Here is a 70,136-nt window from a genome sequence, read left to right as displayed (position 1 = left end):
ACTTCCCGCCACAGGCGCACTGTAAGAGGGAGGCCCCGTGTCTGGGGCTTTCATATCCTGTCACAGCCTGGGTCACTGGGTGGCCAGGCCTGGGTGTGTGTGTGGGGGAGGTCCCCAGAACAGGCTCTGTGGTTGCACCTCCTTTTTTTAGTTGAGTGGGGAGGTTTGGCCTGCCCTGGGGCAATGGAAGTTTCTGCCTAATAAAGCAAGTGTGCCACCTCTGAAACAGCTCTGGTCTTGGGAGGGCAGGGCTATGGGGGGAGGTGCTCGTGGATCGGTCCCTCGGCCGGGAGGCGAGCCGTGATGGGGCTGTCAGCCTGTGGCGCTCCCTCCCCTGTGACTCAGCAAACCAGAGCCTGGGTTCAACTGTCTGGGTGCTGGGGAGGTCTTGCCCCAGCTGAGGGCCTTGGGGGGAACAGGGACAATAGATGACAAGATTCACCCAGCTCCAGGTTTAGCCACAGACCCTCCATCTCTGACCAAAATTAACCCAAGAACTGTGAGGCAGAAAGCCAGGATCTGCTAGGGGAGCTCGTCAGAGATGCACATCTGCAGCCTCTTCCTTGCAGCACGTGTCTGGGGGCCTGGAGTGAGTGGGGTGCGCCCGGGTTGGGGGGGTTTCAGCAAGCTGGAGACCTGGCTAGCAGTTTCTCGGGGGACACCAGGCCTGGTGGGAGGGCTCAGGGAGGGATCCCACAATTTTTCTTACCTCGGGAGCTTCTTGGTCATCAGTATGGAGGGAAATTGCACAAAAGAATGCTTCCTTCTCCTGAGTCTCTGGAACATTCCTCCTGTTCCCCACCCCGTGGAGCCTGTACGGGCAGCACCCACACTTCCTCTGTGCAGTGTCAGGGGTGTGGATGGAACCGGCAAGATACCAGGCAGCTGGAGCCCTGGCCCCCAGGCCCAAGGCCCTGGGCTGAGGGTTCCACTGCCAGCCTCTGTGGCATCAACGCCCTGCTCCTGTGTGACTGCCCAGCTCTCCTGCCATGCTCCTGGGGCTGGTTGCTCCCTGCTACCCTGGTTGGGGTTCCCTCCTGCCTTTCTGATGCTCACGTGGGCCTCTCCCAGGGACATGTCTCTCTACCCATGGCTTCCAGCTTCCCCAGAGGCATGGCCCTTGCTTTCAAACAGCCCTTTCTTGTCCATCAGGGCTGGGTCCACAGAAGGGTGCCTGAGGCTCTGCTTAGGTGAGGTCTGAATGGTGGGGTGCCTGGGATCCCTTGCTGAAAATGGGACAATATGAAGGTAAGTCCTAACTTACTTTGGGTCCCCGGCTTCTCCACATCTGCTTTGCTCTCTGGTCCCCTCAACAAACACCCATTCGCCTCTTCTGTGCTCCAGCCACCTGACTCGCCCGGGAGCAGCCCTGCCTCAGCTTCCCTCTGTCCAGGTGTGAGTGGTGGCGCAGCACGTGGCTGGGTCTGCAGGTGCATCGGTTCACCTGGATCACCACACTCCCGTGATTATGGAGAACACTACTCCTCCCGGATAACCCTGCAGAGCCTAGATGCACAGTGCTTTTCTCCTGGGGCTGCTGCCAGCACAGAGCCAGCTCATAAAGGCACCCCAGGTCTCTGGGACCGTTGTGAAAACTACCTCTTAGCACAGAAGTAATTTCGCAGAAAGCTTGACCACGGGGCAGCCATTTTACCAGCAGGATCTGCAAATGATTTTGAACTCCTCAGAAGGCGGGCGCTGGGTAAATTCCAGGTATTATGGGTGATTAAGAGAACAATTCCAACTCTGGAAAGACTAGCTCGGAGCTGCAGGGCAGGACAGGGCGGGAGGCTGGGACGGCAGAGGTGGCAGGAGTCATCTCCCGTGAAGTTCCGCAGAGGTAAATGTCCTACATTGGCTAGGAGAAGCCCAGCTGAGGGCCTCACGCCCTAACTGCTGCTCCCTATTTGCCTGGTAGTAAAGCTGAGTCTCCAGCTTACGTGACCCCAGGACTGAAGAAGCTGGAGACAGCTGTACCTTTGGCTGAGCTCTGGCCGAGTCAAGGTTGTGTGACGTCATCCTGGGAGAGCCAGGGCCTTTGAACCGTGCACACATAGAGGATTCTGCTTCCTGACATTTTCTTCCCATTAAAAAGTGGATTCCTGTGTTTTCAGTTTGCTTCTCCTTGGTGACATTACTTGAGCACATTTTCTTTTTTTTAAATAATAAATTTATTTTTTATTGGTGTTCAATTTGCCAACATACAGAATAACACCCAGTGCTCATCCTGTCAAGTGCCCCCCTCAGTGCCCATCACCCATTCACCCCCACCCCCCGCCCTCCTTCCCTTCCACCACCCCTAGTTCGTTTCCCAGAGTTAGGAGTCTTTATGTTCTGTCTCCCTTTCTGATATTTCCTACCCATTTCTTCTCCCTTCCCTTCTATTCCCTTTCACTATTATTTATATTCCCCAAATGAATGAGAACATATAATGTTTGTCCTTCTCCGACTGACTTACTTCACTCAGCATAATACCCTCCAGTTCCATCCACCTCGAAGCAAATGGTGGGTATTTGTCGTTTCTAATGGCTGAGGAATATTCCATTGTATACATAAACCACATCTTTATTCATTCATCTTTTGATGGACACCGAGGTTGAGCACATTTTCATATGCTCATTTGCCACCTGGGTATCTTCTTTTGGGAGTGCTTGATCAGTTGGGCTATTTTTAAAAAACTGATCTGTAATTTTTAGTATATTTGGATGGATATTTTGAAGTTTTTTTGTAGGGTAGACGGTATTATAAATATTATTCTCCTGCTCTGGGGCTTCTCTTTTCACCACCCTGATGATGATATTTGATGAACAAAAGTTCTTGATTTCCATGTAGTACAACTGACCATTTCTTTATACGTCCTATTTAAAAATGTCTGCCAAGCCCAGGTCATGACCCTATTCCTCTGTTACTTTCTGGAAGCTGTATCATTTACTTTTCATATTTAGACCAATAATCCACAAGACACCACTATATACCACCCAATGTCTAAAATTAAAAACCAACAAACCCAGTGTTGGTGAAGCATGACTGCTCACATACTGTGGGCAGGATGTTCAACTGGCAACATACCCTAAAAAATTGCATATATGCACTGCCAGCAGATTCACTTCCATACATAATCCTGAAAGAAACATATACCTGTGTGCACAAAAAGGTCCATATGAGAATATTAACTGCAGCAACATCTGTATCAGCCCAAATGTGGAAGTAACCCAAATGTCCATCAACAGTGAAATGTATCCACACTGGGGTTCCTTGATATGATTATTTACACAGAAATGGATGAGAAACTGGTACACACAAAAAATACGAATGAATCTCAGACACAGAATATGTGCTGTAAGGGAAACAGTCAACAAAACTAAAAGGTGACCTACAGAATGAGAGAAGATATTTGCAAATGACACATCAGATAAGGGGCTAGAATCCAAGATCTATAAAGAACTTACCAAACTCAACACCCAAAAAATCAAACAATCCAGTTAAGAAATGGGCAGAGGAGAGGACATGAACAGACATTTCTCCAAGAAAACAACAAGCTATGAAAAAATGCTCCACATCACTTGCCATCAGGGAAATACAAATCAAAACCACAATGAGATACTACTTTATACCAGCGAGAATGTCTAAAATTTACAAGACAGGAAACAACAAATGTTGGCAAGGATGTGGAGATTCCTCAAGAAGTTGAAAATAGAGCTACCTTATGAACCAGCAATTGCACTACTGGGTATTAAGCCCAAAGACACAGATGAAGTGAAATGATGGGACACCTGCACCACAATGTTCATAGCAGCAACGTCCACAATGCCAAATGGTGGAAGGAGCCGGGATGTCCTTCGACAGATGAACGGATAAAGAAGACGTGGTTTATACATACGATGGAATATTACTCAGCCATCAGAAAGGATGAATACCTACCATTTACATCGATGTGGATAGAACTGGAGGGTATTATACTGAGTGAAGTAAGTCAATTGGAGAAAAACCATTATCATATGGTTTCACTCATATGCAAAATATAATAGTGAAAAGGGACCATTAGGGAAAGTAGGGAAATTGAGTGGGGAAAAACTAAAGAGGGAGACAAACCCTGAGAGACTCCTAACTCTGGGAAACAAACTGAGGGTTGTAGAAGGAGAGGTGGGGGGGAGGATGGGGTAACTGGGTGACGGGCACTGAGGAGGGCACTTGATGGGATGAGCACTGGGTATTACACTACATGTTGGCAAATTGAATAAAAAAGAAAAGAATATGTGCTGCAAACCTGCATTTCTTTAAAGCTCAAAAAACAGGCAGTACTAATCCAGGATGTGGGCATGAGGGACTCTTGGGTGTCAGTAGTGTTCTAAAGAGTCTCTCTCTATATATACATATATACGTGTGTGTGTATACTATTTTTTTTAAAAGATTTTATTTATTTGAGAGTGTGAGGAGGGAGAAGAGCAGAAGAAGAGGAAGAAGCAGACTCTGTGCTGAGTGCAGAGCCCGACGTAGTTTTCAATTCCACAACCCTGAGATCATGACTTGGATCTGAGCCAAAATCAAGCCACATGTTCAACCGACTGAGCCACCCAGGTGCCCCTAAGAGTCTATGTTTGAACTTGGTCGTGGTTATAGGAGCCTGTCCACTTCATTCACTTTGTGAAAATGCACTGAGCTACACATTTGTGATTTGCACTCTTTTCTGTATATGTTGTACCTCAATAAATACATTTCATTAAAACAAAAAAACTCTTGACAAATATGTCTAAGATGGGAATACAGAGAATTTAGGACACGCATGTAAGTGGGCAACATAACACATAAAGGTGTTTCGTGGCACATCTCAAAAAATTTTAAAACTTCAGATTTCAGAAATAGAGAGCTCTGATATTTAGGGAGAGGTGATTGGAAGGATATTCAGAAAATGGGGAGAAGACTTTGCTTTCACAGTTTGTGTCTTTTGTTTGAGTTGATCTATAGTACATCTCTGTGGGCATGTCCTGATACACGGAGACCACGATGGGGCTCCTGGGACACGACAGTCTTGCTATGGAGCTGCCACCTGCAAGTGGGAAGTACAGGACCGATTCGAGACCAAACTGAAAGTTGAGGAGTAAGATACCTCACAAGGCAGAAGTGTAAGACACTGACTTTGCTCTACCACCCTGGGTCTAAGGCTCTGAGACTGTTCAGACGTTGGGAGTCTGGCATCACTGTTTTGTACTGCTCAAACGTGAAGCACACACTTTGTGCATTCTGTGGGCAATATGGTTTAAAAGAGAAAAAAATCAAAGAGCCTCCTGCAGTGACCAAGTTCACTCCGGAGCCCTGGATTTTGCCAGCCTGAGCCCCGTGGAGCTGTGAGGCTCTCAGCTGCTGCCCTAGCCATTTAGCAGTTTCAGAGAGGGTCAGCCTAATGGTCCAGTTCCTCAGGCTGGGCTGCCTGGGTACCACTGGATGAACCGCTGGATTTCTGTGGATCTGAAATTCTTCATGGTAAAGCATGGGTTTTGGTCAGAGATTAGGGTTTTTAAAACTGTGGCCTGAATCTAACTGCTCAAAATCGCAACTTTTGGGCCCCAAATCACAGTGAATTAGAATGCTTGGGGTCTGGGTCCATTTCCTAGTATTTTACTTGTATTTACACTTTCTACCTCTTAAAAGCTCCTCCAAGGTGCTTTTCATCTCAGCACCCAGGACATTAAAGGTGCTCAGGAGGTCGCTGCAGATCTGACTGCTTTCTGTCTTGTCTTCATGGAGGCAGGCAGGGGAATGGTGGAAGGGAGTGACGCTTCATCCTGGTTTTCTGCTGTGAGTGCACACTGATGTCACAGGAAGGGTGAAAATGTGTTAGCACCAGGGCCAGGGGTGGGAAGTCCAGGGGGAGTGAGAAAGAGAAAGACATCGCTTCTCTGCTCCTGGTCTCCCAGGAGATGGGCCGTACCCGAAGCCCTAGCCTCCCCTTCCCTTCTGGTCTGAGTCTCAGGCAAACACATGCACACCTAGGACCGGGTTACTGCCTGTAAAGTGCAGACGAGGCCCTGAAACATCACAGGGGGGTTGGGAAGATGAATGTAAAGGACAGAGGTTGCAAACACGGATGCTGTCGTTATCTTTTGAGAAGGGATGCTTTCATTCGCTCATGAAGTCACGGAGTGAATGTGCACTGGATATCTAGTATGAATAAGCACTTAGCTCCTGCTCAGTCTGGCCTGGAATTGTTAAAACGTTAGCAGAGAAGAGCTGTCTTCCACGTGGTGCCACCACACTCCACTAAGCGCTAACATGTGTATTCTTCCCTTTGGTCTTCATGACATTCCTGTGGACAGGCATTATCGCCTCATGTTTCAAATAAGACTCGAGACAACTTGCACACAGCTGCAGAGCTAAGGCGGCGAAGTTGGGATTCACACCTGGCCTTCTCGGGTCCTCATCACCACACACCTCCTCCCACCAGCTGGTACCAGACGCTGCTGCATTTTTGGAGTTACCTAAGAAGCAGGAAGTGAGGCACTGCTGGAGCCAAGAGGAAGATTCTTTTTGAGAAGATGCAGTGTTGAGAAATGAGCAACTCTTTCTTTGGAGAAGGGGACCTGGAGGGTACTAAATCTTCCCCACTCAGACCTCACTGCCTGAGGTACACTCAGGGAGCTTGTCAAACTGGCCAGTGTCCCGCCTTGGGACAGACTCCCCAGCTACTGTGGGCCGTGCCAGGCCACAGAACTCCACAATTAGTCTGAAATGCTATTATTTATAGGTTTATTAATGGTATCTGGAATGTTTGTTTGGACACCACTTAAATATACTGCGTTACTCTCTGCTTTGTGAGGCAACACATGTTTGGGCCAAAGGTTTCCTCTAGTCAAATTCAAGTGGATGCTTTGCTGGCACTTGTCACACTGCTTTGAAAGCAAAAGACCAAGAACAGAATTCCTGGCAGTTCTAAAGCTGGATGAGATCTCATATTCTAAAGAAAAATCTTCAGATCACAGCAAAGAAATGCCCACCCCAAATGTTAATCCTTAAGGAAAGAAAGGATCCTTAGAAGAATAGCAATTTATTCTAAGAAATGGCAAAGCTGATCAGGTTTTGCATCCTATTCAAAGATATCTTAGGCATTTTAAGAAGAAACAAATCATAATTATGAGGATAAAAATATTCGAGTTATCCCTTGGATTCTGAAGCATATGGGAAGTGAAGTCAGATTACTACACTGCCTGCCTGCGCATTGGCCCGGGAACACAAACCAACATTTTGTGCCAGGCCTTCTCCTGAATTGGAGGAAAAAGTCCAATGTTTAAGAGGCACTGACTTGATGGAAAGCCTCAAGGAATGTCAATTAGTAAAACGGAAGTCTACTTTTAGACTCAGCTCTCATCACTTCTCAGCGTTTTGGCTAAGATCAAGTGTAGACTCTGCTCTCTTCACTGAAATGGCTAAAATGTCCATGGGATATGGAGATGGATGCCAGTGGCTACTTTTCCTGTGTCTACCTACCATGATCTCATGAAGTAGCTACCAGTGTTATGACAGATACAAAGAGAAAAGGGGCAGTTTTAGAAATAGTTTCCTTAGCTGGGAATTACCATATGTGGGAACAATAGGTTTTCCAAGTACATGTGAGAAATAAGCTGTTCAACCAAAGCTAATTACACAAGGGCTTTTTACAACCAAGGTGGCCTAAAAATATCAGATCCCCAGAAAACAGACTTGTAAATTTAAATTGCTCAAGATTTTTAGGTTGTTTTCCATTCTGAATCAACCTAATTTAATTAGAATTAGCAAGGCTGTATTCCCCTTAGCAGGCATGCTGCTTTTCTTTGGGAAGTTCCTGCCAACTTTCCCTGAGTTCAGTGTCCCTGGTTGTTAAAGGTGACTGTGATTAGAAATGGGAATGACAGTTTTATCCGTTAATAATTTATCTGTCCTGCTCGTTTCTTACTGGAGGGGTGCCAAGGAAGAGACAACAGTGTCGGCCAGAATGATTCTGAGCATGGGGCTGGCTCTGAGTGGCAGCTCTACACATACCCGCCTCCCCGCCCCGCCTTCTGATCCCTTCAGATTCAAGTTAGAATAATTCAGGAACATCTATGATGGACAAAGATCTTTTCAGTAGACAAAAATACTTTGTGCCAGTTAAGTCTTTTCTATGAAAGGCAGAGTAGGAATATGAATGTGCAGCTACCTGGCAGGTTCTCACTTTTATCCCCAGGAGGGAAACACGAAGCTGGTCCTCAGGGCCAGGGAGGCTGTGGACCAGAGACTGCACAGCGAGCCTTCGAGGCAAGAGGAGGGGGGACCCAGCACAAGCTCCTGCTGTTTCTACAAGGACACAGGAGCTGGCACCTGCACTTTGGAAATTTTTTTAAAGATACATTCTTCCTCTTGGAATATTGAACATACTTCCTTCTGAAAATGTATGCCTGACTCAGCCACAGAAAGGGAACCTGGTTCCAGGCCGAAATCTGACCGAGGGTGGCACAACGGTCCTGGGAAGCTGGTGGGAAAACACATACAAGAGTTGCAGAGAGGTGAAAATGAGGGAAAACCAGAGTTGGTCTTTAAAATGCCTCCCAAATTCGCCTTAGCCACACCTTCATTCTGAATAGTTCTGCCAATTCCCCTTGACCTTGAGCTGCAGGTAGTACATGCTCGCTTTAATCCCAGGAAAAGAGCATTTTTCTGTGGTGAACGCTGGAGGTGATCCTTCTCCCTTTGTGAAACAAACACAAACCTAGTCGGAGTGAGGATTGCTCCTTGTGTTCTGTGACAGGCCGGGCGTCTGAGGCGAGAACGAGGAAGATGGAGCATGCCGACCCATCACCCCTCCTTCCTTGTCCGCACATGAAGTAATGCCGTCTTCAAAAATTAAGGGGAAGGTGTTGTTTGAAGAAAGGGCAAAGAGAATGACTCCTATAGGAAAGAATAAAGTGCAGCAGTGCCACAAAGTCTCCCCATCATCTCCTGTGATTGTGTTAAAAAGTGTGACCCAATGTTCCAACTATAAAAATTACAAACAGTGCTCTGCAAAACTCGGGGAGTCTAAGTTTTGTTTTGCTTTTGTTGCTTCAAATACAAAAGAAAACAATTATTTTGAGGACACAGAACCATTTAGATAATCAGGGAAATGAGTTAAGAGTTGGAACTGATTTTTGCCTCTTAAAGATCATCTTAATACAGTTCATTTTCCCAGTTTTGATTCCACAGGTTTACGAGCTTTCTGGTTGACTGAGAAGCATTACACCATGCTCTCCTCCAAGTTCCCATTACCAGTGGCGTCTGTTTTTACCCTTAACGATGAAGGTTTCTTAGGCAACAGTGGCATTATTCCCACTGTGTCGTTGCGGCAGCTACGTGAGCCCAACCGGTGTGGGGCAGCACTGTTCGCGGCCACAGCCTCCCAAGGGCAAAACGCTGAGTGCACGCCGATCCCAGCACTGGACGACACAAACCCCAACAGGATGAAAACTCGCACTCACTCACTCAAGTATAAGATCTGGGCTTTTTTCTCTTATAGGTAGTTCATAAGCCTTAAAAAGTATTCTCTGAAGATTATAAAAGGTTAGTTAAAACTCTTTAATAGGAATGATCTCGGACAAGCAGAAACAGCTTTGTTTTGGAGGATTAGAGCAACATACAACTGGGCAGGACTCCACAGGGCCGGTCAGATGGGAAAGTCTGCACCTCTTCTAGAGACTCTGCATTAAAAGATGGCTGATGGACATTCTGCCCTTTGTCAGGGCATATGCCACCTCCAAAAACTGTCGGCTTTCCACACAGGCTAGGAGAGATCTTATTTACATTAAAAAATAGCTTTCTTCTTCAGTGTAGTGGAAATGCCCAAAGACCAGTCACTAAAACCCCTCCCTAGCACAGATGTAGAACGGCTTTATTGATCTCTGGGTTTGTCCAGTCATTCCGAATGTCATCCAGGTGGTTGTCAAAATCCACAAGTGTTTCGTAGGACCGGCTGTCCAGGAGTGACGCTGAGATCCTCTGGGCCTCTGGCCAGTCTTCACAGTAATCACTATGACGTGAAATAGGAGAGATCAGCCTCTCAGCGAAAAACAGGTGGTTTTCCAACAGAGGACACAGAAAACCGGCCACATACCCACTGGTATAAAGGAAGACAATCAGGAATCCTAGCAAGACAAGTTTCAAACACCCAAAGATGTGCACAAAGAATATGAAGCATGGTTAAGAAATAAAAGAGACACCCTCCAAACAAAAATCTAAAGAAGCTGGAGGGGGTGGTGGTGGAAGCTGAGTGATTATGAACCAAAACAAATGCCTGAGAGCGGTGCAGGCATTTGTTTTGGTTCATACCAAAACAGGTTCTTCCAGGGGTTGGAAGAACCAGAAGTAACACTCGAGCTCTCTCAGGAGCCAGGGAACATGCATGATTTCTGCATGAGGTTTCTACGCTGCCCTGGAGAACAGCCCACAGCATTCTGCACACAGGTCACCCCGAGAATGCAGCACTCACTAGTGTGGGTCCCTGCACCGCCATCTGTTTTCATGGTGTTCGTACACATGGATTGTAGGCACCACGCAGTCCATCGTAAACTTAGTGTTGTCTACCTGTGCACAAGACAAAGGATGCACTCGTGAACAGAGCTACATTTCTGGAAGTCCTCAGGCACCTCCTCATGGCACAGATGGAAACCCACCTCACAGCACGTGGACACCATGAATCTGACACATGCAATCACACCTCAGATATGGTCTAAGGTTAACTGTGTAATGTACAATAAATGCCAAGTACTATGGTTTTTCCATAAAAGCAGAGCTTCTGAATATTACTTCTTCCTTCCCTGTCAGAATTGTCTGAACTGAGCCTGTGCAACAAGGCTTTTGATCTTCGTGACAGTGCACCTGACTTCTTTCCCTTCGGGCTGTCGGCTAATTCAGTGGCTTCACACTTGAGTGTGCATCGGAATCATCTGGAAGCTTATTAAAGCCACCTGCTGGGCCCTGAGAATCTGCATTTCTGGCAAGTTCCCAAGTGGTGCTGATGCTGGCATAGAGACCCCCCACTATGAGAACCGCTGAGCGGGACTGCCTCCCCCTGTGGAGACAGGGAGCTTGCTGTGGCTGCAGTGGCATTCACACTGCGCCTGCGGAGTCTGCAGCCAGGAGGAGACCACAGAGGGTGGCACCGGCCTGCTGGAATGTCTGCAGAGAAGACCACTCGTGCGATAAAGCTCCATGTTAGTGCGAGAAGGCTAAGCAGCCGTCCTGGCAACAGAAAACATGACAGTACCCAAGAGAAACTCACCATGATGAGAGCAGTATCGCTGAAGCCCTCGGCGATTCTGGAGGCCACCTTTTCTGCGACCTGGTTCGGACTGCAAAAGACATGACAGTGAGCTGAGTCTCAGCTTCCACCATCCTGCATGGTCTCCCTATGGCAGGGCTAACGAGCACCAATATGAATGATACACCAATCACCTGTGTGTGCTCCTCATGCCACTCAGAGCGGCTTATGGCCATTGCAGGTACCAAGGATAGGGCATGCCATAAGGGCGACAGGGAATAAGGTGCAAAGCAGGTCCGTGCGTTCCAGAAGAGACACCTTCTAACCAGAAAGGCTCCCTGGAACTCCATAGAGAGCAGCCCCCACCCCTACCCCACCGGAGGCCACAGATCCCTGGTGTATGTGCCCATCCTCTGAGCTCCAGGTTGGATGCCTCCCAGGCTGCCTGCTCCACTGCACACTTGCAAAGGAATTCCGTCCACCTCTTAGCTGCAGGCAATCGAGCCATTTGTTTTTTAATTTAGAAAATTCCTAGGCCATTCCAAATCTTCTCTATTCTTGTCAGCCATCAAGAACCTGCTACCTTTAAGTCCATTAAATCAAGCTAGATGAGGCTCCCGCATCATCCCTGTGCCACCCCCCCACCATGCCCCAACTATTTTTTGATTCTGTATCAGGCAAAGGCCTCCTCTCATCCACAGGCCTCTCCATGCACACTTCCTCCTTAGGGGCTTCCTTTATGTCCTCTCCTCCCAGTGTCCCTGCTCTGCTGCCCAATTTGAGCCAGTCTTTTCCTTCTTAGGAAAAAATATTATTTAACTGGTTCCCTCTAGCCCCTGTCCAATTCTCTCCTTTCAACCATGTTTCGTGAACTTTAATATATCTTAATCTTTAATAAGCTGAGTCTTGTCCTGCAGTGCCTACCCCCTTAGCTTCAAGGGTCTGTACCCTGGAGTTCCGTCAAGCACCCCCACTCGCCCCAGCCACCCCACTGGAGCCTCCTGTGTCCAGGCTGCCGGCTGCTCTAGTTTCTCTGGTTTCCTACTCTTCTTTGATTCCTCACCAGCTGTCCCAAACTCCCTCCTTGCCTCGGCTTCTGTCTGCCCTGCCATCCGCTGTGTTTAGGTTATCATTCCACACTTGGGTTTCAAAAATTGCTTCCAAACTGGTCTCAATTTCTAGGCTCTTCTTATTTCACATATCCTGAAAACTCTCCTTAGATCAATTTTCTTAACTGTCTCCCTCACACACTCCTCCCCCTCGTTCACACTGTTCCCTGTTTGTGATGCCCTGCCATGCTGGTTTCTGCTTACTGAATTGCTTCCCATCTTTAATGCCCAGAAAACACCGTCCTCTATGGGAGGTCTTGTCAAACTGCCTCAGAGGGGGTCCATTTGTCCCGTCTCTAAACCCTACTTCTAAAGTGCTTTAACACCTAATCCTTGGCATGCAGTTATCTTTTTGTGCATCTTGTTTTCCCAGCACAATGAGAGCCTCAGCTTTTTTAAGCAAGAACTGAGCCATGTATATTTTAATGGCTGTAAAAAACACAATGATAATTGTGGGTTTACTTAAGGAAACATCCTATATAATTATGTTGTGATTGAGCTGGGAAAAAAAGATTAACAATGTTTTATGAAAATGAATTATTTTATCTAATTATTCTATTTTCACATTCAAAATTGAGAATTTGTAGTGATGTGCTGATTGTAAGTCTACAGGATTAAGGAAAAATGAACAGCAAAGCAGGTTCAAAGAGAAAGGGCCCCAGGGGTTCCTGTCCTTCAGGCCACCATGGAAAGCTCCACATGGCAGGGCTATACTGTGTTTACCCGGAGCTGGCAGGTGCACAGTTCCCATGGCTCCAATGGCAAATGGCAAGGAGTGGGGCTGGAGCCATGGAGGCCTTCCTGTTCATCCCTGAAATGTGCATGACACACACGATGACAACCCTAACTCACTTACACCTTAGGTGGAAAGGGAAAAAAAGTCAGCATTTGTGTAAAGCATCTACCATAAAGAAACTTACAAAACTATTATTCTGGGATGCCTGAGTGGCTCAGTAGGTTGAGTGTCTGCCTTTGGCTCAGGTCATGATCTCAGGGTCCTAGGATCGAGCCCTGCATTAGGTTCCTTGCTCAGTGAGGAGTCTGCTCTCTCCTCTCCAGCTCACCCCCTTGTGGGCCCAACATCCTTGCTCATGTTCTTTCAAATAAATAAAATCTTTAAAAAACAAAAACTATCATCTTAACATTTATGATGATCATCTTTAGACAGAGACTTTTATCAGGAAGGGGGTTAAGAAACATTCATTAAAAACAAGAACTAGGGGATCCCTGGGTGGCTCAGTGGTTTAGCGCCTGCCTTTGGCCCAGGGCGCGGTCTTGGAGTCCCAGGATCGAGTCCCACGTCGGGCTCCTGGCATGGAGCCTGCTTCTCTCTCTGCCTGCCTCTCTCTCTCTATCATGAATAAATAAATAAAATCTTAAAAAATAAAAAAATAAAAACAAGAACTAGGGCAGCCTCGATGGCACAGTGATTTAGCGCTGTCTGAGGCCTTGGGTGTGATCCCGGAGACCCGGGATCGAGTCCCGCATCGGGCTTCCTGTATGGAGCCTGCTTCTCCCTCTGCCTGTGTCTCTATGAATAAATAAAATCTTAAAAACAAAAACAAAACAAAAACAAGAACTACCATGCAGATTCTCAAGAACTCAAATTTAAAATGTATTCTTTTAAAAAAATTTTTAAAATATTTATTCATGAGAGACACACACACACAGAGGGCTGCACTAAAATGTATTCTTGATAAAGTTAAAATTGTAGTTAATGATTTGAAAAAGGATTTGAAAGAATTGCCAATTTTGTCTACATTTTTTGGTATTATTTACTTTGTCTCAAATGCTGACTTGCCCCAGCCCTAACTGCATTTCTAATGTACAACTATCATCACATGATGATAGTAAGGTCACTATTTTGCTTATTAGGCTGTATCAACTCTGTTCCCATGAAGCCTCAGTGGTCAAATAAAACTGCAGATACCACTTTACACCCCCCCCCCCCAAACTAGCACAAAGCCAGGCATTCACTTGAACTGAGATCTCTATTCTTGATCTAAAAGCTATTAACTGGGCAGCCCGGGTGGCTCAGTGGTTTAGCGCCCCCAGGGCGTGATCCTGGAGACCCGGATCGAGTCCCACATCGGGCTCCCTGCATGGAGCCTGCTTCTCCCTCTGCCTGTGTCTGTGCCCCTCTCTCTGTGTCTCTCATGAGTAAATAAATAAAATCTTAAAAAAAAAAAAAAAAAAAAAAAAGCTGTTAACTGAGCATCTAACCTCAGACCAGGACACTGTGCCTGGTGCTGACGTTTACCCACTTGAAATGCAAAGCAGAAAGCAAAACACCAGCAATTAGGAAGTGCTCTAACAAAACCTGACATAATGACCTGAAGTTTAGTAAATAAGTGAAAGTGTTACAAGCACCTTACATTTCTTTTTACAACATAAAACACTGATTTTTTAAAACTATGTTTCCTATGCTGTACTTTTATCTCTGTGACTTATTTTATTTATTTTTTTACTTATTTATTTTATAACTGGAAGTTTATACCTCTTAATCCCCTTCTATTTTCCCCCTCCCCCTGGTGACCACCAATTTGCTCTTTGTAGTTATGAGCCTTTTAAATTTAATTAATTAGTTTACAGCTATTTTAAAGATTTTTTACTTTTTTTTTTAAAAGATTTAATTTATTTTATTCATAGACATAGAGAGAGAGAGGCAGAGACACAAGGCTCCACACAGGGAGCCCAACGTGGGACTCGATCCTGGGTCTCCAGGATCACACCCCAGGCTGCAGGCGGCGCCAAACCACTGAGCCACTGGGGCTGCCCCGATTTTTTACTTTTAATATATTTTTTTTCTTTATTTATTTATGATAGTCACACAGAGAGAGAGAGAGAGAGAGAGAGAGGCAGAGACACAGGCAGAGGGAAAAGCAGGCTCCATGCACCGGGAGCCCGACGTGGGATTCAATCCTGGGTCTCCAGGATCGCGCCCTGGGCCAAAGGCAGGCGTCAAACCGCTGCGCCACCCAGGGATCCCGATTTTTTACTTTTAAGTAATCTCTATACCACCTGGGGCCTGAACTCACAACCAAGAGATCAAGATTTGCACGGTCCACAGAGTGAGCCAGCCAGGTGCCCCAAAACTTGGGTTTGTTTTTTAGATTCCACATGTAAGTGAAATCATATAGTATTTATCTTTCTCTTATTTCACTTAGCTTAGTATCTGTAGGTCCATCCACATTGTCGTAATGGCAAGATCTCATTCTATTTCATGGCTGAGTACTAGTCTATGGATATATTCACATCTTCTGTGTCCATTCATCCATGGACGGACACGGGCGGTTTCCACGTCTTGGCTGTTATAAATAGTGGTATGGCAAATGTAGGGGTGCACATCTTTCCTGATTGTTTTCATTTTCTTTGGTTAAATATCCATTAGTGGAATTAGTGAATCATATGGTATTTGGGGAACCTCCATACAGTTTTTCACAGAGGTTGCACCAATATTCCTACCAACAGTGCAGAGGATTCCCTTTTTTCCACATCCCCCACCAACACTTGGTATTTCTTGTGTTTCTGATTCTAGCCCTTCTGACTGGTGTGAGGTGACATCTTACTGTGGTTTTGATAGGCATTTCCCTGATGATCAATGATGCTGAGCATCCTCTCTCTTGGGTCTGTTGTGCTATCTGTAGGTCTTCTTTGGAAAAATGTCTATTGAGGTCATCTGTCCATTTTTTATTGTTTGCTTCTTTTGGGGTTTTGAGTTGTGTAAGTTCTTCATATATATATATATATATATATATATATATATGTATGTATATATACATACATACATACATATATATTTTAAGATTTTATTGATTTATTCATGAGAGACAGAAAGAGAGGCAGAGACACAAGCAGAGGGAGGAGAAGCAGGCTCCATGCAAGGCGCCCGATGCGGGACTCGATCCCAGGAATCCAGGATCATGTCCTGCGCCAAAGGCAGACGCTCAACCACTGAGCCACCCAGGCGTCCCTCTTCATATATTTTGGATATTGACCCCATATGGGATATATCATTTGCATACACCTTCTCCCATTCAGTATCCTGCCTTTTTGTTTTGATGATGGTTTCCTTTGCCATGCAAAAACTTTTTATTTTCGTGTAGTCCCAAGAGTTTGTCTGAATGATCCTTTTTTCAAAAAAGTCATCATGGGACTAGTAATAGTACAAGCTTCTACTTTGAACCAAGCACAAAGCTAAACATGGTGTATGTTGCTTCACTATGTCCTCAAGACCAACTTCTGAGGCATAAGCTTTTACTGCCATTTTACAGATAGGACCACCAAGGCCCTTGGAGGTAAATCAAAAGTCAGCTAAGATTTGAATCCAAGTCTATCCAGCTCTAAGACTGAGAGACACTGTTAATCAGCTGCTATTTCTAAAGGAAAAGCAACTTTTTAGCTAAGTCTGGCTGAAGAGAGAAGTGAAGACTTTCCAGGAGAGGAAAATAGTATTCAAGAAGAGAAATTAGCATAATCACAGCTCCTGGGCTTCCAAGCTGTTTGGCCTTTGTGCAGTGACCATCTCTAGCTGGACTTTCTTCACTTGAGTGTCCTTGTGATAGTTAGACAGGAGGGCGCCAGTAAATCCTAACATAGCAATGGCACAGACACCAAGTCCAGTAGAGACTCTTCAGAAGGGACTCAAGGGTGAGTGGGCACTCTTGTTCCCCAGCTCATGTTTAATATCACTACAGACCTGACAAGGGTCTGTTAGTAGGCAGTTAAACATAGACATCAATAGGGGAATGTAAAACCTCCTTGAGTAGAGCAAGTGAAGGAACCGTGAAAGTCTAGAAGTTCTGAGCAGCACGAAAATGGTGTCTGAGTAGAATTCTGGACTGGGCCAGAATGAGGTCCAAAAAGAGGCAGGAGGGGATCCCTGGGTGGCTCAGTGGATTAGCGCCTGCCTTCGGCCTGGGGCATGATCCTGGTGTTCCAGGATCAAGTCCTGCATTGGGCTCCCTGCATGGGGCCTGCTTCTCCCTCTGCCTGTGTCTCTGCCTCTCTCTCTCTCTGTCTCTCATGAATAAATAAATGGAATCTTAAAAAACAAACAAACAAAAAGAGGCAGGAAGACAGAGCTGTGAGCCAAATGAGGCACGCAGCAGGTAAGAGCAGTGCATATACATTTGGGGCAACCATGTGAGGCGAGGAGTTGAGGTGTGGTGGGAGGAAAGGGAGGCATCTACACTCAACAAACTGGTGACATTGCCTCCTGCCTGGTCTCCTTGTCTTTCTGCAAGAGCAGCTGCTCAGTTCAGGAAACACTCCTTCCAAGGACAGCTCCCCACTGCTTATACTGAAAGTTGGAAGGCTTTAGAGTCCTACCTTTACAGTGTCACCTTCTAGCCATTTCCCTGTGCACACCCAGGCTCCTGTTTCCACCTTCTGGCTACCTCACTCTGTCCCCTCTCTGGACGCTCATCCTTCCTGTTCTCCACATGTGCACCTGACAAGACTCCACCCACTCCCGGGCATTCAAATGACACCCCTCCCTAAGGGCTGCTTTGGCCATCCCAGTGGAGGAGTTCCCCATCGCACTTGCTATCACAGCCTGTGCACCACCATCAGGGCACGTGACCTCAGGCTGGCACTACAGTCCTACACTGGCACCATCTCCCATGTACAATCCAGCAACCTGAAGGCAAAGGCCAAGAATGTTTAGCTCCTGTTCAGCAGAGCCTGGCCCAGGATCTTTTGTGTAACACAGACCAAGACCAACAAGGGCCCTGTGAGTAGGCTCTGGAGGAGAGATGGAAGTGTGGGAGGTGGGTGGGATAAAATGGAGAAAGGGGTCCTAGAAAGAGTGAGGTTGTAAAAGTGGTGGGTCCTGGGACCACAGAGGCCCTGTGTGTTGTTGTCCAAGTGGGGGTTTTAACAGCATTGTGTTGGTTACCCTCCCTCTGAGTCCTGACTGGTGCATTTGTGCCTTATTGACAGCAGCACTCAGGCACCAGCTTACTGTATATTTCCAAACATACTGAGTCCACCCTCTTGCCTATGCTGAGCACATAACTCCAGGCGGCTTTTTGGTCTGCGATCCTCCACTGCAGCCCCTAACTGCTTGGACACTGGAGTCAGTTGGCTCTATTTGACAATGTGAGGAGAGCATGAGAGCGCCGTGCTGGAGACCGCCCATCTTGGCTTCCAGGTGGAGGAAATCACAGGGAGGTCAGGGTAGTGACTCTTCTGGGGCTTTCCCTATCAGGTCATACGTAGCAGGTTGGCTGCTGGCTATGTCCCTAAACTTCTTTACCACTCTCTGCTTCCCTGTCCCTTCTGGGCCCCAGGATGGTACTGCCTTCTGTCATAGCACTACCCTGTGAGCCTATTCCTTAGGAAACCACCCACTGTTGAGTTCTCTTGCAATCACTCTAACTCCAGTGTGGCACTGGTTTTTCTGTTGAGACACAGACTAAGGCAGAAAGAAAGCAGATTTGCTCATTAGTGAGAATTAGAGGGCGACATGTGAAGGAGCTATCAGCACTACATTTTCATCACAGTATCAGACCCTAAAAGCACCAAATTTAAAAGTCATTTTATTTGTCCCCAAAGAGAACAATATTCTTTCTGCATGCTCTGCTTTACATCATTCTTAGTTGGGACAGAAATTGGAGGCCCCTGACTGTTGCTTTCATTGTATGAACTTTCTTGAAGCAAAATAAAGAAGATACAAAACATAATCTCAGATTAATATAAGTGCTGGGATTTCTGTTGTTTGGAATTATTCACACTACAGTTCCCCTCACACACCAGAAACAAGCACAGAAGGCAGGGATGGGTTTTGTTCTCACTGAGCCTACAGAATGTCAAAAGGGGTATCAGAGATGTCACATGATCATTCTTTCAGACCAGAGGGTTTTTGCACCGACATACCTGGCATCCTTGACTCGTTCATTAGCTTGATAATAACCAGCAATCACATAGCTATTATCTTTGCACCATGAATCAATCTGAAAGAGAAACAAAAATTGGGAAGAAAAGATGAACGATTTTCCCTTAAACGTCACCTCTTAATACTCAGAGGAGACTCTGCCCTCCCACCCCACCCCAAATGCTGGGACAAGACACATATAATCCCTGAATCTTTCTCCCCATGAGAAGGGTCACACCAGCTTGCTGTCCATGGTCTGTGGGAGGGCACAGAAAACAGAGAGAGTGGCCTCACCCTCATTGCGGGGCCCCAGTGCCCACAGTGTACAAGTGCAGCACCGTGGGGAAGTGGGGCCATCTTTACGCACCTGCTCTTAAGATATAAAGAATGGAGGATTCTGGGGCTTGAGTAAGCCCTTCAGATCACTGAAGTTAAACCTTCATAGATAAGCAAACTAAAACTCAGAGGTGTCCTCAATTTGCACAGCCAGGGAGCAGAGCCAGAATGGGAACTTCAGTCTCTTGAAACCAAGTCTTTTACTATTAAATTTAAATTTCTGTATTCCTAGCAACTAACCATGAGAAACACTTCATGCTGGCATGTGGGGTAAACAGGCACATGTGCACGTGTGCGTGGGCAGATGCAAGCAGGGGTGTTTACACACATGTGCACATATACTCTCCTATTCAATTCCCTGTAGCATGCTTTTTATTTATTTATTTATTTATTTATTTATTTATTTATTTATTTATTTATTTATTTTTAAGATTTTATTTGTTTATTCATGAGAAACAGAGAGAGAGGCAGAGACACAGGCAGAGGGAGAAGCAGGCTCCATGCAGGGAGGCGGATGTGGGACTTGATCCCGGGGTCTCCAGGATCATGCCCTGGGCCGAAGGTGGCGCTAAACCAGCTGAGCCACCCAGGCTGCCCCTGTAGCATGCTTTTAAATGGGAGCATGGCTGCAGACTTTCAAAGTTTTTGTCTGTTTTATAACGCCACTCATCCCTCATCAGATTTAGCTTCCTGCAGGTCTAATGCTATTATTAAAAACAATAAAAGGTCATCCTAACGTTTTGCCATTACGGAATTTTAATAACATACTGCAATAAATTCTATTTTCAGTCTGAAGAGGAAATAAAATCGATCCTTGTTTTTCATAGTAAATTAACTAGTTAAAAATATTCTTTTTTCCTTTTCTTTAATCAAACGAACAGTTGTGTTGTTCTTTCTCTTGAATTCTGGTTTCGGGCTCAGGCAATATCCCCTACGACTACAAGCAGACTTCACAAGAAGTCCAAGGTTCCCTGGCTTGCACAAGGCTTAGAATAATAATCCTGGCCTCTTAAGAACTCACAAATTACCATATTGGGTCAAAACCAAGGCTCACTGAACCCATTAGATGTTTTGGTCATCCATCCAAAAGATTAGGGCAATGTCTCCAAAATATTTATGAAATGGCTCTTTTCACTGTAACTTTGCTGCAAATTACTCCCAAATCACTTATATTTTACTTCTTTCACCTGTTAAAGGATTGGGTTCCAGAAATACTGTTGTTGCTTACAGTGGCAATTTATTTCCTTTTCCTCTAAACCTGTTGGTTTGTATCACTAAAAGGCAGAGCCTAGCTCTAAAATCTGGCATCTGCCCCATTCCCTGACCTCGAATTCAGAGGATTAGCCTCCCCTTCAGCGCACCCCTCTCAGCCCTTGCTTCTACTCAAAGACCAGCCTCTTGAGTGTGTCCTTGCTGCCCATGTGGGTGTTCCTCTCCTTGCTCTCTGGTGAGGCTTGTCCTTCTATCCAGAGTCAGAACTAAAGATAAGTTTAAAATGGTCATCAGGGCTGATTCCTTCGGGAAGCTTCTGGGGAGAATCTGCTCCTTGTCTCGTCCAGCCTCTAGAGGTCACCCACATTCCTTGACTGGTGGCTGCATCATTCTGACCTCTGCTTCTGTTGTCATATCTCCTTTCTCTGGCCCTGTCTCTCTTGTCTCCTTCTTATAAGAACCCTTAGGATTACATGGGGACTCATCAGATAATCCATGTTCATCTCGCCTCAAGATCCTTATCTTAATCTCATCTGCAAAGTCCCTTTGCCAAGTAAGGTCATGTATTAATGGGTCTGAGCATTAGGATGTGGATGTGTTGGGGGATCATTTTTGGCTGACTGCATTTAATATAAGGATTATTAGTTATATTAAAAATAATATAATAATCTGACTACTCCAGGAGCAGTCTTTAGTGAGCACTCTAAGCTGCACCCAGATCCCTTCTTGGGCTGGAGGCAACAGTTCAGGACTTGTCTCCCAGCAATGCACATGGTATCACCTTGTGTCTGTGTTCAGGGAACACAAAAAGTACCTGATGTGAAAGTGATTCTTGTAACAAACGTAAGGGCCTAACCAATTCCAGCAGAAAAATAGGGTCATGAATTTGGACTTCTAGAACTTTCAACAGAACTCTCTGAAGAGGCTGCCCTAGAAGTGAACCAGGTCATAAAAGCACTGGCTTGGTTTTAAAACTTGAATGATTCAAACAAGGACAACCAAGTTAACTGTAAAGATACCTTTATTTTTTAAAGATTTATTTGAGAGAGAGACAGATAGTACGTGGGTGTGTGGGAGCAGTGGGAGAAGCAGAGGGAGAGAATCCCCCAGCAGATTCCCACTGAACACAGAAAACTACATGGGGCTTGATCCCACAACCCATGAGCTTATGACCTGAGCCAAAACCAAGAGTCAAGGCACTGAACTGACTGAGCCATCCAGGTGCCCCTGTAAGGATGCTTACGATGGGCATACACTGCCTGTCTGCAGCTGTCCAGCTAGACATATAACTGAAAAATGGAAAACACAACAGGGTGGATGTAGAACTAAGGGCTCCCACCAGGCATCAAAGCCCATAGAGGTCAGGTGAATCAGTTTTAATAAGATGGAAGAGTTTTCTTTGACAGTTTCAACAAAGGAACCAGACCTCATGGGTGAGAGTGATCTGGAGTGTGGTACAAGTTGGTGAGCAGAAACGAGCAGCATGAGCAGGGGAAGCAAGGATAGGGTAGGGAGGTCTTGAGGAGGTTCAGAATCCTGCAGAAAGCCCAAGGGGCTGGTTAAATGAAAAAAATTAGTGGATTTAAGAGGCAGCTTGCTCAGTCAAGGCAACTCGTGCCCAAGCGGGACAGGTCAAGGCAAAAGAACTGAGCAGCTGTCTGACCTCTGTTCTCTGTGAATCTATTTTCCATTTTCCCTGCTCTCCTGCAACACAACCTGTGAACAATCCAAATTAAGAGAACAGCTCAGGACACACTCTGAAACCTGATGTCAACTTAGTATAAGTGACTCTGCATACAGGGTCCAAATTCCACATTTACTTTGTAGTTTCTTCTGTCTTTCTAGGGAAAGGGGGACACTTTACTGTGCATAAGGGTTTCTGGCTCATACTACCTAAATACATAGGAGAACTATGAAAGGCACAAGGCCCTACTCATTCATTTCCAGTTCAGCTCTGCACAAAGAAACCAGCTTCTCGGATGGCTCAGTGGCTGAGCGTCTGCCTTTGGTTCAGGATGTGATCCCACAGTCCCAGGATCAAGTCCCACATCGGGCTCCCTGCATGGAGCGTGCTTCTCCATCTGCCTACATCTCTGCCTCTCTCTGCCTCTCATGAATAAATAAATAAAATCTTAAAAAAAAAAAAAGAAAGTAACTAGCTTCTCAGCAAACTTGCTAGCATTTGCATGTGTGATACTGTAATTTTCAAAGCACTATTACCTACCTTCTGTGACTATAACATTGCCATGAAGCAGCTAAAGCAGGGAACTCATAGGAGCCACTCTGAAGAGGGTGTCACTCCCACACCTGCCACTTACAAGTTGAGGATGTCTGTGAGCCTTGCTGCCTACAGCAATAAGCAGGTTTGGGGAGTCTAAGGAGAGGACGTGCTGAATTAACTGAGAAGAAAAGCTCCTTCTCAAGTGGGATGCCGGTTTTTCTATGGAACAGAAAGGAACTGGAGCCATGAAAGAAGAGGTCCCAGGTAAGTGGGACGGGGAGGATGAAATTTAGAGGGAAGAACTGAAAAGAGGACCAAGAACAGCCATTTCCCTCTCCCAGGCTAGCATGTGAATGTTCTGGAGATAATGGGGGCAGAATAAGTAGGGGGTTTAGGAAAGAGCCAGAGGACAGTAGCCCATGCAAATGAGCAGAGACAAGGCACATGTGAGGCAGCAGAAAGAATTCTGGACTGAAATCAAAGTGACTAGACCAACTGGTAAATAAGAAAGTCATCTTGGCAGAATGTAATCAAAAGCTGCTCCAAAGAACCAGGAAATCAACGAGGAGAAAAAGACAAAAAGGGATTAGAGAAACAGCAGGTCTATGCTAATTTTTCTGCTAAAATTTTATGGGTTTTTGCTATTAGAAATAATTCTGTCACTACTTACGTCAAAGGGTTATAAGGATAAATAACAGGCATAAGTACTTAAAAAAAAAATGAAAAGCACCCAGAAATGAAAGGATTTTTTTTAAAATGGAAAATCATAATGAAAAGCTTTTCAAAGGAATCTACCGCTGCCCTGTGATGGACTGCATATCAAGTCAGTCTTTCCCACTTACTAAAAATAATCACAACATGAAACTCTCTGAATAGAAAAAAGCCATGAGAATAAAAGCCTCATTTATAGTTTCATGGATTTAGAAGCTTTAGTAAAATCACATCTACCATAGCTGATATATTGATAAACTACAGCTCCATATGCTGAGATTTTTCATTGCCTTCAGGTTATAAATTTGCTAAGTCAAAATCTGAATGGCACAAAAATAAATAGCTTAATTGAAATAAAAATTTTTCAGATGGAGGCACCTGAGTGGCTCAGTCGGTTAAGTGTCCAACCCTTGATCTCAGCTAAGGTCTTGACCTCAGGGTCGTGAGTTCAAGCCACATGCTGGGCTCCATGCTGGGTGTGGAGCCTACTTAAAAAAAAAAAAAAAAGTTGTGGCATAGAATCCAGTTTAGACTAGACTTTGCAGACTGGGAGCCTCAAACACTAACAGGTGTGTCTGAAGGAAGTGCTGCAAGCTGAGAGTGAGGGCAGAGTGTAATGACACAGGGGAGCAAGACCAAAACAGAGCCTCATGCAGTGCCCCTCCCCGTCCTGGGAGGCTGAAGGCAATAGGCCATTTTAAGAGTCAAGGTATCTTCTGGGTATTTTCCCTCTCCAAGTGGTTTGGGAGGCTGCTCTGCTCCTCTGGGAAAATTCATGTAAAGGTGACTCCAACACAGTTGTTTATAGTTCCTATGTTTAATTTCCTCAAGAGATGTATTTATATCTTATAATAGTAATATAATGTTTTAACTGTAAAGCTTACTTAAAAATGAGAGGCACTAGTAATACTTTGACAATTCCAAGTGAGGTTCAAGTTTGTCTTTAAGATGCTTAGATATTTCTGATAGGATTTTTTTTAAGTAAGATTTTATTTATTCATGAGAAACACAGAGAGAAAGAGAGGCAGAGACACAGGCAGAGGGAGAAGCAGGCTCCACACAGGGAGCTCGACACGGGACCCAATCCCGGGTCCTCAGGATCACGCCCTGGGCCGAAGGCGGCGCCAAACCGCGCTAAGCCACCAGGGCTGCCCTGATAGGATTTTTTAAAAAAATTTATTTATTTATTTATGATAGTCACACACACAGAGAGAGAGGTAGAGACATAGGCAGAGGGAGAAGCAGGCTCCATGCACCAGGAGCCTGACGTGGGATTCGATCCCGGGTCTCCAGGATCGTGCCCTGGGCCAAAGGCAGGCGCCAAACCGCTGCGCCACCCAGGGATCCAGGATTTTTTTTTTTAAGATTTTATTTATTTATTCATGAGAAACACAGAGAGAAAGAGAGGCAGAGACACAGGCAGAGACACAGGCAGAGGGAGAAGCAGGCTCCACACAGGGAGCCCGACGTGGGACTCGATCCGGAGTCTCCAGGATCACACTCCAGGCCGAAGGCGGCGCCAAACCGCTAAGCCACCAGGGCTGCCCTCTGATAGGATTTTAAATGGATTTAAAGCAACACACCTCTCCCCTCTGGCAACTCCTCAGCTAGACTGCCCAACTCTTCTTCTTTTTTTTTTTTTTTTAAAGATTTTATTTATTTATTCATGACAGACACAGAGAGACAGAGAGAGAGAGAGAGAGAGAGAGAGAGAGAGAGAGAGAGAGAGGCAGAGACACAGGCAGAGGGAGAAGCAGGCTCCATGCAGGGAGCCCAATGTGGGACTTGATTCTGGGTCTCCAGGATCACGCCCTGGGCCGAAGGCAGGTGCTAAACCGCTGAGCCACCCAGGGATCCCCTGCCCAACTCTTCTACCATCCACCCTGTGGAAGCAACAGTTGCTCAGGCTTCTATCATAGCTCCCTCCTCGTCGCACATGCTGCTCCTGCCAATATGGCCTGCTCTCACGGCTTCAACAGTCACTGAGAAGCTACTGGTTCTCAATCTACGTCTCCAGCCCATCCATCTTCTAAATTCCAGATCCATTTCTCAACACCAGAAACTAGGTCATCTTCATTTGGCACCACTATGTCCAATGCATAAGTCAGACACTGAGGTGTCCTCCTTGTTTCCTTCTCCCTATGTCCACATGCAATTCGTCACTGAGTCCTGTGGATTAGATTCTTCCTCCTGGTTCTCTGTGATCTGTCTCCTCTGCAGCCACACTGTGCTCAGTGTAGATCACCTCTCTGGCTTCTGGTCTTGTATGCACTCTGCCTCCTTGCTGCAGGCTGCAGTGATCACTCTGGGACACGTCCAACTGTGCAACTCTCCCCCAGGGGCTTCTCTCTGTCCTCACGATGGTACCCCAACTCCACTGTGTGATCTGCCAAGTTGCTGTACAATGACACCTGTCTATTGCTTACCTCTCTCTGCCCCCAGTCCCTTTACATGCCACGCTCTAGCCCCACCCCCATTTCCTCCTGGCCTTTGCACACACACTGGTTCCTCTGACTTGAACGCTCTCCCCTCAACTCCCCCAACGCCTGCCCCCCAGTTACTATGGCTGGCCCACTGTGTCACTCCTTGCATGTCCATTTCTCCAGGCAGCTGCCTTCCTGGACTCTGCAAGCCTGGGTTAGCTTTGGACCTTTCACCACTTTCTGCCTGAGCCCACATGTGACACTTATTCTTTGGTACTGTGTACTTTGTGTTTCCTGCAGGCTCAAGTGCTAAGCATGTGCTGTGATCCACAGCCACGTCCCTCCTCCAGCACAGGCCTGGCACACTGTTGGAAAACCGAATGCTCCCGGTAAATCTAGTTCCCTGCAAGTGACTGCACTTCACATAACCAATCAGCCTGCAATCCCCGAGAACAGAATAGTTAAGGCATTGAGTGAAAAGACTTGCATTAAAACATACACACGCACCCCCCAGTGACGACTTGGTACTGACAGCACATTTCTTTAGGAGCTAAACTGACTGATTTTCTAAAGGTCCTACCTACATCCTCTCCAGAGGTGATCTGAAGAAATTCATACAGCGGCTGCATGTAACAGGCACTCAAAGATGTGCCTGGTAACTTTAGGGTAGGACCGTTTGCCCAGGGACACTTCCTGCTTACCAAGATTTACGTAGATGTCATAATTAGGTGAATTATGAAACGGGTTCATTTCGCCTGAAACACAGACAACCGATCTCTGTCTACACCTCAGACTTACTACTTTTTCTAGGAACTAACTTTTTTCAGGCCCATAGCTCATATTTAAGTGAAAAGTAAACAGCACCTCAACTCAGGCACTGGGGTCGGTAGCTCGGAGGTTACAGCTGACGTCCCCAAGGCTCTAACAACTGGGTGGAACTTAGAGGTGGTCTTTTTTCCTCCACTGGCCACTAAAACCCAGACAGCACTGCCTAGAACTCACTCAGTTGCCGGCCAGGTGACGTGTGCGCTGAAGCTCCCCCCTCACCTCCCTCCCCCCCCCCGGGAAAGCGGCCGTTCAAGCAGACACCCCAGCGCCGTGGCTAAAAGGTCTCTAAAAGGTCTCGGCAATGTCACCGGGAGTCTCCAGCGCTTGAGCCCCCGGGGGGTGCAGTCTAGGGGCGTCGGGCTCTTGACCTCGAGGGGCTGAGTTCGAGCCCCACTCGGGGCACCGAGCTGACGGATCTGAACCCACGCGCGGAGTGTCGCCAGGTCAGCGGCGGGGTCGCACGGTCCAGGGGACGGGCGCCTGCCACGCCGACCCCCCGAAGGCCCCGGCACCACCGTGTCCGCGCCGCGGCGGACCAGCCAGGAGGCCCGGCACAGCCACAGCCCCGACACGGGGGCGGGGGGCCTGCTTGCACGAAGGCCTCGGGTTCGAGGAACGCGACGTGGCCGGCCGCCTCCCGCGCCCCGGAGAGCGTCGGCCGCAGCGCTCCCTGTGCACCGCGGGGACCGCCCCCCCCCCCCCCCGCTTACCAGCGTGAGGGCCACCTCCAGCATGGGGGCGAGGGCCAGGGTGCCGTGGAAGAGCGGGATGCAGTCCACGAAGAGCGTGTGGTGGGCGCCCGGGCCGCCCAGGGGCAGGTGCTCCTTGCGCGGCTTCTGCTTCTCGGCCACCAGCAGCCCGTTGACGGCGCAGTGGGGGTACTTGGCGCCGTGCAGCACCATCTTGCAGTAAGCCTGGGTGGTCAGCTTCACCCCGGGCATGCTGAGCCCGGCAGGGCCCCGGGTCCCCGCCCGGCCGATGCTGCGCTCCCGCCGGGGGAAACCGACGCGCGCCCGCCTCACTCGCTCTCCGCTTGCGCTTCGGGCCGGGCGCCGCCGTAAAGCGGCCTCTCGGCGCCGCCGTAAAGCGGCCCGGCCCGGCCTTTCACGACGCTCGCGGCGCTGCCCCGCTTCCGCTCGGGTGACCTCCGGCGCGGCGAGTCCTCCTCGATCCCGTGGTGCTTCGCGCGCGCTCTCGCGCTTTTCCGGTCGCGGGCAGCCGGGGCACGGAGGGAGGTCGCGGCGGTCGCGGCGGGTGGCAGCGGCAGGTGAGCGGGCGGCGGGCGGCCTTCGGCCCGGGGCCGGGGGGCCGGGGGGGCCGGGGGTCCTGGGGCCCGGAGCCAGCGGGCGCGTGTGCCCTCGGCCCGGCGCCGCGACCGACGCCGGGAGGGAGTGGCGGTTGGGCCTCGGGTCCGGTGACATTGAGGCCGGCCGGCGGGGGACTCGGGGTTCGGGGGCCACCGGGCCGCGGCCTGTGCGCCGCCGCGCAGCATCCGGCCCGCCCGCACCGGCGCCGCCGCGGCCGCGGGCTGACTCGGGGCTCTGACCTTGGAGCGCCCGCTGGCCGAGGGCAGGGCCCGGGGTCCGCGGTGCAGCCTCGGCGACCGCCCCGGTGTAACGGGGCTCCGGGAGCGGCGCCCCACCTCCCGGCCCCCCGGCCGCCCAGCGGCCGCCCACGCGCGGGCCAGGCCCGGGGAGAGGAGACTCCAGCCCTGACCCGACGCTTCTCTAGGCGTTCTGCCCCGAATGCGTTCAGGGTCCCTTCCGTCGCCAACAGCCCCCCTCCGCCCCGCAAAGAGCCCCTTGTTAGGGAGGGGGAGCTAGAGCGGAAGGGCCCAGGTGAGGCGGGTCACCCAGGTCATCCGTCGTCCGCAGGGCCTGGAGGCGGCCCGGGCCGCAAGTGCAGCCTTTCTGTCTGAGGTCTCCCTTCTTATGCTGCGCACATGCTGGGTCTTTAATCCGTTAACAATCGCCTGCAGTACCTGCCAGTCCCTTTGAGCTGTTTATTCTTCCCCTGCAAACAATGGAGCCCATCATGGCAGCCCGGTGCTGTAGGGTTTCTAGCTTTTTAGGTCTTCATTAAAACTACTTTTTTTTTTTTTTTTTTTAAGAAAGCCAGTTTACAACTAACGTCCTGTGGTGTGTGTATGTTACAGCACTTGGTTTATAATGAAGCTGCGTAAAAACGTGTTGACTCAGTAAAAAAAAAAAAACAAAACAAAAGCGGTTTATTTTGTGAATTCAGAATTGGTAATGAAGAATGGATCATCTGTGCTGGGGAGAAGAAAACAAAAGCTGCATCCACGTACAAGGTGCGCTGGAACTTCTAATAGGTATTTGCCCTTTTCCTTAGAGAAGGTGTCCGTTTTTATCTTTCAGGATGTTGGCTACCAGAGTGTTCAGCCTCATTGGCAAGCGGGCGTTTTCCACCTCGGTGTGTGTCCGAGCACATGGTAAGTGTAACTTTTCCTTTAAAGGGGCTGAGCTGATTTCACTTTGCTTCAGGGATGTGTAAGCCCTTGTACTGGAGTTTCAGATACAGATGGCCTCAGGTGGCTGAGATCCTGATTCTGTGGTTGTGGGACTTGAGGGTAGTACGTGTTTTAACAGGACGTGCTTTTTAGGTTATGGAGTATTTATTAATCATATTGAATGCTAGTCTGGATCTTTGAGCTGATACTTCCTTCTCCCCTCCCCCCCCCCTTTTTTTTCAGGTTCAAGTTCCACCTATTTCAAGAGATCTCTACCATACTTTAACGATCTCTTCTCCCCCCCTCCCTGAAACTCCCAGCCAATTTTCTTCAGTACCAGTTACATCATTGGGACAATGGAAGGGAAGGAGCTGGACTTTCTAGGAAGCCTGAGCAGAGTTCAATCTCATTTCTGTCTTGGACAAGCTACTTACCTGCAGGAATCTCTTTTTTCACCTGAAATATATTTTAAAGAGCTTTGTTCACTCCTTGGCACATAGCAAGTTTAGTTTTGTGTTTATCGAGCATCTTTGTGCCAGACATTGGTAGACATTGAGGATAAAAAGAATATGAGATGGAATCTTTCCATGGGACATTTGTGGTCTGGAGAGGGACAGATGCATGAAGGTGTGTGAGTAAGTGGTGGCCCCTGAGGAGAAACATTTAGCCTGGCCTGGGGTTCAGGATTGGTTTCCGGAGGAGAGGCTTCATTGTGCTGAAGGAATAGTAGGTTTAACCTCATGTTCGGAGGGCTATCTCATTCCAGGCAGAGGGAAGGCAAGTAGAAGGACAAAACGCAAATTTGCAAGGTAGAGTGTGTTAGTGAGGGGTCAAGCGCAGTGCTTGAGTACTGATAGTGAAGTTGGAGAGCAAGGGTTATGTATCTCCGGCCCAATAATCAGTAGCTGCTTTATGTATGAATTTTTCCTTGAAATTGTGTCCTTGAATTGCTGATACTGTTGTCTTACAATTTGCTCTGTTCTTATATTGCCCAGGATAATGCTGTGGACACAAATCATGTTATTAAGAGTATCACTGATAGGTTTGTTAATTAAACAAGTAAGTAATAAAGAAAAGTTTGTTGTGTAATCAGTATATTTGGAAAGAAACACTTCTTAATTAAAAGTCTAAGAAGTCACTTATGACAGGTTATATTTTGTTTATATTTTGGATTTGCTGATATATTTTCTTAGCTCTTTTGTTTGCTTAGTTCATTTGAGTTGCAATTTGCGGAAAGTAAAATTTATCTTTTCTAGGCGTAATGGCCTGTGGATTTTGATAAGCTCACACAGTTGTGCAGCAGTGACCCCAGTCAGGACCTGCAACATCTCCATTCCTCCCCGCAAAGTTCCTTCATGTCTGCTGGTCCTTCTGGTCTTTTATAAGAAGTCAACTACTTTATCCTAATGGTGGTTTTAGCCATAACTTATTCTTAGCTATTGTTTTGGCAGAGGAAATTAAATTAGTTCCTCTTTTGAAATCCTTCAGTGGCTTCTTTTGCCTAGGGTAAGATCTGCAGCTAGCCTTTCTGATGTCCTCACGCCATACTCAAACAAGCAAACATACCTGAATCAGCATTCCCGCGTTGCTCAGGGTCCCAACCCCCCAGTAGTACAGTCCTTGCAGGCACCAGGCTGCTGCTTCTGCCTCAGCTCCATGCTTGTGGGTGGGAGCCTTTTTCTAATCGTCGGCCTCAATCCAAATGTTATTTTAGAACAGCCTTTCCTTGCCACCCACTGTGAAGATGTGGAGATGCTGCTTGTCCTACATCACCCTCCTTTGTCTTTGCTTGGAGCGGTGACATACTGAGGCTTGTGTGTATCATCTGTCTTTACTTCTAGAGTGCAAGCTTTGTGAGGCTGAGGACCTGCTGTGTTTTCATTGCTGTGTCTTCAGCGCACAGTGGGCAGATGGCAGAAACTGCAGTCCCTTGAACAAGTCTTGTCCTTTCCTTTTGAACTTTTAGTCACGCAGATAAGTCTGAATACAAAAACCTGTTTCCACATGAGAGTAACGCCATGGAGCACCGCTGGGAGCCACCACCATGTTTGGATGCTTGTGTGGTGGCCCATCTGATTGAGGGGGCAGCTCCCATTCCCCAGACTTCCTTAGCAGAGGCTCAGTGAGAAACCTCCCCAGCTGAGGATAGAAATGATGAGATACTCACCTGAATACAAAAATCTCTCTCTCTCAAAGGAATGCTGGGTATGCTAGCTTTTGTGGGGTGTGGGGGACCAAGCCCAAAGTGCTGAAGAACCCCTGGCAGCCCTAAGACCACTGATGGACCATTTTCATTCTGAAAATGCAATTTTATGCTAAAGGTACTCCCAGGTTATGAGGATTTGCATTTTTATAACATTATATTCATATGTAATTCACAGAACATTCCTCCACTGAAAACATGTACTTTGTTGCTTTTTTGTTTAATCCCCAAGTTGTCATAACCACCACAGTTTTAGAATATTCTCATTACCCCAGTTTACATCTGCTTTTAGTAATTAACCTGTGAGCTGAGTGCTAGCATGCAGCTATTATTTAGTCTACTCGTCTTTCTTTTTTTTTTTTTAAGATTTAAAAAAAATTTATTTATTAGAGACACACAGAGAGAGGCACAGACATACGCAGAAGGAGAAGCAGGCTCCATGCAGGGAGCCCGACGTGGGACGCGATCCCGAGTCTCCAGGATCATACCTCGGGCTGAAGGCAGGCGCTAAACTGCTGAGCCACCCGGGCTGCCCTAGAGTCTACTCATTTTAATAGAACCTTAAAATTTTAAGATTTGAATGTAATTCTAGTCATTTCCACCTTACATTTTTTGAGATAAGCTCCAGTATATGTAAAAATGCTGGTCATTTGCATGGCAAAGATAAGCATCTAGAGAAATTCTACTTTGCATGAGGTGAAATGATGTATTTCATTTTTTTTTTTTAAGATTTTATTAATTTGAGAGGAGCAAGAGAGCACAAGCAGCAGTCAGAGGGAGAAGCAGACTCCGCTCAGTGGGGAGACTGACGCGGGGCTCAGTCCCAGCTTCACTGATTGAGCAACCCAGGCACCCCTATTTCACTATTGTTAACATGATTTTGGAAAATTTAATCATTGAGACTAACCTAATGGAAGTGAAGTGTGTTTGCAAGACTTCATACCTCCAGGCTGGTTTTGATCACAGAATTTTCTTGAGGGTTCTTTTTTGCTCTGAACTATTTTCCTCTTGCCCTGATAAACACACAAATTGTGCTGGTATTAAGGCACTAAAAAAAATTTTTTTTTAATTTTTTATTCATGAGAGAGAGGCAGAGACATAGGCAGAAGGAGAAGCAGGCTTCTTAGAGGGAGCCTGATGCAGGACCCAGGGTCATGCCTTGAGCCAAAGGCAGATGCTCAACCATTGAGCCACTCAGGTGTCTCAAGGCACTAAATTTTTATCTACGTGAGCAGAAACTCCCATTTTGTACTCTCCCCATTGACCAATAGGGTTTACTGTGCCATGAGTTTTGTGATCAGTTACATGTACATGTAAGTATATGCACAGTTTACATTTTTAGGGAGAAAAGCAAAAAAAACCCCATGTTCTGTGACTGAGTATATGACTTTTTGCATTTTGAGCACAGGGATCTACCTTATTCTCCTGTCTCCTAACTGTTGTGTCCTGTTTCCTGCTGTATATGCACCTGCCCCCGTTCTCTTCTGCTCTGCCTTTCCTTTTTTCTGAGTCCTTGTTCAGTAAGCTCTGATGCACTTGTCTGTCCACGTTTGTCCCGCTTCGGGCGTGTGAACACCAGTGGGCAGTGATCTTTCTTTGCTGATCTCAGATGCGTAGGGCCCCAGTTAGCATGTAATAGGTGCTCAGTGAACATGAACCTGTGGGTGAGTTGGCACCATGATATGCCTGTGGAGTCCATTGATTCTAGACTTCAGTGAACACAGGTGATTAGTTTTTGTTACTGTAATAATCAACGCCGTATGTCTCGGTTTCTGACCTTTGAATGCTTTGTTTCTTTTGTGAGTTTTCTGTTGTTTTGCTTTTCCTTCTTAGTTTGAGTCTCTTGCAGAAGGGCCTTCATCTAATCCAGTAGGGCATCCTGAGAGCCCTTGTATGCTGTCTCTGTGAGACTGTTAGCTGTAGGCAATGCTGCCTCTGTTGGCGGTTGCCCTGGCAGGGGTTTGCTGGCTGTGATGAAGTGCTGCTGTTAACCGGCTGCCCACCACCCTCATTCTGCCATCTGAGCCACGCAGGACAGGCCTGCTTCCCTTGACAGTCATTCAGCTGTTTGAAACGTGGCTGCAGCTCCCCAGGATAACTGAGGTCTTCAGGGTATACATTTTTCTACTTATTTTGGATTGTAATTCTGAATCTGTGTGTGTTCAAATATTTGTTCACTGTGTTTCGTAGGAAGTGTTGTGAAGAGTGAAGACTTCGCTCTCCCGAGTTATGTCGATCGGCGTGACTATCCCCTGCCTGATGTGGCCCACGTTAAGAACCTCTCTGCCAGCCAGAAGGCTTTGAAAGAGAAGGAGAAGGCTTCCTGGAGCAGCCTCTCCATTGATGAAAAAGTTGAATGTGGGTATTGAAGCAGGAATATCGATAAACCGTGTGAGAGAATTTTTACTGGTTTCTGGGCTGTGAGCTCGAGGGTGCTGCTTGAGACCAGTGTGCTCGGGAGGCTCAGTGTGTTGTATATTGTGGGGTTGTTCCAGGGCCCTGACGCTGTGGGCTGGCTGCACCTCTGGCCGGGCCCCTCTGTGCTCAGGGGGCTCTGGTCCCTGGGGAGGAGCATGGATATGGATGCAGAGCAGCCAGGTGTGGGTCATTTGGGTGCAGAGTGTGTGGATGCGGCTTCTTGGCACCCCTGCTGAGTAGGACTGGGTTCTCTGTAACTTACTGTTGGAACATCAGTACAGCAAAATGCTGTCAGTTGATAAAAGGGAGTGAATTTTATGGGATTATGCATTTTCTACACTGTTCTCTCAAGAAGAAAGAATTCACTGTGGTTTTATTGTCCAAAGCAGAGTCCATGTGTTTTCTCCCCTCCGTCACGCCTTGTATGCATTCGTGAGCATGTGCATGCATGCTGTGTCCCTTGGCTGTGCTGTGGGAGAACTAGTGGATCCCTGTGGAGAGGGAGCTGCTGTGCCGCCCCTCATTCCTACAAACACCTGTGCTCTCTTCCCAGTGTACCGCATCAAGTTCAACGAGAGCTTTGCTGAAATGAACAGGAGCACAAATGAATGGAAGACGGTTGTGGGCACCGCCCTGTTCTTTATCGGCTTCACTGCTCTCATTCTCATTTGGGAGAAGCACTATGGTGAGTGGTGAGAGGTTGTAGGCCTGGTGTCTCGGGTCGCAACCACACAAGACCTGGATTGGGTCAGCGCGGCACCATCTTCCAATGGCCAGGAGTGGGCTCTGGGTACCTATGCACAAGGCAGGCACCTCTGTTCTGGGATTCATCCCAGCATTGTTCACCAGCTTTGGGAAATCAGCTCACGTTAACTGAAGTGTAAGCCAAAATCTGCCTTACTCACATCAGGCTGTGCTTGGTAGTGAATGACCTTCCCTTCTTTGTATGGCACACCACGTTTCTGTAGTGCTTTATTGGCTCACCAGACACTTCTCAAAAGATGATGTAGTGAGAGTTCGATCAAGGGAAAGGGCACGGTTTCTTATCGAAGGGCTTTTTCAGTTGTATGGAGACTGCATCTCAGTAGGATCCTGGGTCTTCAGACCTCACCCACTCCTGCTTAGACAGTGTTGGGGTTGTCGGCTCGTTGTGTGCTGCCTCTTGGTCCTCCGTGTCCAGGCATAATGGTTTTTTTCTGTTCCAAACAGCTATAATTCTACATTTTGGTCTCCTGTGGCCATGGGTTACTCATGCCTATGTATTTGATCTCACAAGTCACTTTTGGCTCGGTTTGTGTCCTATGCTAGCCTGTAGACCCCATCATCTTTATCCTACACAGAAGATTTTTTGCTTCCAGCTTGTGTTTTATTGTTAGTCTTTAGTCAACAAAGGAGTAATTTGGAAATACCGAGTGGTCAGTGCCCAGAAGTCAAAGCCTGTGTGTTTGTTTGGGTGTTGGTGTTGAGTGGCAAATGACTTCCCTAGTGTGGTGGCCAGTATGTTGCGTTGGGGAAGACCTGACTCGAATAATGCATGGGCTTAGAAACGACTTGTCAAGACAGTGTTGTCTCATGAAATTGTTTTGGGCTTTAGTGTACGGCCCCATCCCGCACACCTTTGAAGAGGAGTGGGTGGCCAAGCAGACCAAGAGGATGCTTGACATGAAAGTCAGCCCGATTCAGGGCTTCTCAGCCAAGTGGGACTACGACAAGAATGAGTGGAAGAAATAGGAGCCTGCCAGTCATCCATCTGAACCTCACCGTGTTCTGTTTGTCACCTCCTGGAGCTCAACACATTCACTGGAAACCATTATGTTACAGCACCAGTGCTAATAAATGAGCAGTCTACGTGAACTCCTTTGTGGTTGGTTCTTTGATAACTAAGCAAAAGCGCCTGTTGTTTGAAACACAGTTTCTCTCAAGTGTCTGACTTAAATATATTTTGGGTATAAATGAAATGGCAAGAATAAATTGTTTAAGGGGACATCATGTAAAAACTAAAAATAGGGACGCCTGGGTGGCTCAGCAGTAGATCGTCTGCATTTAGCTCAGGGCGTGATCCTGGAGTCACGGGATCGAGTCCCCATCAGGCTCCCTGCATGGAGCCTGCTTCTCCCTCTGCCTGTGTCTCTGCCTCTCTGTGTCTCTCATGAATGAATAAGATCTTAAAAAGTATTTAAAAACTAAAAATGCAGAGTTGTAAGATCCCATTATGGAAGCTGGATCGATAGAAGTCCTCATAGCTACTTTTCTTCTGGGACCAGCCCTCCCCCTTTTGAGATTGTAAGTGTTGGTTGGAGTGGGTGGCCACAAGCCTATGAAGGACAGGCTGAGCTTAGCTCCTGGGCTGAGTTCTGAGTGATGGACTTGGTACCCTGGCCACACTCAGCCTGGTTATCTAGAAAGCGACAGTGGAGCTGGTGCCAGGGAAGGAGCATCACCCTGGCCCCAGCAGGCTCCCTGTGGGGTTGCATTCCATTTTACTGTTGTTCTCCCACCTGCTCTGCATGTCAGGACCCCACACTGATCCCTGGAGACCCTGCCTGGAGCAGCAGAACAAATCCTAGAACAGCCTGTGTGATGAGATGCTCGGAGGACAGGCAGCCTTTGTGTCAGAGTGCTGAGGGTGGGAGGTGGCCTCTGAGAAGCCCAGCTGGAACTGGGAGGGGAGTTGGCCTCTGGAGCTTGACCAGAGGCTGTCCTGGGCAGAAGGCCTTTGGTGGTAAAAAGGCAATATCTAACCAACAAAATTCAGAGCAGGTTAAAGCCCCTCATTGTAGTGTCTTCCTGCTGCTTTAGAAATGCCCTCACTCCTTTGTTGAGGGCCCTGCAGAATTCCCTGGCAGGCCCTTCCCACCTTGAGGGGAGGGGATACTGGGATCTGCAGAGCATGGGAGGCTGCCTGTGAGGGCCAGTGTGGCCTCTGGATGGCCTCACCTACAAAGTTTGGGCCTCTCACTAGGTGGTACCGTTTTCAGCTCCTTTCCAGGGTGAGCTGTGGGGCTGAGGTGTCACCTGACTCAAGGTCACTGCTGGCCCACCACCTGGCTCTTCTGACCCTTAAACGGCCATTGATGGGCACCTACCTAGGCTGGGCACTTCAAGCCACTCTCCCTCTTCAGAACAGCCCTGAGAGGAAAGGGCCCTTACCATGGGTTAGATGATGGAGCTGTGTGGGGCAAGAGTTAGGGGGGACTGTGCCTGGAGAAACATGAAGTTGTAGGAGACTGTTGAAGGTCCATCTGACCCCTAAACTCTTCTACCCTGGAAGAGCTCCAGTGTATCCCTGTACTTGGGGACTTTCCATGGGGTAACCAAGCCTTCCCTTACCCTGTAGGAACCTGCTCTCTTGGGCTTGCTAAGAGGATCACCACTTGTACATCAGTGTCAGGTTCCAAAATGTGACTCTGGAGTCCTGTTCTCTGTCCTTGTTCCTTCCCTGCCACCATAGTGGGAATTCAGAAGGGAGCGGGGTTCATGCTAGATTCAGTTGGCCATCCCTAAGCCAGAGGTCTGTTTGACCATTGCTTGGTATCTACACATTGTGGGGTATAACAGTGGATGTGACCTCGGAGCCCTTACCCTTATGGGGCCCACAGGAACACCGAGGACAGGTACAACAATGGGCAGAATGGGAAGATGTAATAGTGCTCCTCAGGGCTGATGGAGAGAGGTTCAGAATGGGGGTGGGAACAAGTTGGGGTTGGTTGGGAGAGCACACTGAGAACATCAATGTGAGCTGAGACTAGAAGGCCAAAACTAGAGTGGAGGTACAGGTGGCAGGTGGAGACTGTTCCAGACTCAAAGGAAGGCACAGGGGAGGATAGAGCAGAGCCAAAGCACCATGGAGGAGAGGAAGGAAGCCGGGGCAGGGCTCTGGGAAACACCAAAGAGGCTAGAGGGGTCCCTGTGCCTCTGAATGGGGCTCCCAACAGACTTAGGCACTTGGTCTCCACATGGGGCCATTTGCAGAGGCCCTCCCCAGCTACTCCTCCCCTAATGTGGGAGAGCTCCTTGCCATTGAAAACACACCTTGTCCCTTTTGACTGATTTTCGCCTCTCACTCAATGTTCACCTTGTTACTAGCTGGCAGCTTTTTACCCTGCACAATTTAAGACTCATTCCCTCCAAAGGGACAGCTAATAGACTTGTCAAACAACCCTGGAAGCCAGAAGGCAATGGAGCAATACTTTCCTCTAGAATGATATAATCCGCTAAACTATTACAAAGAGCAGGAAAAAGGACCTTGACAGGTGAGAGTTATCACTAACCAGTCTTTGTTGAGAGAGGTGTTGAAGGGACAGTCTGAATAGAAAGAAGGAAACAGTTTGGAAGGAAGGAGTGAGCTGTAAAGTGGAAGGGCAAAGGAAATGGAAACCATGTAGGCAAGTTGGCCCAAGTGCTGGCTGAATGGGACAGTGACCACAATGACAACCAGTTCTGGGGGCTAGAGGTTGAAAGCAAGGGGAAGGGGCTCTAGGAAGATGAAGCCTATGGTGACATACTTTTTGAGTTTCTGTGAATCCCCAGATAAAAACAGTAACTAGGGAGCAAAGCCAAAAACCACACTGATGATGTCTATCAAATAATGAAGCAAGGAGGTATTTCTATGGACCACCCCTTCCCAGTGACGGCGAGTGGAAGATGGAAGTTACGAACATCAACTATGGCTCCATGTGCACTCTGCTTCCTGCCTGCTTCCTGTGTCCTACCTGCTTCCTCTCTGCTCCTGCATCCTGTCTACTTCCCGTGTCCTTCCTGCTTCCTGTGTCTTGCCTGTGTCCTGTCTACTTCTTCGACCTGTTTCCTGTCTTCTCCTGCATCCTGTCTACTTCCTGTGTCCCACCTGCTTCCTCTCTGCTCCTGTGTCTTGTCTACTTCCTGTGTCCTATCTGCTTCCTCTTTCCTGTCACCTGTCTGCTTCCTCTTTCCTGCGTCCTATCTGCTTCCTGTCTACTTCCTGTGTCCTGTCTGCTTCCTCTTTCCTGTCACCTGTCTGCTTCCTGTCTCTCCTGTGTCCTGTCTGCTTCCTGTGTCCTCTTTCCTATGTCCTGTCTTCTTCCTGTCTCTTTCCTGTCACCTGTCTGCTTCCCGTTAGCTTGCGGTCAGCTTCTCTACACTGATTGTGTCACCCCGCATGCTTATTCAAACCCAGCCATGGTGGTTCCTCCCGTCACAGCAGCTGAGTCTGGTTCTGAGTAGTTCCCAGCTTGCAGGATCAGCCTAGCAGCTGTTCCAGAAGCCCTGGTCCAGGTGGAAAGTTGAACGTGTATTTTTAATGTAACTTTGATGTTGGTATTTGAAGGGATAAAGATGTTACTAGGAAGAAGTACATAGCACTTTTTTGATAGCAAGTCTTAGACACCCTTTTGAATTTCTGTTAAGTCTTCTGGGTCCTTTGAAATGCTTCACAGGTTAATGCCAATATTACCTTACTATCTGGCTTCCTTCAGAGCTTCGGTTTCTGCTAGGTGAATAGCAGACTTCACTCCATGGCTTGCCTAAGCCCTAAACCCCACAGAGGCTGGTGAGGAGTCGAGTGTGCTGCCACCAGCTCAGTCCTGGTCCTGGTTTACTGCTCTTAGGCATTGTTTCCTCATAACAGCTGGGAGATATTTATCCCATTTTACAAATTAAGGGATGGGGGCACCGAGAGGTTCAGTGACTTGGCCAAGATCACACGGCCCGTCAAGGCAGTGCTGGGATTCAAACCCCAGGTGGCCGGCACCAGAGTCCTAACGATGCCTGCCGGGTTGCTGTCTTTGCTTGAGTGCCTTATACAACTCCTGCACACAGTAGGTGCTCAGTAAATGTTTACTGAGTGACATGTCCAAGCCCTAGGATGAGTCAACCTCTAAGGATCTTTCCAAATAGTTTCTTCTTGCTCCTGTAGCAGCCACCACTTCCCTGACCCCAAATCAAACCAAAAGTCAACACCCAAATCAGCCACGGTTGGTACCCACTTCTCCAGCTGACCAGTATGTCACAGCAGCTGAGCCATCTCTTCCCAGATCTGCCCAACAGGCAGCACCTCCTCTTGGAATGGATGTTAGGAATCCCATTCCGTCCATAAACATAGCTGTATGGTGCATTGCCGGTTTTCACCTGGTGCACCGGTAGGACATGCATCACAGTTGAGGGTGGGGAGCAGCACGGTCATCCTCAAGGGATTACAGGCCCCTGTAAGAATAGATGGGCTCTCTGGCTGCCACTCTCAAAAAATACACACATGGAGGTCCAGGCCCCATCATTGCTGATCTAAGGTGTGAGGATGAGGGTGAACAACTTGCCAGGTTTGCCTGGGACGTTCACAGTTTTAGCTCAAAAGCTCTGTATCCCTAGGGTTGTTCATTGCGTTATGTGGTAGGACATGTGGGGGTGTCTTGACAAAGTCCCAGCGAAGTACAGGAAAAGTCCATGCAGGTGACCTCTATATCCTGGAGCTCCTTGGTCCCAGGATGACCGGGAGCATTGGCTGGTCGCAGAGCCATGTTGAAAGCAGGCATCCTCCCAAGGATGCTGACATATATGAGGAAGTGCACAGTGACACAGGCTTGTTTTGGTGTTCCTCAGCCTAGGCTGCAAAGTAGGGTGACCTGGCAACCATTTGAAGGCACTGAAGCATGGACCTCGCCCTAAGTGTATTTTCAGGGTTTAAATCTACCCCAGGTGACTCAATTGCGGGTTTAAACCACTGCATTCATTCCCAGGTGGCCTGGGAAATGGGTGGGACCCTTGGACCTCTGCCCTACCTTGGGGTTCCTAAACCAGGACCTCTAGGGAAGCAAGTCTGGGATGAACAAGCCCACAGGTGCTTTCGAGGCACCACTTACTCAAACGAGTCTGTTCACCAAGTAGGAGCCCAGCTGCAGAGATGGGAGGGTGGTCTTGAGTGCAGGGTCTCCTCTCTTGGCACATCTTCAGAGGTGGCACAGAACTGGCTATCATACCCCATGTGAACACCAGGTGGCACCCAGGCTCCGTGCTGGAGCCCCCAGAGGCCGGCTTTGTGTTACAACATTTTTCCCCTTGTCAGACTTGTTTCCTGAAAAGTTGGAGGAGAGTTTGTGCAATCTGGATTATTGGGCAGTGGCCTGAACTGTCCTGCTGGGCGTGATATTTCTTTGAAAGCCTCGTGTCTGGTTGTGAACATTCACAGGTGGTTTCTAGTTTGCTCCACCACGCTGCTGTGTTTGTTTGAAAATGGAAATAATTATTTCCACAAATTGCAAGTGAAATTGATCCACCTCACCCCAGAGAAATGCATGGCTTTTTTTTTTTTTAAGATTTTATTTACTTATTCATGAGAGACACAGAGAGAGGCAGAGACATAGGCAGAGGGAAAAGAACGGCTCCCTGTGGGGAGCCTGATGCAGGACTCCATCCCAGGACTACCAGGATCACAACCTGAGCCGAAGGCAGACGCTCAACCACTGAGCCACCCAGGTGCCCAATGCATGGCTTTTTGCAGGCTTTCCAGTACTGCTCACCTCAGAGGTGAGAGCACCTTCTCCGGCTTGAGAAGCTCAGATCTATGTGTGGCCCCGGGCAGGGGAGGACATGAGTTTGATGGGCTCCCCCTTGTTCTTTTCCTCATCAACACCAGACCTCTGATTTTAGTATATGTGCTGCCGAAGTGAGCACCACACCAGACTTCTGAGATGGGGAGGATGGCAGCCTTGCTCTCGAGGCTCAAGTGAGAAGCATTTTTATCTGCTCAGCAAATTTCAGTTTACTTCTGAATGCATGTTGTTATCAAATTATCCACGAGCCACTTTCTACTTCACGCTCTGAGGCTGGCTGTTATGTAACAGCTGAAAAACGTCATGTAGGAGACTCACTTTAGAAATAGGGAAACAGAGACTCGGAGCTGGGCAGCATGAGGTGGGGAAGCCAGGCTCTGCATTGAGTTCTGGTTGGCCCAGTAGCCTGGGTGCATGCCCTGCCTCTTCCTGCCTGTTGTCACCATCTGAAGGGGTGTAGCAGCAGGACGGCTGCCCTTGGGTGGCTGGGAGGGTTCCAGAGATGATTTGCAGATACATGGCATACATGGCAACTGATGGCATCACCAGGGGCTCCTGGGATGGACACACTGCTTCAGGACCCAGGGTCTGTGCAGGCTGATGATGCGGCCCATGTCCTGGGACCACTGGGGTTTTACAGGGAAAATGAAGTTTCCAGAGACCTACCTACCGTTTTTCTTTCTTTCTTCTTTCTTTCTTTCTTTCTTTCTTTCTTTCTTTCTTTCTTTCTTTCTTTCTTTCTTTCTTTCTTCTTTCTTTCTTTCTTTCTTTCTTTCTTTCTTTCTTTCTTTCTTTCTTTCTTCTTTCTTCTTCTTTCTTCCTTCCTTCCTTCCTTCCTTCCTTCCTTCCTTCCTTCCTTCCTTCCTTCCTTTCTCTTTCTTTCTTTCTCTCTCTCTCTTTCTTCTTTCTTTCTTTCTTTCTTTCTTTCTTTCTTTCTTTCTTTCTTTCTTCTTTCTTTCTTCTTTCTTCTCTTTCTTGATTTCATTTATTCATTCATGAGAGACGCAGAGAGAGAGGCAGAGACACAGGCAGAGGGAGAAGCAGGTTCCTTGCAGGGAGCCCGATACAGGACTCAATCCTGGATCCCAGGATCACACCCTGAGCCGAAGGCAGATGCTCAACTGCTGAGCCACCCAGGCGTCCTTCCAGAGACCTTTCCAGGGCCTTCTTATTTTGACATCTTTTGGCTCTCAGCATAACGTCGCTGAACCCAGGCTCAAGCTCCTTGCCCTTTGGAGCACAGAGCAGTGTGCAAGCTGCCTTCAGGGCCTTGACCTTCTCACTCCCCTGGCCCTGGCACCACTAGGAGGAAGAGGCATTTCCTCAAGAGTGTTCAACAGCTTGGGTTCATGCTTCTGGCCCTGGGCTCTGGACCTCCAAATGCATGTAGGGTGGCCTGAGGGGGTTGATGTATGTGTGGTTAGTATCTCAAAAGCCACAGGAATAAACAGGGTATGTTTTCTTGGGGGCATAATTTTAACTCAAAGTTTTGGAAATAAGTTCTTCTTGTTTATAAGTAAAACAAACATGGATATACCATAGAATGGAATGAAAAGCTTAAGTCAGTTTTAAAGATAAAACACATGACTTCAAAGACATTTGCATGGAGGCCAGTTTGAACTACCCTTGGAGGGGTTCTTCTCCCCTGCCCAAGCAACTTGAAGAATAAGTCCATGAATAACATACATTTCTTTAGTGCATACTGTGTGCAAGACACTGTGCCAGACACTGAGGGAACCAGGAAATGGGAGACACAGCTTTTGCTCATGAGGACCTCATGGTCTAGAGAGGATCTTAGCTTCACCATAATCATAATTATCACCATCACCATCACCACCCTCACCACCACCATCACCACCATCATCATCACTATTACCACTATCATCATCGCCACTATCACCACCACCATCGTTACCACCATCACCATCATCATTCTCATCACTATTATCACCTTCTTCATTTTCATAAACTCTAAAACACCTGTCTATTTTGTTTCCCACTGTAACCCTAGTTTCTAGGATATCACCTGACACATAATAGGTATTAAATAAGTATTTACTAAATGGGTGCTTGGGCATGATATAATCAAGCCAACTCTATATTGTGTATTATCTCAGTTACTACTTACTGCAGGGCTATGAGGTAGAAAGTACATTTATCTGTTCCCATTGGGGACACTGAGATAGGTTGAACAACTTACAGACGCGCTGTATGCCAAGTAGATGGTAGAGTCAGGATATAAACCCTGGTCTGTCCTTCTGCAGTGCCTGAGTGTTCCACTTTGAACCATGGTGGCCTGAGGATCCTGGCACAGCCATCAGATTGGACCTGTGCTGAGAGGGCATGAGCCCGTGAGACCGGCTTGGTCTGGGATGACTTTGAGTTAGCTTTTCCATTGGTTACTGAGACAATCCAGTGTCCAGATACCAGAGAGCTCTAGCTGGAGTCGACAACCCGTGTCAGAAGGTGTGACAGCAAGGGGATTTAAGTAGCAATTTCACATTTGGGGATTCTCGGCCAATAGCCATGTTGGCTGCTGGTGCTGCCAAGGTGTCTCTGCACACACATGCTGGGTTAGAAGAGTCTTATGGGCTTTTCCCTTTGATCAGGAGTTTGCTGGGGTCACCTGTAGAGCAGAGTCACAGGCTGCGTTGGAGGACTTTCCCAGCCATTAGGGTCACCACTTCCTCAAACCTCCCCAAGCCCCTGTTGGAAAACACCAGATTGGGATCCTCCTGAGTCTGGGAAAGCCACTGTTCTGGAGCCGCAAGGAGATGGGCTGGGCAACGAGGACCCATGTTGGGCTCCTGGATGCACTGTTGGTTCATAGCCTGATGTCAGGGTCAGACAGAGGACGAGTATCCTGTGGTTACTGACACAAGGTAGTCCTGGCTGGGGGTTGAAACAACAGGAAATCACTCTTTCCCCATTATGGGGGGCAGAAGTCCAGAATCGAGGTGTGGACAGGGCTGTGATTCCTCCAGAGAATGTAGGGGAGGACGCTTCCTACCTCTTGCTGCTCCTGGTGGCTCCTGGCATTCTTGGGTTTCTGACTGTTGCGCTTTGGTCTCTTATCCCATCATTAGGTGGCCTTCCCTGTGTCTGTCCAGTTTCCTTCTCCTTTCTCTTGTAAGGACCCCTGGCATTGGGTTTACGGCCTGCCCTAGTTCAGTGTGACATCTGCAAGGACCCTGTTTCCAAATGAGGTCACGCCTACAGGTACTGGGGTTAGGACTTCAACAGCTTCAACACCTCTCTGGGGGACACGATTCAACCCCACAGCAGGCTATCCCTGCAGATGGCACCAGGCTTGCCAGCTCTCACCCACAACTGGCCACAGTAAACTACTGGAGCTTGAGATTGTCTAAGGAGTTAGCCTTTTTCAGAGTGCAGGGGACTGACCTTTATTGCCTCTGCCCTGTGCCACCACCCCTTCCTCATACACTACTTGGATTTCTGTTGGTGACTCATCACTCCTGAGCCCACCGGAGCATCTCCGTCCTCCACCAGAGGGATCTGTTCATGGATGCACGCATGACCTGCCTTGGTGCACTGGATTCCAGGACATCTGCTGGGGACACTGAGGGAAAGTGCTTCTTCTGCCACACATGGAACAGCAACAGTGTGAATCTGGACCTACTGGAGGACCTGAGTGGAGTGAGCCCACCTGATGACAAAGCCCACAGAGGAAGCTGGGTCAGAGATGGAGAGACATTTGCGCTGCTTTGGGGATATGATTCGAGCCCTGGATTCAGCCTCACTTGAGCCCAGCTGCTCCTGGACCTTTTGGTTGCATGAGCCAATAAGTTCCATTTTTCCCCTTTATTTGCCCAAACCAGCTTAAGTTGGACTTTTTGTTTGTTTGTTATTCATAACAGGAAGAACCCAACTGAAACACACAGATTCAAAGACTTGGAGTCAGCATCGTCTTTGGGAATCCAACAAACGCTGAGACTCCTTTCCCCAGAAGCACCTGTGAACACACAGAATTGGGCATGTGATCACGTTCAGAGGCTCAATTGGTCACTTCCGTGGACCCAAGTACCAGGAGTCTCAAGCTGACACTGATCTGCAAAGAATGCTAAAAAGTTCCTGGATGCCACGCTGGAGTCTTTCCTGGTTCTGAGATGGGAGGAGACAGAGGCCGTGGCAGGGCGGGTATCTGCACATCCATCTCCCTTGCTGCCCGCCTCCTCCCCTTTCCCACCCTCAGTTATCTTAGGGTTCCCTGCCTGCCCTCCTTGGTCAGTAGGGGGCGGGAAGGGGAATATGGGCGTGGCCACCCCAGGAAAGCTGGGGACCGGCACAGCATCTAAGGATAGGCCCTGAGGCACTGCTTAAAATAGAAGTGCTAAACAATCCCATGTTTATCGGGAGGGGAAGAGAAAAGAATGTGGCATAGCAGCAGTTTGTCTGGAAGCCACAGGTCCGTGAGCAGCAGCAGGGAAGATCTCGGAGCCACACATGGCAGTGAGAGGGAGCAAGGTGCCCAGGGCTGGGGTCCTCGTGGTGCCTCCACCTGTTGTGAAGGACACAACACAGGTGTGTGGAAAGTGCAGCTGCCTGACAGGGGCTGCCCCTGGGAAGGTGTGGAGGGCTGCCCTCTCTCTGGGGGTTAACTTCTTTCCAGAGTCTGAAGCAACACAGAAAAATACTCCAGGGTCTGCTCTGAGTGTCACCACGAATTCTCTGTGAAGCCTGGCCTCACCCTTCACTCACACACCTGTACACATGCACTGTGCACACATACTCAAGCACACAGGCTTGCACACACAACATAATGTGCATACACGTGGACACAGGAATGTGAACACACATGAACAGCATGCACATGCTATATGCACACACACAGGCACATACAAGGTACTCACATACTCAAGCACACACGCATACACATCACAATGCATATACTCAAGGATACAGGAATAGATTTACACACAAACACTGCACACACGCACACATACATACTGAATACTAACAGCTTTGTGTATGTCTCCAAACCCAGTCACCCTGGATCTACCTCAAGATTCCTGGTTATATGGTTCCATATTTTGGTCTCCCCTTTGCTTGGTCACGGTGGGTGGGCTTCTGTTACTTGTGGCTAAAGACCCCGGCTTTAATGCAGTTCTCAGGGTTGATGTAGGGACCTTGTACCTCTAGGGAGCATTTCAGTGGTGGATCCAGTCTCCCCTCCCCACGTGGTAGATGAAAAGCTCAGGTCTAGTGGGATGAGCTGGACAGGTGTAGCCTGTCCCCTGTGAGAGTATGGCTGTGCTCATGGAAACTGAGCGTTGGTCACTGGCCAAAAAACCCTCTTCGGGGTTTTTGAAATAATAGCATATAACCAGGGACTGCAGCAGTTGAATGCCAAGCTATTTATGTTGTGAGTGAATTATGTATTTTTGTCCACTTGCAGAGAACAGATCTTTGAAATGTTTACCCAGTAAAGATCCCTATGGGTCTCAGAGTCGGATGCTTCAGATGTCTGAGCAGCCTGAAATATTCTTTCCCTGGGCTTGAAAAACACAACGGATTCCTCCACTCCCCATTGCTGTGTGAGCATGGTCAATGGTCTCCCTTGGGGTTCTACAGAGAAGGGCAGGGCTGTGCGTGTTTGTGGGGCCCAGCTCAGCTCAAGGAGCAGTGGTGTGGCCTTCCACACAGCTATGACCCTAAGGTCAGGAAGGGGCTTGCTTTGTTTAACTTTTCTGCTGGGCATTTGAATCCTGAGCCTGTATCTGGGGATAAATAGTGGGGCCCAAGGTCTCTGATGCAAAGAGCACCAGCCACTTGGCCAATATTCTTCTGAGTCTGGACTCACTGTTGGAGAAGAGGTCTATGCAGTTGGGTGTTTTCTGTTTTGCTTAAAATTATAAAATATTTCAGACCTACAAAACCATATAAAGGATCATACAGTGAACCCAGTGGACTGACCATCGGATGTGAGAATCAAAACACTACTTAGGACCTGTCCTCAGTTACCCTCTCTATCCCCCAGAAATGACATTGTCCTCACACAAATGTTCTTCCCTGGGGGCACTTTCCCGTGCAGTTTCCTTCCAGGAGGGGTGAACTCAGGCCTGATTCTCCACCTCTCTGAAGGACCCTGGAGCCCCCTGCACCTGTAGCCTTCCGTGTGGCCCTGGAGGTGCTTGAGCACTGGGGACTGTGCAGGGGGGACCCTCGTGGGCAAGTGGTCCTAGTTCTGGTCGATCTTCTGCCTGCCTGACCCAGGTCAACCGTGTCACCTCCCTAAGCGAGCCGCAGCTTCCTCATCTAGACATCCAGGGTCACAGCTGGCCCACTGTGGAGGGTTGTCGGGAGGACTGTCGGGAGGATGCCAACGGATAGCTCCCTCCCCTGATCAACAGTAAATACTAGGGGTTGTTGTTATCGTGCAAGCTCCATGCACATTTGGGCACCATTTCTTAGGGAGACAGAGGAAGGGAGCTGCTTCCATCTCATTCTAGGGGCACACAGTGCCTGTCCCCCCACCAAGGCTGGACTGTCAGAGCCTCTTCACAAACAGACAGCTCTGGACTCCTTCCCCAAACTAAAAAAGCAAAAGAAAGGGGTTTCTTCATAAGCTGTTTAGCAACCCAGGGAGGGAAAAAACAATCAGAGACATGGAAACAGCTCTGGGGAGGGGGGGGTTCGCTGTGTAGGGAGCCGGTGCTTCCCTGTGGTGAGCCCGCAGAGCCGCCTGGACCACACGCTGCAGAAGCTGCGCCTGCTGGGGAAAAGGGGAACAGGAAAAGCATGGCAGGTTGAGCAACTTGGAGCCCAGATTGGGGCTGGGCAACCACAGCCCATGGACGCTGCAGCTGCCTGGCGTTTGCACAGGAAGTGCCCCCATGCCGGGGCAGGTGGGCTCCTCTGTGCAGGGTGGGCACGTTGGGGTCCCGCACACATGCTGCAAGGGTCCAGCTTCCAGGGCTAGGGGCTGGGACTCATGCACTCTGCCCCTGAGGCCCTGGGAGCACTCAGCCCACACTTCAGCCTGCCTCTTCCAGGAAGCCCCCTGGGGACTCTCCGGAAGTTTATCACCTCATCACCAGGCACCCTCCCTACATCTTGCTTTTTAACATCCTCTCCTCTGTGACTGCTTTGGAGTATGTGCAGACTAGTTCTAAACACTGTGCAGGTAACTCCAGAGGAGTTTAGAAAGGGAAGAATTTACCCATTATCCTGCCACTCGCACACTACAGCTCATGTAACTGCCATATGTTTCCTTCCAGACTTTTTTCCCTAATTCATATTTTTGCACATGGTTTAAATACAGTATAGCCATACATAATCTCATGAGCATCTGTCCATGTGGTTTCCATACATATCCTCATCACCCCTGAGTGTTTGAACTGTACTTTTAAAAAACAGTAAGTTTTTTAAAAAAGCATTTTAGTGGGGAAAAATTTCAAACACACACAAAAGTAGGGTGAGTAGTAAGAGAAATCTCCATGCCCATCATCCAGTTTCTTCGATTATCAGCATGTGGTTCCACCACCCTGGTATTTTTTTCTTATTGTGGTCTAATATATAAAACATAAAAGTTACATTTCAACCAGTTGTAAGCATACAGTTCTGTGGCATCAAGCATGTTCCCATTGTTGTGCAAACATCACCACCACCATCTCCAGAACTTTGCATCTTCGCAAACAGAAATTCTGTTCCCGTTAAACTGGGGCTTCCCCTTTCTCCCTCCTCCCGCCCCTGGGAGACCCTGTGCTATTTTATGCCTCTATGAATTTGACCACCTGGGTGCTTCATATAAGTGGGATACTAATAATATTTGACCTCTTGTGATGGGCTTCTCTCACTCAGCATGATGTTTTCAAGGTTCATGCATCAGCCACAGATTCTTTGCCATGGCTGAACAATATTCCATTATATGTATATGTCACATTTCATTTATCCATTCCTCCACCAATGGTCATTTGGGTTGTTTGACCCTGGTATTTTTTTTTTTTTAAGATTTTATTTATTTATTCATGAGAACACACAGAGAGGATTGAGAGAGAGAGGGGCAGAGACACAGGCAGAGGGAGAAGCAGGCTCCATGCAGGGAGCCCGACGTGGGACTCGATCCCGGGTCTCCAGGATCACGACCTGGGCTGAAGGCGGCGCCAAACCGCTGAGCCACCCAGGCTGCCCTGACCCTGGTATTTTAAAGCAAATTCCAGACACCATCTTGTTCCATCCACAAATAATGTCTAAATACTTAGAGCTGCAGATTTGAAGAAAAAAAATCATAGCAATGCAATTATTCCCTCCAGACAAGTTCACAGTAATTCCTCTAGATCACCTAATATCCAGGCCCCGCTCAGATTTCTGATTTTCTCACGAACATCTTCCGAAAGTTGTTTTGCTTGAATTAGGATCTAAAAAATGTTGATGTATAAGGCCTGCCTTGTCCTCCTCTTTCCTGCGTCTACTTCTTGGAGACACTGGGTCTTTGTCCCGTGGAATGTCTCACGGGCTAGAGTTGGATGGTGTCTCCCATGTGTCCTTTGATGTGTCCTTCTGTCCCCTGGGGGCTAGAGCTGACATAGGGTCAGGATCTGGCAGGTGCATGTCCAAGGTGCTGTGTCTCTCCCACTGTGCATATCAGTAGGCGCTCCAGTACACCCCATCAAGTCTTCTCTTGCTTTCATTTTTTCCCCTTCATGTTTGTTGTTACTGTTTATTTCAAAACCATTTCAAACTTACAGAAACATATTTCAAAGAATATTTTGAAGAACTCCTGTGTACCCTTCATCCAGAGACTCCTTTCAATTTCCCAGCAGGTGGGGCCCCTTGTTCCAGTCACTTGCTCCTGGCAGCGAGCCCCAATCCAGGGCCCCTTCTCGACCAGTCTTCAGTGTGGAGTAGTTCTTGGGCTCTGCCTTGGCATTCACAGCCTCAACATTGTTTGATATTACAGACTAGTCTTTTGTCAAATGCTTCTCAGTTCAGATTTGTCTGACATTTCCTCACGAGGGGTGAAAGCTACGCATTTTGGCTAGGACATTGCAGAGTCCTTCTCACTGCATCCCACTGGGGCGGGGGCGTGCATGATGATCTGTCCAACCTGGTGGCGTTAGCGTTGAAGGCTCCGTTAAGGTGGTGTCTGCTAGGTCTCTCCATTGTGAAGTCACTTCCCCATGTTTGTATTTGGTGAGTCTTTTGGGGATAGATACTTTGAGACCATGTAAAATTCAGCTCCCCACCCCTCTTTCACTGGTCCTTAGTTTTCTTGAGTATTGCTTGTTTTAATTAATCATTGCTTTTAGGATTGCCAAATGGCGATTTTTTTTTTTTTTTTTACTTCCATTGTTCCATACAATCGTTGGCGTTCTACTGCAGGAAAGAGCCTCTTCTTCTCTTACACTCATTCATTTATTCCAATTGCATTTTTCTCTTTCTTTCTTTCTTTCTTTCTTTCTTTCTTTCTTTCTTTCTTTCTTTCTTTCTTTCTTTCTTTCTCCTTTCTTTCTCCTTTCTTTCTTTCTTCTTTCTTTCTTTCTTTCTTTCTTCCTTCCTTCCTTCCTTCCTTCCTTCCTTCCTTCCTTCTTTCTTTCTTTCTTTCTTTCTTTCTTTCTTTCTTTCTTTCTTTCTTTCTTTCTTTCTTTCTTTCCTTGAGAGAGAAAAAGAGCACAAGCGGGGGTTGCCAAGGGCAGAGGGAGAAGAAGTAGGCTCCCCACTGAGCAGAAAGCTTGATGCCAGGCTCCATCTCAGGACCCTGGGATCATGACCTGAGCTGATGGCAGATGCTTAATTGAGCCACCTAGGTGCCCCGTGGCTTCCTATTCTATTCAAATCCAAAGTCTGTTATTATCACTATTTTTGTCCTCAACTATACATGCATTTCTGTAAGCTGCTCTTGTCACTCAGCATTCCGTGACGGAGCTTGCACCACACGCAGCAGGACCACGGACACCTGGCTCCTTCTAAATAGGAGGAGACCTTGTTCTCTGTGACAGTTCTATGGATGGCCCCTTTATCTGCCCCCAATTCCCCCAACATCACTGCAGGGATATCCTCTGTGCAGGCACCCTGTTCCCTCATGGGAAGCATTCTATTTTAGAAAGCTCACCTTGCCAGACAGAAATGTCTTCCTTCTTTGGAACCCAAATGTCCCTTCTTGCACTTCCATGCTGCCCTCCCCACCCCCCAGGGTCTCAGTTCTGCTTGCAGCAGCTGTGGAACTCTAAGGTCAGGTCTGAAGCTCGTCCACCCTGCAGGTCACAGAGTGGGTGAAGACGCCTTGGGTCTCCAGCCTCCCTGTCTGAGTGGTCTGTGGTCTTGCGGCTGCCCTCCACACCACGGCCTCAGGCACCTCACCAGCCCCTCTGCTCACAGCCTGGTCTGTGGGCACTGGGTCTGGAGTGAGCATAGGCTTCCCTGTGGCCTTACCAGAGGGGACATGCAGGCCTGTCCACTCGCTTCTCTTGGGTGCCGGGCCCTCCTACCTGATGCTGCTGCTGGTTTGGCAGCCACACCCTGAATGTATAGTCAGCAGGAGCCCTGTCCATAGTGTCTGCTGTGTACATGACCACTGATGAGGCCCCTTCGTGTCCATCCCCAGCGTTGCTCTTGCCACAGTCCCAGGAGCAGATGTTACGTCCATGTTTATAGACGAGGACATGAGCTTCTGTGGGGTTATGCCAGAGGTTCCCCGGCAGGGAGGGCACCCCCCAATTAGTAAGATGTGGCAGGGCCCTTTGTCTGAAACTCATTTCAAAGGATTCGGAGGTGCGGGGAGTGTGTTGGGGAGCAGAAGCTAGAAGAAGAGTTCAGAGCCCGGGGTGGGAGCAGAGGAGCTGTCCCCACCCCACGCCAGCAGGGACAAGGGGAGGGAGAAATTTCTGGAATGGGAAGGAGGGTGTTGTCTCCATCAGGTCTCCCCTAGAGGAGCAGTGATCTTGGGGGAAGGGATGCAGCCAGTCATACCAGGAAGGGCGGTGAAGAGAGGCCACCAGCCTCGTCCTCCCTCCCTCTCCTTGCTTCAGCTACCTGCTAGCAGGCTCCTCAGGCAGTGGAGGCTTCTGTGAGGCCACACAGGCTGGCCTTCTGCAGGTGGGAAAGGGAAGGCAGATGGAAGATTCTGACATGGAGGCCTAGTGGATTGCCTGAGGTCTGAGGTAGAACTGAGGGTGGTGGTTATCTAACACCTGCTTCTGGGCGGGGGGTCTCAGCTCATTCACTTCTCTCTCCTTTCCCCTCTCCTCCAACTATATGTGCTCTTCATAGCATAGCCATATGCAGCCCTGTGCACGACAGGCTAATCCCCTGGTACCCAGACCCCTTGCTGGGCCCTCCCCAGGGCGAAAGAGTGAGCCAGAGGGCAAGTTAGGAGCTATGCTCTGTGATGGAGCAGGTGAATAGACAGAGTGTCCTCCAGACCTGCCTGGGAAATGTCTCCACCATGGGGGGCTGGTCTGTGCTCCTCCTCAGTACACGGCTTGTCTGTAAAGAGCTGACTCTTCTGGTGGATGGTGTTTCCCTGCAGAACAGGGGATGAGATGCTCCACTCAATTTATTCTCCTGCTTGATCTCCCTCACTGGCAAATGGAAATAGCATCAGGTTGATTATCAGTTAGAATTAAGTCTGGCTGTATTGAAGGAAGGCAGGAAGGCAGGAGGGAGGGAGGAAGAGAAGGGAAAGGGAAAGAGGAAAGAAGGGAGAAAAGAAAGGAATAATAGGGAAATAAATGAGAAAAATAGTTCTTTCATGAGACAAATCATTTCTCTCCCACATATTAGAGAAAGAAAACTCTAGAGGTAGCAGCTCCAGGCTGATGCAGCTACTGCATCCTTAAGCTTCTCCGGTTGTGCTGTTCTGTTGTTCCTAGCACAGTGCGTCAGGGTCAGGTTCCAGCCATCACGTCTGCATTCCAGCCAGCAAGAAAAAGAAAGGGGGAGACAGAGCCACTTCTTTTGCTTTGAGGAGACTGCATGGAAAGAATGAAGCACACTTTAGCTTACATTTCATTTGTTTAGAAAATAGCTTCTTTTGTTGAAAAAGACTTCTTCAAGGACGCATGCCAGATTTTAACTGTGGGCACTTCTGGGGTTTGGGATTCAGTGGGGCTCCTGATTTTTGCCTGGTGATAAACCCCATAGTTGCCAGGAGGCTGATCCGCGAGGGTGCAGCTGGAGTTCAAGCTAGGGAGGAGTAAGGAGCTAGATGAGGCAAGGAGAACAGGGGGTGTTCACAGAGGGTGAAACAGGCAGACCTACAACATGTAGAGGCTGTCTTATGGGAGAGGAGTTAGGAACTGGGCTGGCTGTGCGCCCTGGGTGGCAGGTCCGGGGCAGATTTCAACCCGATGTGGTAAAGCACTCTGACAACAAAAGTTTTTGGTGAAGCAATGTATGGGTTTTCCCCAGACGTTTGGGTGGGAGGACAGCCTCCTGCCTCTCAGTGTACTTCCAGACAGGGAGCTCAGGATCTGCTGGTCCACTGAGGAATTCCTGGCGCAATTGGAAGGGAGGGAAAAGAAATCTGCCCACAGAGCCAAGCCCTGAATGCCACCCTTGGTGACCATTTGTGTTTGTGTTGTGTGTGGTCATGGCACCGGGCGCTGTCCTGAGAGCTCCCCAGGTGTCTTCTCGTGCAGTCCTCCAAGCCCTGTACCCTGAAGCTGAGTAAACAGTGGGCGGCAGTCTGTGGCCCAGCCCACGTCCACAGCTGGCAAGTGGCAGGGCCAGGATGGGCACCTGGGCCGTCTTGCTGGGGACCGGCACAGCCATCTGGCCAACTGGACTGGCGTAGAGGTATGCAGGCGAAAGGTCAGATATGGTTTCCACACCCACCCAGCTCAGAGGGTCCCTCAGAGGGCGTTGGCAGAGCAAAGAGAGACCAGCTTCTGCAGTACAAGGAGGGACTCAGGCTTCTGTGGAGCTGGGAGGCTGGGAGAGCCCCACTGTGGGCAGAGCTGTGCTGCTGCAGGCCCACTGTGTAACACCCGGGCATTCATTGCAGGAGGGGGGGCCAAGATGTCTCAGCAGGGGCTGTCTGGCCCTGAGCCTGCCAAGACACTCTACAGCACGGCTTTCTGTGCAGATCTGTCTAGAGGGGGAGGCTGTGCAGGTGCTGTGGACAAGCACATACTAGTCTCATAACCCCCTGAATTTTCAGGGCTGATAAGTACAAGTCTCTTATACTAGTCTAGCCAGCTGGGATATGTACTTGTTCAGTGTCTTTGAGACCAGCAGATCCCTATGGAGTAGGATTACTGGATCGAGGGGACATATGCCACCCCAAGGTCTCAATCCCCTGACCCCAGGGCCCACATTCCAGATCCTTCTCTGCAGGGGCAGGCATTGCCTGGTGGGTATTAGGTTGGGGCTTGGGATTCAGGCTGTGAACACTGCCTGCCAGCATTGCCCCAACTTCCTGGAAGGTGGGGCATCCCTTACAGTGCTGACTGCAAAGTAAGGGCTCCACCAGGAGAGTCAAGGCTGTCCCCACCTCAGCGGGCCTATCTGTCGGCCCTGCAGACATAAGCAGCCTTGAGCAACTGTGGAGGGAGGGGCTGATGTGGAGCAGAGAAGAGGGAAGCCAGTTCTCAAGGGAAACCAGGGGGCAGCCCTGGGCTTCTGGGCCCTTCCCCTGAACCCTGGGTCCAGGAGTTCATCTAAGGCAATCTCTCATTAGACTGATGAGCAGAACACAGCCTAGTACCTGCTGTGGCTCCTTCCTCCAGAGGGGTGCTGGCAGATTTTAGAAACCAGTGGACTGAGAGAAAGCCCTGATATCCCAGTGCTGGTCTGTCCTTGTGCTGCTCCAACCGTCACCCAAGCTACCAACATGGCATCACTGAACATGGCCTTTGAAAGAGACAAGCCTACTCCACACTGCTCCTGGTGGTCTAGATGCCTCTAATTGGTGAGGGCCATTTACTTTCTCACTGTGCAAGGGTATGGGGGGAGAAAGCACTTCCTACGCCAGGGAAGCCACCAGCAAGGGGTCCTTCAGGAAGTTTCAAATGTGTCCTGCCACAGGTGAGGACACATGGCACGCAGGAGCTGAGGCAGGGCAGCACACAGCTGTGGTCTCAAGCTACTCCAGGATGACCCTGTGTTATAGGAAGCAGCCCTAGCAGTGATGTAGTCAGGCTGCACAGGGTTTGGAAGGCACTGTCCTGGGGCCACAGGGGCACCTCTGACACTCGGGGATCATAACCCCCACCCCAGAGCAGCTGTTGACAGAATCACACAGAGTCAAATGCCTGTAAAGCTCACAGCTTTGGAGCTTATTTCAAAGGTTGCTATTAAAGGAGGCTGGGAGGCTGCACACCGCGGCCCCCACAGGAGGCTCACGAAACAGGCCCTGGGCTCTGAGGACCAGTTGACTTTCTAGCCAGCTCAGAATGAAGTAGTGACAAAGTCCAAAGTGGTTCTGTCTTTGACTTTGGAGTACAAGCTACTTGGAAAAGTAGGAGAGAATGTTGTTCTGAGAATTTGTAATGAAGTAAAATTTCGAATAAAGGAATTAAAAAAAAATCCCATCTTTTGGACGTTGATAAAACCATTGACATTGGGCATTGCAAACGCCTGAAGGAGCATTGATGTCGGTTTGAGTCCTCAAGCTGGTGGAACTGCCTGCATCTCTGCATCCCCGGATCCTTGGCACCTGCGGGGAGGCTCTGGACCCAAGCAGGCCCTCAGCCTGGATGTGGAAACTGCCCTCTGTGGTGACGCGGTTTGGGATGGTGACTCCTAGTGCTCAGAAACCTGGGAGACCTTCAGTTCCATTCCCTGCCCTCCTCGGTGGTGAGACCTTGGCCCCCAGCTCCTTGGCTTGGTCTCTTTTTTTTAAATTTTTTTTTATTTTTTAAATTTTTTTATTTTTTAAATTTTTATTTATTTGTGATAGTCACAGAGAGAGAGAGAGAATGAGGCAGAGACACAGGCAGAGGGAGAAGCAGGCTCCATGCACCGGGAGCCCGACGTGGGATTCGATCCCGGGTCTCCAGGATTGCGCCCTGGGCCAAAGGCAGGCGCCAAACCGCTGCGCCACCCAGGGATCCCCTTGGCTTGGTCTCTGAGAGACAGCCACAGGGATGACCTGCCCAGATGACAGCAAATGAATCAGGCTGGACACTGGAGTCTGGGGCTCTCTCCCAGAGGGTGGGTAGTGGGCTCTCCTGCCCCTTGACACTCAGGGGCGACAAAGCCCCATTCATACATGGATTTCAGGAGTTAGAATGACTCCCCAGAGAACAGAGTTTGGAATAAATTAAACCTGAGGTCATGTGGTGAAGGCAGCTCAGAAGACAGTGGCTGTATTAGAGCTCAAGTGTCACCCACAAACTCTATTCTTGACCAGGAGGACCCATTCCCACCCCATACTTTCCAGTAAGAAATGTCATGTCTGAGTAGGTTTAGAAAGGTGTCCCAAATGATAGAGAGCAGTTGGCATGGTGTTGAGTGTCTCACTGAGAACCAAAGGGGATAAGGTTCCTTAATTATTGAGGGGCGGGCATTGATGATGAGAGTCATCAGACATCTCGGGTGTGGGGGCCCCACAAATAGCAGGGCAGGCAAGGCTGGGCCGTGCACAGGGTGGTGCAGGTGGGAGTGGAATGGGGCCCCTGTATCGGTGCTTGGAGGGTGTACTGGAGAGGACATCCCTGGACCTGACACCATGCATGGTTCCCATTTGGGCCCAGGATGTGGTGCTGACCTTGCCCCCAGGCAGAGTCCCTGAGAACCGGGCTCCCCCACTCCAGCTGGGTTGGCCTGCTGTTTTTCAGTTCCCCATTGGCCCTGTGTTCCCAGGGCTGCTGCTGCCCACCCCAGCTGGAAGCTTGGCCACAGCGCCTGTGGTCCCTCTCTGCGGCCGGCTCAGCAGCTGGGAGCGGGGCTCTGCGTGCCAGCACTGGTCCCCACCCAGCTGGGGACGTGGGTGTGGGCCAGTCTGACCTGTGAGTGGGGGCCTTCAGGGAGCTGTGTGGTGTGGGGGGAGGCGGGGGTCCCAAGGCTGCCCAGTCTGAGCTGGGTGCCACCACTGCCACCCCACAGCCCCCTCTGAGCCTCTGCTGTACAGTCAGCCATGGGGTCGCAGGGAGGCTCAAATGGGACCAGATGAGTAAAGTCCTCGCACCACTTGGTGCCCAGACATCGATTCACTTCCACCTTCTCTTTGAATGGGCTTCACGGACCTTCTCTCCTTCCCTACCCTGCCTCCTTCCTTCTGTGCTGTGTTTTCCCAGCTCCAGCATGGAGGACACTGGGCTGGGCCCACCAAGCTCTGTGGCCACATGGAAGGGCTCCTGGGAGGTGCATTTCCAGCTTTCCACACTGGTGCTCCCAGGCCCTTGACCGGGACTGCGTCTGGTTCAGAGGAAGTCCTCAGGGGTTTGCTGAATGAAAGGATCTGATGAGCCCCAATCAGAGCAATGGCTGCGTAAGCCAAAGGGGAGGTGCCTTTCAGAAGAGTCTTTTTGTGCCCTCCTGTGCCAGCCTGCAAGTAGCCAGTTGCAGACACACTGCCCACTCCCTGAACTCAGGGTGACCACAGGGGTGATTGAATTTGAGGGAGGTCAAGCCCCAAAGCTCCCTGCATGTGGGACCCAGGGATGATTCTCTTTACTGACAAGTAAAGCAAGAAATGGTCATAAGTCCCAGGGGCAAGACTTGCTTGCCACTCTCCCTGGGACATTCTTTTTTTTTTTTATTTATTTATTTATTTATTTTTTCCCTGGGACATTCTATGTCTAAATCTATTTCCAGATGTTCCTGGCCTGGGCAGGAACACCTGCCCCAGCCACCTCGTAGCATGGACCACAGAGACAGTGAGCCTACTCCCATGTCTGCAGAGGGGGTGTGGAGGGGGAGAAGACCTCCCAGGTTCATGCGCTGGTCAAGGCAGAGCTGGGGTGTGATTCTGTCTCAGTCCCACAGGACCCCCAAGGAGAGAGGGCAGGCTGGATTTCAAAGTGCAAGGGTGGGCAGTGTTGCTCTGCGGTCTTTAGAGTATGAGTGTGTCCGGGTAGCCTCATGGTCGGTGGTGTTCCCTGAATCCTCCCAGAGGGCCAGATAAAGGCTAGGACCTGGATATAGACCCAGCAGCACCCTTGGCCTGTGGGGTAATCCGGAGCCACCGGGGAGAACTTGTACCTACTTGGGTGTCCCCATGCAGACCCCAGGTTCCTAATTTTCCCCATGACAGCAGTTAGGTCTGAGCCCCTGGTCTGAATGGCCACCACACCTGCCCCCCACAACACCATACTGGTTCTGCTGCAGCAGTGAGCTGGGGAGGGCTTGGTTCTAGGTCCGGTTCACAAGGTCATTCCCTCTCCTTCTCTCTTCTCACCCAGGGAGGTGCCCTCCACCTCTCAACCCAATAAAGACTCCTCACCCCCCAAAGCTCAAGGAAACCTCCCCACTGCCGGCCAGAGCAAATCCTCCCCAGAATTCAGGAGGCAGTGCTAAGCAAAGGAAAGAGGGCTGGGCCGGGGTCTGGTCCCAGCACCACCACGGGCTGGGGGTGGGGGATCCTGGGAAGGGCATTTTTTCCTGTTGGAGCACCATTTTCTCATCTGCCAGACACACTGAGTGTGGAAATGCACAGGGTGTTCTGGTGGGGATCCCAGGGCCACAAGGCTGTGGGAGGATGCAGTGTAAGAAGGGGATGGGAGGCCAGGAGCCCCAGACTCGCCCAGCCTGTTCCTCTCCCATGTGACTTTGGGAGAGCGACTTCACCCCCTTGGATACAGAATCTCTCAGTCCTTCGAATGTGGAAACTGAAGACGCTAAGCTCCCTTCTGGAGCTTTGGACATTGTAAAGTATTTCTCACACTGCGCCTTCTTTGGCGTTGGTTGCTTATCAGTTTGTGAGTCATCCATCCACTTGTCCACATCTCCAGTTTGGCCCAGGCCAGGGACGCCGTCCTGTGCTTTTGGTACTCCTGGGCATGTATGTGGTTCAAATCTGCCCTGTGGGGTTAGGATTCCAAAGTCTGTCTTCAAAATTTTGATCACCTTGGACAAATGATTTGGGAGTGAAGACTTTTCTTTCAATTCTAATACGTAGAATTTAAAAATATTTCCCCACTCATGAGCAGCCCTTTTCAGAGCTTAATCCCACCAAGTGGCAAGAAGCCTGGATATTTATAGTCTTTCCTTTCTCCTGGCCTCTGACGACTGAGAACAAGTTCAACTGGTAGGGAAGGCTGTCCTTTGACCACTTATGTGGACTTGATCTGTGTCAGCTAACTTTGTGAAGCTGCATGTCAGAAGTTCTGCCTCTTTCAGAGCAGAAGTGACTGATTGATAGATTGGGCACCCGCATGATTGATTTTGAAATCAGGACTCGAGCCATTCACATGACAAGTCAATTGATTCCCCTTTGCATGGGGTAAAAAATTTCATGAGACTCTCCTTGACATACCTGCAGCTTGGGAAAGCTTTGGCTCTGGCACTGCGTGGTGCAGGATGCGTCCCGTCACACACTCTGCCCAGTGAAGTCGGCATGTGAGCTTGCTATGGCTACACCCATTGAGGGCTGCAAACTGGAGGCTCAGCGCAGCAGAGGTACATCCCCTTATGGCTCCAGAGTCTCCCAGGAAGGACCCTTGCTTGCCTGTCTGCCATCTCCTGGTGGCCACTGCAGTCCTGAGTGTTTCTTGGCTGATGGGCCCATCACACGAGCCTCAAATTTCACTCTTCTTGGCAAGGCACCAGGCATTGGATTCAGGGCCCACCCTACGCCGGCGTGATTTCATCGTCACCTGATGGTGTCTGTAAAACCCCTACTTCTGAATAAGGCCATGTCCCCGGGCATGGGGGTTAGGGGTTGGACACAAGAGTCTTTTCAGGGGACACAATTCTACCCATGGGAAAGAGAGAAACTGCTTTTATTTTTGGTACTCCATATACCTTATATTTGGAGCTCATTCATTTTGGAAGTCCCATCAGAAAGTGTAACATGGCCTGTTGTGTGTATTTATTTGGCTGTATCTGCTCCTGTGATAACTCCTGGCCCCCTTCAGCTGTTCCTACTTGTCCTGCATTTGTATGTGGCCTCTCATGGGCCTGTGTGTGGGCTTCTAAGAACACTGTCTTCTTCTTCACTGTCTTCATCCAGAACACCCTTCTTCCACCTTCCAGGGCTGTATTTTGTGGATAAGGCATGGGGCTAGCCTGTGTTCCAGGGCTGGTAAAGGGATGAGTATGCAGGCAAAGTCTGGAAGGGACAGGCGCCAGCTTTCAGAGCCCTCTCCTGGGGGTCATACAGAACACACTCCATTCCCCTGCAGTGTTGTCTGCCAGTAATGCTTGTTAGGGACTCAGCACCCAGTCGTGTGAGCACCCTCCCCTGCCCGGCACAGACCCAAATCCCAGAGTCCCGAGAGGAGAGCAAGTGTTCGGCATCAACCTTGTTGTTTGCACAGTGTCAGTATCAGGAGCCCCTCTTATCAGTGCTGGGAGTGGGAGACCCTCCTCAGATCCAAGTTCCCAGATGCCGGCCCAGGGACCATCCTGGGGGCCACTGCAGGGGAGCCCTGCCCTGAGCACCTCTGCAGCAACCTTTGGCCTCCTCATGACCACACTGATTCAGGGTTTTGACCTCTGGAACTTCCCACACACATTCCCAGGTCCCTGACACCTGTCCCCTTACTCTCTCACTGCTTTGTTTTGGGGTCTTCAAAGTCCTTACAGCAGAGGTGTCGTTTTGAATTTTTATCTGTCTTGTGTTGCATGTGCGGAGCCCACTGCAGCCCATCTCTCAGGTCCACCAGTATGAGGATTAATTCTATTGCCGGTGTTAGCATTTCCACTTTGGGCTTTTTAGGAACACGTGATTCCAGATCGTTTATAAACTGTTTGGTGTCTATGTCACAGTTCACTGTCTTTAGTTTTTCAGGCCATGGAAATGTCTGTTCGTTATCGTTAGCAACTGCGCAGTAAGACACAGTGAGTTTGTGGAATTTCCCTGCTTCTCTGCAGACCCTGCCCCTGCACGTTCTCCCATGGGGGCTGCAGCCCAGAGGCTTTGTGGGCGGCCAAGGGCAGCGGCAGGTACCTGTGCTCCACTGGGGGCCGCGGCCACCTCCTCCTGTGAGGCTCTCCAACTTCCCAGGGCTGTGTCTTCTCGTGCTGCTCAGTGCCTGGGTCTGCAAGTCGCCTGCGCATTAACCCAGTGCATACAGGAGACGTGGATGGGGCTGCTGGTGCCTGAGACTGTAGCGAGCCTGTGTCCAGCTGCTGACCTTGCCTTGACAGGTTTAACATTGCTGCTTGGTGTGGCTTCCAAAAATTTCCCAGGTTTCTGTTTTGTTTTTAAGATTATTTTATTCTTAAGTAATCTCCACCCTTAACATGGGGCTCAAACTCACAACTCTGAGATTAGGAGTCATTCATTCTACCTACGGAGCCAGCCAGGCGCCCAAAACAGTTTTCACTCCTTAATTTCAGAGTGCTTATGGAAGAATGGTGGCAATGTCTCACTTAGTAGAGAAACGTTTACCCCAAAAAACAAATCCTGCATTTTATCCTGTACTCTTTGTTGGTCAAGCAAGGCCCACGGTCAGTGGTTGAGAACAACCAAGTCAAGGGTATGACCCTCGTTTGACCGAGACCTTACTTACACACGGCTGATTTGTGAGGAAGCGTGGATTTCCTCTCCTGGCCAAGTTCCCACACATTCTTTGGACGCATTAGCTCACAGGGCTCGCTCTTCAACCCAAAGGGGCCGCCTGTGTCCAGCTCATTGGCACTGAGCTCGTCCCTTCAGGCAGTTTTCCTGACTCACCATCCCCGCTGCACCTCTCTGTCCCTAGTTTCTCATCCTTCAAGGCCTTGTCCTTGGATTTGCTATCAGGAAATCAATTCCCCCAATCCGGGAACTCTCGTGTTGATCTGTTGTCCACGGAGGGGACCTTGGTCTGTGATGGTCCTCCTTCAGGTGCTCTCCCGCAAGCCCTGTCCTCTCCTGCAAATTGCCACCAAAACCCTTCTGCAGGTGCGCTGGTAGGTGATCCTGAGACACACTCTGTCGGTGTCACAGAGTAGTCTGTGCTACAGATGGGAGTAACTCAGGGAAGTCAGACATGTTCCAGATGATCCTGAACCTCAGCCTTGGGCAACTTGGGCTTGGTTTGGGATGGCTCTGGTGGGACAGGCTTTCCGGTCTGCTGCAGTGCCAGTCATTTACGCTCCCCAGACCCTAGGGTCTCCACCTGGGCAGTTGCAGGGCAGGACTTCACAAATCCAGCTCCCGTGTGAGGATTTGGTCCACCAGAGCTGGCTTGAAATGTCCCAGGTGGCCAGCACTGCTCTACATGTGCAGAGCAGACCTGGATCCTTGTGACAGTTTTATGGGTACAGACAGGCAGGGCTCTCTGAGAAGGGTGATGGTGGTGGGGGAGGTGGGGTGCCTTGAGATCCAGTGGTCACTGATGGTCTCAATTGCATCCCGGAGGCAGCAGCTCGAGAGTGGTGTTGGGAGTACAGGATGGTCAGTATCACAGGAAGGGCACCTAGGGAGGGCCTGAGCTGGAGTGGAAGACCTCAGGTGTGTCTGAGCGCGAAGAAACCACGAAGACTCTACTGCCAGTGGAAGATCTGGTGACTCTAAAGACAGCCAAAGGGAACCCAAGAATCTGATATTCTAGAAAACTAGTGTGAAGGACAAAACAAAAGCCATCACCAAATATTTGTTGGGGGGCCCAGATTGCATGTTTAGGGCAGAAAAGTGGCCCGACTCCAGGGCTTGGAGGGAATCCAGGTGACAGAAAGACTGGATGTCTGAGCTGAATCGGCAGGAACAAGGTGCGGGGCAGAGCCAGGGGCTGTGGAGGCCCCAGTTTCCTTGGGCGGCAGTAGCTTGACGTCTAATAGTGCTCCGTACTGCTCTGAAAGATGTGCCAGATGGCACAAAGACTGACAGAGCAACATCATTCAGAAGAGCCCAAACCTGGGAACAGTCCAGCAATCATCCACGGGAAAATGGACAAACAGACAAACTATGGTATTTCATACAACGGAATGTTACTCAGAGACAGCAGGGAACAGACTACCGCTGCTCACAGCAGCATGGATGAATCTCAGCTTGGTGCTGAGTGGAAGGGGCCCACGCAGGAGCACATAGGCAAACCTCAGAATTGTGGTGGGTTTGGGTGCAGACCACCACAATTAAGCGGATGCCACAATAAAGTGAATATTGTAATAGAGTGAGGCAAATGAATTTTTTGGTTCCTACTGCACATAAAAGCTGCACTTACACTATTCTATAGTCTATTAACTGTAGTCTAGTAACTATTAACTGTAGCTTACATTATACCGTAGTCTATATAATAGCACTATATCTAAAAAATGTACATACTTTAATTTAAAAATACTTTATTGCTAAAAAAAATGCTAATCATCTGAGCTTTTAGTGAGTCATAATCACTGATCACAGATCACCCTAACAAATATAATGAAAAAGTTTTCTTTTTTTTAAAGATTTTATTCATTTATTTGAGAGAGAGCGAGAGGGCAAGTGTGAGCACAAGTGAGAGGCAGAGGGAGAAGCAGGTTCCCCACTGAGCAGGGAGCCCAACATAGGGCTGGATCCCAGGACCCTGGGGTCATGACCTGAGCCGAAGGCAGATGCTTCACTGACTGAGCCACTCAGGTGTCCTGAAAAAGTTTGAAATACTTTGAGAATTACTGAAATGTGACATGGAGATAAGCGAGCAAACGCTGTTGGAACAATGGCGTGGATAGACGTGCTTGTCACTGGGTTGCTACAACCCTCAGTTTGTAAAAAATGCAATATCTGGAAAGTGCAATAAAATGAGGTATGGTGTGAGGTAGGGGTGCAACCTCACCCACAGGGATGTCCAGTTATCCTGGCATACTTATTAATGCAGAACACAGTGGAATGTTATCTTCAAAGAGATGAGCAAATGTAACTGTTAGGTGAGAACTACCACCGTGAGGAGGGAATTATGAAACCAGGGCATTGCAGATGGAGATGCAGAGATGTTCACCACTGTTAGCCTTCAGGGAAAGACATCAGGACTGTGTTCAGGAGTGGAAGATCTCCCTGGATCTCAGCATGATCCAGCAAAGACCCCATTCCATTCCCTCTTTTCTTTTGATGTCATGAGAAATGTTCCAACAGTTCCAGTGAACAGTGAACAGTGAACAGTTCCAGGTCACGAGCATAGCTGGTGGTGAGAACTGGGGTTTGGTCTGATCAACTCTTCCCGTGTGATTTTCATGCCTAGGCTGGCCGGAACGTTGCTGGCTCAGGCAGAGAACCCTTGCTGAAGCAAGGTTTTCTTTATCTTCACAAATTTAGGACACCAGGGGGAATCTGCTTGTTCACGTCCTTCCTAAGTGGAAGGGAGAAGCTTTTATAAGAAATAACTTTTTCAGCAAATCCAGTGTATTTTTTTAACCTCTCTTTTTTTTTTTTCTCCCTGCAATTGTGACATGTCTACATGAAATTGGCCACAGGAAGGAAACCCTGTTCAAGAAGCTATTTTCTGAACATCCCTCTACACCCTGGATTTCACAACATCCCTACATTTAGGTGGGGAGACAGAGACTTTGTGCTCCCAGGGCCGCTGTCCTGTGGGAGCCCAATATTCTCAGGAAGTACTGACAGCTTCTGTGTGATCCCTTCATACAGACAGAAAAGGCCAGAATCAATGGGGTCACTAAATATTTATGTTAGAGAAAGACCTTCAGAGCAAAAAGTCTAAACACTTCTGGAAATAAGCCTGGAGTCAGAGGTCAACTCAATGAGATTCCACCATGGGGAAGTTAAGAGTTTAGAGAATGACCCAACCACTGGGAGGTACCAGTGACTTGGGACTGCTGCCTTGAAAAGTACCCTCTACTTCGATGGGGAGCCCACAGTGACTGGTGTGCGGCTGAGGGATGTGCAGCCCACACTGACGGCTGACTCCGACATTTGTGCTCATCCACATCCAGAGGAGTCACCTCTGATTTCCCCTTCTGTCTGGGCTCTGAGAACCGCATTGAGTTTGTATCAAGCGCTTGGCACGAGATAGCGCTAACCATTCAAGTTGTGGGCATGATTGGAACCGCCTGACTTGTGCTGGTTCTCCCCATTGTGTCCATCCTTCTTCCAGCAGAGGGTGGTCACCTCCATGCTCAAGCGTGCAGGTTACTACCTCTGCCATGTTCCATGCCTCTCGGGCAGCGGGTGCTTCCCAGAGCTCATTCCATTGTCACCCAGCTGTCTGAGGGGGTTATTTTGTCTGTGGTCTGCAGAGGAGGACACAGGCTCGAGGCATACGGCAGGTATAGCGGAGTGGGGCACGACCACAGGTCTGTTGGACCTTATTCTCGGTAGCTGAGCTCACCTGTCCTGGTATTGAGCCCTGTGCACCATGAATGTGGGTGGATTGGACTGGCTCCCCTCCTCACCAGCATCCTTGGTGTGGGACAGACTCCGTCTTGCTCCTGAGCACTGCTCCCTCTGACCTGCCATCTTCATTGCTGCTTTATTTACTAATGTGGCTTCAAGGTGTTAGGGGCCTAGAGATCATATAATTTAAACTCACATTCCAATAAAGAAACAGATGCACCGGAGAGGAATACATGGGCTAGACTAATGTATCAGTGAGCGTTGCTGCGTAAGAAATGATCTATGGACTCAGATGGCTTAATACCCCTCAGGATTCTGTGGGTGAACTGGTGATTCCTTAGCTGATCTCACCTGGCTCACTCGTGTGGCAGTAGCCGGCCGGGAAAATTTCCCTCCTGGGCATCTTCAAACGGGTGTAAGTAGGACCTGCCTTACCTTGGATGTCACACGTCATTCTTGCACCACTGCTCTGGTCAGAGATGTCATGAGGCCCTCCCCAAGGCAAGGACTAGTCCACCTCTTGATGGGAGAAGCAGTAGAGCCACAGGGCTCAGTAGGGAGAATGCAGGAAGCATGATTTGCGGAAGAGGTCATTATTCCAACATCTGCTCAGATGATGTGGCCAACTCCTGGCAGAGGCAGAACTTGAACCCAAGACTCTCTAAGGTCCGGTGGACTTTCCAGGAGTCTACCTATTTCACTGAGGGGCTTCTGGCTTCAGTCTATCAGGAAGGGACTTTGTATGTCCGCCCTTCCACTCAGGACTGTGCCGAGAAGTGTCCATTCCCTGATGATCTCACGGCACAGCCACCATGCCGCCTCTTTCTCCAAAGCGTCCCAGGTTGGGAGGATTCTAGGTTCTCTCTCCCCAGAGGGGGCTCAGGTGGGGCAGTGGGGTCAGGAAAGAAAATATGAGATTCCATTTGCCTAAAAAGGAGATTAACTGCACTAATGTTTAGAAGTGAAGAGACACTGGCACCTTCCTGTGGTCCTCATGTCAGGTGTCCTGAGTCCTGTTGGAGAAGGAGAGAGGAAGGACCCTGAGGGAGGAAGAGACACTTCACAACCCAGACACATGGGCGGTGGCACATCGAGATGGTGCTCCCACATCTCATTTAGGGCATCCAGGGTTATATTATCTGAACACTTTACAACAGTTTGCCATGAGATGGAGCATGGCCATGGAAGTATTTTTTGGCACAGACATTCACTAGCAGTGTTCTTTAAAGAGTGGCCCAATCTAAAGATGACTTCCATGCTTTTCCATCAGGGCACAAGATCCAAATTGCTGCTTTCATTTTTGGACATGAGAAGAGGCTACTTGTAGATTGGCATAATTTCTCTCTTTGTAATATACAATGTTATGTCTTTTATAAATAAATATTAAAATACACACACTTGATCTGTCTCTTTGAAGGAGAAGACATCCAGACTCTGAAGAAAAGCATTTTGGGGCCGCTGGTGGCTCAGTTGGTAGAGCCTATGACTCTTAATCTTGGGATTGTGAATTCAAGCCCCACATTGGGCATGGAGCCTACTTAAAATTTAAAAAATTTTTTTGAAAATGTTTGGAATTTTTCCCATTGTTATGTGCTTTCTGGGACTGAAAACGAAGTGGGAAGACCTGTAAACTATTGCTCATCTATACATCTAAAATTGTGTGTGTGTGTGTGTGTGTGTGTATGTGTGTGTGTTAAAGTAGGCTCCCTGCCCCGTGTGGAGCCCAACTTGGGGTTTGAACTCATGACCTTGAGATCAAGGCCTAAGCTGAGATCAAGGGTTGGATGCTCAGCTTACTGAGCTGCCCAGTCGCCCAAGTACACCTACAACTTTGGAAGCAACATCTCTTACGTGCCACTTACTGCATCTTGTTATGTTTATTCTCAGCTGTAAGCCACTGGAGGGCACATGCTGCATCTACTCATCTTCCCATCTTAGGACCTGCCTAGGGCCTGGCCCCATAGGTCAGGACCTCAGAGTCCTTTGTGGCTAAGTGGAGTTGTGTCCTACCTGTTTGCTGTGTGTAGAGCTCCTCATGGTGAGTGCCCTCTATAACCTTCCATGAAGTACTCCAAGAGACGTGGGCCTAGGGCAGCTATGCATGGTGCTTATCTGCTCCCCACTCTTCATATTTCTTGTGGAGCTGTTGGCATACCTGACATAGGGTGGTGCCTTGAATAAACCACTTGTGTTCTGAGGGTTGAGAGAGAGGCTTTGTTCTGGATTGTTCTGTTCCTGCGGCCTGGGAGTTTCCAGCTGGACCCCTGCTAGGAATAGGACTGCTCAGCTGTCAGCATGCTTCCTACTTGTACATTGTATCTGGAACCTGCTGTGTGTCCCTTGCTGCCTTCCAACAGTCCCTCATTTTCCTGTGTTAGTTTCTCATCCTTTAAGGAATGGATCAGAGCCGCAGACATCTGAGGTCCTGCACTAGTTTCCCTTGGCTGCCGTGACAAATCACCACCAACCTAACGGCTTAAAATAGCACACATTTGTTTTCTCATAGTCTGGAGGTTGGAAGTCCAACATGGGTCTCAGTGGGTTAAAACCAAGGTAGTCAGCAGGGCTGTGTTCCTTCTGGAGGCTCTAGGACAAATCTGTTTCTGGCCTTTCCAGCTTCTAAAGGCACCTGTGTCCCTTGGTTCAGAGCTGCTCCTCTGTTGGCAAAGCCTGCAGCCCAGCAACTTCCACTGTCTCTCTGACACGGACCCTCCGCTTCCCTCTTGAAGGGACCCTGGTGATTACGTGGCCCCTGAGCCATCCAGTACAGCCTTGTATCTCTAGGTCCTTAACTCAATCACTTCTCTGTCTCTCTCCCTGCTCCCTCCTTCCAAGGCAGGTTTGTAATCCTTCCTGCCTAGAAGTCTTTTTCAGAAGCTCCATCTGCTTGTTCATGGCTATGTTCCTGGGGCTTAGAAAGGAATGTTGGCTAATTATCCACAAGTCGAAAATTTCTCTCCTTTTACCCATTCCTATCCACTTGTAGGCCACACGTTCGTCCAGTAAAAGAGGGAGAGATAGCGATAGCACACCCTAACATCAGGGGCTCCCCATCCAGTCTCGAGGCAGTACTCTTGGGCAAGCACTCTGGCCTTCTTATGGGACACTGTGCCCTGGGCAGTGCCAGACCTGTGGACTGAGAACTCTCCATGAAAGCCCTGCCTGCAGGCAGATCTTGCCCCCAGCTCAGTGGCCAGGCTCCCTGTCTTCTGGCTGCTTCTGTTCTTCCAGAGGTCTAGGATCTGGAGGCTTGAGAAGAGGACATTGGAGACAGCTGTCCAGAGAGAGGAGAAGAATAGAGAAGTGGTTATGGTCACTGGACAGCAGAAAGGCTTGCTGAGGTTCACAGGCCTCAGAGATACAGGTCCCCCTCTGGCCACAGCCAGCCACTGGGCCCAGGATGGAGAAAGCAGAGGGTGGCATTTAGCCAGGTTTTGTGTTTGCTGAGTGGCTGTGGGAGCAGGTTCCCCTTCCTTTTCTGCAGAGTGGGAGGGCCCTCTCCCACCAGGGATTGAGGGTGCCTGATGCAGAGGTGGGAGTGGAGGAGCTCGTGTATGTCCACAACATCCACAGCATTCTGAGCAGAACCCAGGTGAACAGAAATGTACTTTGCTTCAAGGCTGCCCTGGGCTGTAGTCAGATCTTATGTACCACGTGGTGGGGGGTGAAGGGCAGGTAAGGGGTGGGGGTGAGCACCGAGCACCAGAAGCCTCTGTCCCAGTCCTGATTCCCCCCATTAGGGGATCTCACTCTTGTCTGAAGAGAGAACTTACCCTGAACGATCTTCATCTTGAAGGCAAAATTCTCCCCTCAGCATCCTATTCATGCTTTATGGCACAAATGTCGGCCACGTGCCCAAGAGATGGGGTTCATGAAGTAGAACTTGCTTTCTTGTTGGAATCGATCGGCTGGGACAGGACACAGCAGTATCTGACATTTAACAAGCTCAGACCTGGGGATTATGACGGATCCTGGTTTGTCTTTGCCCCTGAAGACAGATGGCAGGAGACGGCCAGGGCTGAGGGGCTTGGAGGCCAGGTTTGTCTGCGCTGCAGGCTGCTCCTGACAGGTACGATCTCCATGCCTCTCATGAGCCACGCCATGACTCAGGCAGCCCGGGGGACTCCCCCAGTGTCCTCCTGTGGTCCGTCCTGCTGATGGGAAGTGGTGCCCGACCGTCAAGTTTCCTTTCATGTCAGTTTCTTGTGAATCCTGCCACTCTGCTACTCAAAGCGGGCCAGGGA

General features: G+C 49.0%; 2 protein-coding genes across 4 annotated transcripts; one reads left to right on the top strand and one right to left on the bottom strand.

Moving 5' to 3' along the window:
* Positions 1 to 9,537: 9,537 nt before the first annotated feature.
* On the bottom strand, positions 9,538 to 28,042 carry EMC8 (ER membrane protein complex subunit 8). 2 transcript variants are annotated; one of them, XM_025427037.3, is made up of 5 exons: positions 27,670 to 28,042; positions 19,231 to 19,307; positions 11,264 to 11,333; positions 10,472 to 10,566; positions 9,538 to 10,012 (listed from the first exon to the last, which is right to left on the bottom strand). In XM_025427037.3, the coding sequence occupies exons 1-5, from the start codon at positions 27,898 to 27,900 to the stop codon at positions 9,853 to 9,855; spliced, it is 633 nt and encodes a 210-aa protein (XP_025282822.1). In that variant the 5' UTR covers positions 27,901 to 28,042; the 3' UTR covers positions 9,538 to 9,852. The 2 variants fall into 2 exon arrangements, with proteins under 2 accessions (XP_025282822.1, XP_025282821.1); XM_025427036.3 differs by having other exon boundaries at positions 10,472 to 10,562; positions 27,670 to 28,032.
* A 30-nt stretch (positions 28,043 to 28,072) lies between these two features.
* On the top strand, positions 28,073 to 35,904 carry LOC112646773 (cytochrome c oxidase subunit 4 isoform 1, mitochondrial). Of its 2 annotated transcripts, none has more exons than XM_025427038.3 (5): positions 28,073 to 28,226; positions 29,338 to 29,411; positions 33,823 to 33,990; positions 34,604 to 34,735; positions 35,645 to 35,904. In XM_025427038.3, the coding sequence occupies exons 2-5, from the start codon at positions 29,339 to 29,341 to the stop codon at positions 35,779 to 35,781; spliced, it is 510 nt and encodes a 169-aa protein (XP_025282823.1). In that variant the 5' UTR covers positions 28,073 to 28,226; position 29,338; the 3' UTR covers positions 35,782 to 35,904. The 2 variants fall into 2 exon arrangements, with proteins under 2 accessions (XP_025282823.1, XP_048966577.1); XM_049110620.1 differs by having other exon boundaries at positions 28,091 to 28,226; positions 29,338 to 29,415.
* Positions 35,905 to 70,136: the final 34,232 nt, after the last annotated feature.

Source organism: Canis lupus, chromosome 5 (assembly GCF_003254725.2).
Source record: "Canis lupus dingo isolate Sandy chromosome 5, ASM325472v2, whole genome shotgun sequence".
In the NCBI taxonomy this organism is placed as follows: domain Eukaryota; kingdom Metazoa; phylum Chordata; class Mammalia; order Carnivora; family Canidae; genus Canis; species Canis lupus.
The sequence above is the reverse complement of the archived record's forward strand: the minus strand, read 5'-3'. Positions and strand labels throughout refer to the sequence as shown.

What these genes read in the sequence shown, in the direction of transcription:
- EMC8 (XM_025427036.3), bottom strand. Translation starts at nt 27,900, where the DNA reads ATGCCCGGGGTGAAGCTGACCACCCAGGCTTACTGCAAGATGGTGCTG. An exon ending in GAACGAGTCAAGGATGCCAG is followed by an intron (nt 11,334 to 19,230) that starts GTATGTCGGTGC and finishes TGTCTTTTGCAG; the next exon opens with TCCGAACCAGGTCGCAGAAA. An exon ending in CGGTGCAGGGACCCACACTA is followed by an intron (nt 10,013 to 10,471) that starts GTGAGTGCTGCA and finishes TTCACGTCATAG; the next exon opens with TGATTACTGTGAAGACTGGC.
- LOC112646773 (XM_025427038.3), top strand. Translation starts at nt 29,339, where the DNA reads ATGTTGGCTACCAGAGTGTTCAGCCTCATTGGCAAGCGGGCGTTTTCC. An exon ending in GGTGTGTGTCCGAGCACATG is followed by an intron (nt 29,412 to 33,822) that starts GTAAGTGTAACT and finishes TGTGTTTCGTAG; the next exon opens with GAAGTGTTGTGAAGAGTGAA. An exon ending in CATTGATGAAAAAGTTGAAT is followed by an intron (nt 33,991 to 34,603) that starts GTGGGTATTGAA and finishes CTCTCTTCCCAG; the next exon opens with TGTACCGCATCAAGTTCAAC.